Source organism: Centroberyx affinis, unplaced genomic scaffold (assembly GCF_046629955.1).
Source record: "Centroberyx affinis isolate AG114_WGS23_722 - 3 ecotype Tasmania unplaced genomic scaffold, CSIRO-AGI_Caff_v1 ptg000755l_1, whole genome shotgun sequence".
Taxonomy (NCBI): domain Eukaryota; kingdom Metazoa; phylum Chordata; class Actinopteri; order Beryciformes; family Berycidae; genus Centroberyx; species Centroberyx affinis.
In genome coordinates this window covers 1-65,000 of record NW_027279367.1, presented here as the reverse complement: position 1 = coordinate 65,000, position 65,000 = coordinate 1, and the positions used below count along the sequence as shown (strand labels likewise).

The window sequence follows — 65,000 nt, the reverse complement described above, 5'->3', positions numbered from 1 at the left end:
GCTTTAATCGCAGTTTGTCCCACATCACTTTATTTGCCTTGTTACTGTTATTTGTTTTATATTCTGTGGCTCCAGCTGTTTGATTTGCAAAGATCCCCGCTCTGCAGAGTAGAGTTTGGATGAGGGTAAGCAAACAATGTAATGAATCATCGCAGATTAATAGCTGTATATTCACAGCTGGTGATGTGCGTAAAGGAAGCTCAGTATTGTTGCGCCGAAACATGTCAATTTATCAGCCGCCTAACTGCATGAGGCACTGTATCCGTGTACCGCGGCAACAGTTGGGTTGAGATGAGGAGAATGTTGCTGTTGTTAGTGTAATGCTAAGAAGGCAACTTCCACTTTTTGGTGTTGGAAAGTCGCTCAGAGCTGTGAGAAGTGCTGAGGGCTGAGCCTGCTGTGGGTCTCAGCTGGACTGGACTGGGCCACGGGGAAGAATGGATGGAGTCACATAGAATCAGCATTGTTTCAGGGCTTGTGTGTGTGTGTGTGTTTGTGTGTGTGTGTGTGTGTGTGTGTGTGCTTGTATGTTTTAAGCCACCTCAGGAAAGCCCACAAGCTGCCCACAAGTCACACGATTTAATTCCTCAGATCATGGAATTGGTTGAGTTACATCCCTTCAAACAGATAGAGACAGAGAGAAAGATACTGTAGAAATATAGCTGAGGGAATAACTTCCAGACTACTAGAGTGGTAGAATATTTACCCCATCGGATAAACAAAAAAGACCACAACCAAACATTTCTTTCATTTCATTTTGTTTCGTGACAGATCCACCTCCATCCGCCTAAATAAAGAATCTACTTCTTCCTTTAGCGGCACCCAAAGCTTTTGCCCACTGGAACACGGAGCTTGACACTGTTTTTTGATTTAGCTCGGGACGCTGTTTAGGAGAGAGTGGCATCCATCAGTCAAGGACCCAGGCTGCCTGTCTAAGCTCTCTGCAGTCACCAGTGAAGCCTTGGTGGCCTTCGCCAGCTTTAACCTGCACCGTCATACACTTTCCTGATAAGGCGCTCTGTCACGTCAGCAAGGTCGCCGGTGTTGGTTATAGGGAGGAATCACAGTCTCCCGAGTCTATTGCGCTCTGGATGTGATCTATTAGAGGGAAGTCAAGGACAAAACTGCGCCCTCAAAGGCGTCTGCAGACTAATGCTGTTCTCTCTTTAGTCTGCATTACACATAATTACCACATACAGCTAATTAGGCTTCAACACACATCTAAGGTACTAATAAGGTGCAGTTATGATAATTAGCTAATGGCAAGTGTGTGTGTGAGTGTGTGCGTGTCTAAGAGGAGGAGGGCCTGGCTTGTCTTATTGCTCTGTGTTATTAGCAGACTTTATTATCTGCCAACTTGCAGTATAATGGATTCTTATCTCTTCTGAGTCTGAAGATATTATCAGCGGCTCCTTATTGGAATCATATCCATTTAGTTGTCACCTAAACATTTAGCCCCAAAATCCACGGAAGACTTGACAGTAAGAATTTCCTGTAAGAGAGGGAGAGAGAGAGACAAAGAGAGAGAAAGAGAGGGGATAAAGATAGAGGGTTATGCTGTCTATGTGATTTATGGATTTCATAAACCCTAACCCCCTCTGCTGCCGTCTGACACGCCATTCTTCTCTGAACACATTGAGCTTTCACAACAATAGCACAGCTTTAGCCCCTGTCAGCGTTGCATTGCGCGCACGCACACACACATTCACACACACACACACGCACACACAACACACACACACACACCACTAACAGCAGGGTCAGAGCTTTGGTTCTGTCAGCACAGCCTCCCACAGCGCTCAGAGCAATACCTTAACCATCACACTGTAAAGTAAAACCTAATGGAGCTTCCACACGCGTGCATGCATGCACACGCTCTCAGACACACACACACACACACACACACACACACATACACCCTTTCCAGCCCAGCAGCTTATTCCCAACCTGTATTGTGATTCATTCCACTGATTCCAAGCTGTGCGTCTGGAGAAAGAATTTGGCCTGTGATTTCTTCAGTTACCCACTGACACACACATATAAGGAATATAGCGCAGTATTATCAATGCCGTTGTGCACTGAAGACTGAGTGCCTTGTTACAGTTTGACAAGTGATGCTTCATAGAGCTGGTATGCTGCACTATCCCCAGCCACATCATCATTTGACAGGGGAGGCAATAGTGTATAACACACAGCCCTGTACAATATGTCAGCAGCATTGGGTTGATTGCTCCGCTGTAAGGACAGAAGTGGCGCTATAGCAGTGACATGCACTTTGTCTGTGTCAAAACGACCAACTGTCAGCACTGTCAGGTCCAACGCTGCACCGCATCAAGAAGTCACTTTTTTCTACTATATAGCTGCTTTTCTCTATGGGTTTTTTTAATGGTTTCAGCATCCTGCCAATTTTACAATCTCTTCTGTTCCGACATCCTCAGGGTAGATGGTAATCCTTTCATAACAACTTGTATACAAACCAATTTGGCAGTTTCAGCAATGTACCTCCCTCACATAAGAGACCCAGAGGCTAATTCTATCAATGTGTGGGTAGCTATAGCACTGCTTGGGGATTCAGTCCTCTGCCTTCATGCCTATATGACTTTATGGGCAGTTTGTTAATGTTGCATTTGGTAATAAACTTTGTCAGATCTGAAATTAGAGTAGTGCAATTGTCCCTATTTGACCTGAGGGAAGATAGAGGCCATTGAGAGACACGCGGAGACATCACTAGGCGTAACAGGCATTTATAGCCTCTTAGCAAATACAAACTGGCTGGTCTTCAGAAATGGAAATTATCAGTGTCTGCTCTGGACCCCTAAGGCTTAACTGACCATAGCTTATTGTTTCTGTCTTCACTGCTGCTTTTAACAGCCTTAGCATGCATCAATGAGACTTCAGTAGAATAAATGTGTTTGTGGTTGTGTAGCTTTCCACTCCGTTTTTCACTCTGTTATCACTTTCTTTCCCATTCTTTGTCTTTTTGTTCTCCTTCCAGCCCCTTTCTCTCCCCCGGGCAGTGAGACAGTAGTAAAGTTTGATTCTCAGGGGGACGGCATGGGCCGATACAACATCTTCAGCTACCAGCGCTCTGGCGATCGCTATGTTTACGTGCCAGTAGGTGAATGGGCAGAGAGTCTGAGTCTGAGCAGCGATCTGATTCACTGGCCCAGGGAAGTGGTGCCCACCTCGCAGTGCAGCGACCCATGCGCACGCAATGAGATGAAGAAAATGCAGGCAGGTAGGAGAATGAATTTCAACAATGTTCTTTCTGAGTGTCGTGTGGCGGTGGCAGACCATACCAAGCAGCCATGTCTTTTGAAAAGCTCAAGCTGTCAAACCCTGTTGTTTGTATTCCCATTCCCCAGGTGAGTACTGTTGTTGGATCTGCACAGCCTGTGAGCCTCATGAATTCCTGGCTGACGAGTTCACCTGCTCGCCCTGCTCCCCCGGCCAGTGGCCCACTGACGACCTCACTTCCTGTTACGACCTCCCCGAGGACTATATCATGTGGGAGGATGCCTGGGCCATCGGGCCAATCACCATCGCCTGCGTAGGGTGAGTGGCAAGAGGGCTGTCAACATGATGTCAGTTTCTGAGTAGTTGAGAGGTGTGTGTGTGTGTGTGTGTGTGTGTGTGTGTGTTGGGGGGATGGTGGGGTGGGGGAAAGGGGACTGAGGTTTTGTAAGGTTCACATCTAGCATTCATTCTGATTTTATTCCTATACCCTCTGTCCTATACCAGCACCGATATGGCAGATAGATAAACACTGCCTAACCGTAACCCTGTCCCCAGGTTCATGTGCACCGGCTTGGTGTTCTGGGTGTTTATCCGACACAACAACACACCCCTGGTGAAAGCTTCAGGCAGGGAGCTGTGTTACATCCTCCTGTTGGGAGTCTTCATGTCGTACGCCATGACCTTCCTCTTCTTGGCCAAACCCTCTCCTGCCATCTGTGCCCTGCGGCGCCTCGGCCTGGGCACGTCGTTTGCGGTCTGCTACTCCGCCCTGCTCACCAAAACCAATAGAATCGCCAGGATTTTCAGTGGGGTGAAGGACGGAGGTGGCGCGACAAGGCCACGCTTCATTAGCCCCTCCTCTCAGGTGAGTGATTGCACAGTCAGCTACCAGTCAAATGGAGATGGATGTATGGATGGACTTTGGATAGAGTTTGAAACAGCTTATGCAGCCCTTCACTTTACGTTCCTCTCCTCTCTTCCTTCGCCTCTCTGTTCTTCCCTCCCTCCCTCCCTTCTTTCCCAGGTGTTCATCTGTCTGAGTCTGATCTCGGTCCAGTTGGTGATGGTGTCAGTGTGGCTGCTGCTGGAAGTTCCCGGGACGCGGCGCTTCACGTTGCCAGAGCGACGGCAGACCGTCATCCTCAAGTGTAACGTGCGCGACTCCAGCATGCTGCTGTCACTGGGATACGATGTGCTCCTGGTCATCCTGTGTACTGTGTAAGTGTAGCAGCTGGTTTGGTGAATTATTACAGCATGATAAGTAACTGACAGGTTGCATTCCAAAATGCTTCATGTTCTCGGCCATGGGCTTTTCGTTTGCTGCATTTTGGTGCACTTTGTTCATGTGCTGCTGGAAAAAAATCACCTTATGTTCACTGTTCAATGTTTCAAAAACACAAATTATTAAATCCTCAACAATTTCTCTAGGCCCTAAAATAGCTTCAATAATATTCCAAACCACCTTTGCTCTCTGGGCTTATTGATTGTGTATCTGAAACATGATTCTCTCCCTCTAGGTATGCCTTCAAGACCAGGAAGTGCCCCGAGAACTTCAACGAGGCCAAGTTCATTGGATTCACTATGTACACCACCTGTATCATTTGGCTGGCCTTCCTCCCAATCTTCTATGTTACATCTAGTGACTACAGGGTATCTTCTCACACACACACACACACACACACACACACTCAGGTCACAGAAAACACAGGTATAGTGGCACCTTGAACAAATTCTAGTCCTGCTTGCAATGGTCCCAGCTCTGCAGTGCTGGGATGACAAACAGACAGGCTCTGTCAAACTGCTGACACATGTCCAGATTTGACAGCAAAGGGAGTGAGTGTTCACCTGATCCATACAAATCTTACGCATACACACACTTAAGCACACACACGCACACGCACACATGCACTGTATCAAAGGGCCTGAGAGAAGACTGCTGATGCCAGGACTGTTCATCTGATCCCCATAAAAAACAGCTTTCTCTCACTCTACCCCACCCCCTCTCTCTCTCTCACTCCCTCTCTCTCTCTCTCTCTCTCTCTCTCTCTCTCTCTCCCTCTCTCTCTGTCTCTCGCTCGCTCTCTCACGCTCTCTCTCGGGAAATAAGCATTTCTTTGGCCTTGTAATCTGACTTTAAGATTAGTCAGGTAGAAGCATAACATCACTCACCAACATACACACCCACACACACACACATAAGCACATACAGTACATACACAGAGGAGATGTTGGAGGGCTGATTACTAATGTGCTTCTCTGTACTCACAGTGCAGAGAGCTCCTGTAATTTAACCCTGTAACCTCACTCTTTTCAGCCACACAAAGTTACACGGCTGTAGCAATAAAAGAAAAAGGCAACCTGAAAGGCACACACACCTGTCCAGACCTGTGATCAAGAAAGAATGAAACAGTTAATTTTGCTTGTGTAGAACTTTTGTGTTTAGCCAGCTAACATTCTTATAGAATAATAAATCACAGAAACTGAAGTTAATGCTACCATTGAGATACCGTAAAGTTTGGCCCATGTGGTCTCTGCTGATTAAGTCTTTTATTGATCCACTCTGTAATTGTTATCCTCTGGACTGTTGCAAAGCAACAAAGTCCTATAAAGGTCCTATAAAGTCCTATAAAGGCCAATAAACAGCAATACTCTCACTTTAAAGGCCCCATTGGCTCTGTGCAGGTATCGAGACTAGGTGAATCACTTAAGGCATTTATATGTTCTATATTTATTGATTGTTCTCCTTATTTGCTTGTATTTATTATTGTTTAATTGTCTGTAAAGCACTTTATAATATTGATTCAAAAACTGCCATAGGAAATTAAGTTCATTATTATAAAGTTTATTATCATCAAACTTGGCATCATCTAATCAAGCCATTTAGCTTTTAATGGCATTGTAATATGTATGCTGAGTTTTATTAATCAAAGTCTAGCTAGTAAGAGAGAGCGTGCAGCATTGCTCTATGTGTCTCAGTGTCCTTCTGCCTTTGTCCTCTCCAGGTTCAGACCACTACTATGTGCATCTCAGTCAGTCTGAGTGGCTTTGTGGTCCTCGGCTGTATGTTTGCTCCCAAGGTCCATATCATCATGTTCCAGCCCCAGAAGAATGTGACCAGCCACAGGCTCAACCTCAATCGCTTCAGTGTCAGCGGTCCCGCCACCACATACGCATCTCACGGTAGGTTACATGTGGTTAACTCACTGTTAAAGGGCTCCCGCAGTGAGGGCGTTAAGAGCAGCACCCTCCTGCTGTTTTTTCAAATGATGGGTGGGTTCAGCATTCACTATCTACCATAAAGCACAGCCTTCTGGTCCACTTTGCAATTGCTTGGACTGCGGGTCTATCCCCCTTACATCCCCTTTGTCACGCCAGCTAACCCCCTCCCTCCTTGCACTGATGACATCATTATCACATTACAAAACTAATGCTGATATTTATAGTATTAGAAAAATATATATTTGATGCACTTTTGGATCAAAATCATTCAACACGTACAGTATATTTGACTCTATCTGAGCTTGTTTTTGACTAAAGTAGCCCCTTTAAAACAATTCTCTGTACAGACCTATTGTACTAGAAATTAGTAGAAACTAGGATTTCTGTCTTTTTATCTAATTATCCTCTCCCTTCCTCTTTTTTGCTCCATCTCTCTCCAGCTTCTGTCAGCGCCCACTACGTTCCAACCGTGTGCAATGGGAGAGAAATTGTCGACTCCACCACTTCCTCCCTGTGACCACACCCAATCCGCTCTCTAAATCTGCCCCTGCGACTGTTAGCCAATCTACGAACATTATCTCCTTCAACCATCATCCCCCAACCCACACACACACACACACATACACATACAGACACACACACACACAAACACATGTACATGCATACAAGCACACATGCATACAAACAAACACCTTCCTTGTGGACTAGAACTGTATTGTTTCACATATGTAGAAACTGTGTAACTATAATTAAATTATTTTCTAGGGATGTACATACATGGAATCAACATTGTTGTAAGTAGAGAAACAAAAGAACAAAAAAAAGTTTCTAGGAGGAATTTTTGGAGCCTTTGTTTTTGATAGCTTTGTTATGACGCTGTGTAAATAGACATGCGCTTGGTCATGGTAGGAGGGTGTGTGTCCATCGGTCTGGACACACAGTTGTGGCTCTGCTTGCCTCACCTGCAATATCCCACAGACTTTTTATTCTCATGCTTTTTTGTAGGTCTCATTGTAATAACCGATTCTGTATGCATTTCTATTGTGTATCTGTACATTTGTATATTATACTACTGATGGTTCCAAGAGCACAACGTTGACAGTATTGTAACCCTAGAATGAGTGTGAACGAAACTATGAACTGAAGAGCATTGAACGGCTAGAATGGACATGTACAAAATTCATCAAACTCATTGACTTACAGTAATACTGTGGCAGAACACAATTCACTTTAAGAATCCATTTATTCACATCTTGATAGATGTGCTTTGCATCCTAGATCAGTATAAAGAAACCCCTTGTGGCTGTTTTGCAGGTAAATATGTCTTGCTTTTGATACAAATATTCATTTTTCTATTTCTAATCATGGAATCCCTTTATCTAAATGGCCATAGTTCCAGACGTGTTCACCAAAGCTACAGTATGTTCACTCCCACTTCAAACTGCTTTTCTTTTAGAGGACTGCAGTACAGTAATGGATTGGTAATAATAACTAATGATAGGTCTGAAAAGATAGAGTACATCAAATGCATTTGTTTTGCCTCAAAACTGTTATTACAGCCAGTGCCATGATAGTTCTGTCAACAAAGAAAATTGGTGTCTTACCTAGCAAATTATGAATTTGTACTCAAATGACTCAAGCACTAATGGAAGTAAACAGTTCGAAACAGTCTGTTTTGCTAAACACATGTTTAATTTTTCAACCAACACGGGAGTGGTTTGGCTATGTTTGTTGTGTCCCGTAGATAATGTGATGATGTTTTGAATATGGCTATGTGCCTTAATGTATGTCTGATAGTGCTCCAGGTAGAGGTTGCCCTTAGATAGGAGCCAGAAATCAGTTTAGCATTACCAATCCTGAATCCTTGTTTGGTAAATGTAAAAGTGACCTCAGAGTATACAGTAAGTGTTTCGGGGCAACATCATGCTAGTTAGTTCTATTCCCCATCAAGCCTTCTGTCGTTGATTGTTTACCTGAAGAAGTGTTGATGGTCATACAGTGAAGCTAAGGGATCTATAGTTTAAAGTGACTTTCTCTACCCCGCTTCTTTCTTAAATCTGCGATAAAAACATCATCAAAATTATATTTCCTATAGACACCAATCACATTGATTACGTTATTCTTATGTTTTACAGATTAGCTCAAGTGAAAGAGGGGATGGGAAGAGAAGCTCACGTACCATTAAGATGAAGTCATTGACTCATCGACTTATTGAAGTGTGCAGTTTACATCTCTGTGTTAAATGTGTTGATATTGAGAGGCACAGTGCAGCAGCTGGCATCGGCAGTCCCAGAGAGGCTCACGAGAGGAAGCAGAGTACACAATGTCAGCTGCTGTTAGAGCCCAGCCAATGGAAGGATATTAGAGCAGAGATCAAAACACTTATCAAAACATCCAAACACATCAAACTATCTCTAGTTGTGACTGGAAATATGACAAACTCTGTTGGGAGACAATGACGAGGTGGAGGAAAATGCACAAAATTACAAAAACACTATCAGTAGTTGTAAAATTGCCGTGGATGACCATGTTAAAAGAAAATCTAATATAGCAGCAGAACAAGCAGTGGAGATTCACGTATACAGTACATTATAATTCATATTAAATCTTGGCTTCTGCAGGATTTGTCACATTTAGGATGGTACAAGGTGTACAAGATGTTGCTGGTAAAAGCTTAATAAATTGAGCTTAAATTAGTTTATATAATATGCTATCTAAAATAGAGATTTGACTGCCGTATTTGATGTATTTCTAACAAAAAGTTAAATAATCAGAATGAGATATTTGCCCCGACAGCCCTTTTAACCGTCGAGTCCCCAGATGAGCATCCCAGAGCTGTTCTATCTTTGTTGAAGTTATATAGTAGGTAAAGCAGAACTGTTGAACATTCGTCTTTTAACCAGCCTACACCTCCTTGGCACAGTCCCTGTCCCCAACAGCACCCTGGGAGATTATCACGCTGAATGATAGATTGAAAGAATTTGAGCGAGCGGTGGATGCGCCAAGACGTGCCGCCCTACATTGGGGCGTGTGCAAGGTGCAGGGAGCAGGGGGAGAGAGCGATGTGGCAGAGCAGAGGGGAGCTGCTGCTGGATTATGTAAAGCACTCCCACGGCCCAGAAGTCACAGCACTTCTATGGAAGCTCAAAGCATCCCCGAGATTCACAGGCTTTGTTAGCAGAAGGCTTAGCCATTCACTCAGTGGTCCTGCTCCCACCAGATACACCCCGCATGGCAGGTTGCTATGGACAACCGCTGCCACATCCGCTGCCGGAATGTCTATTTGTCTGCATGGAGAAGAGGGTGGGAGGAGGGGTGAGGAGAGTGCGAAAAGAGGAGGAATGCAAAGAGGGAAACGGGTTGCTGGTTCTGATTCAAATTGGCAGTGATTGATGGGACTTGGCCCAGCAAGGCCCAGTCCTCCACTCCCAGCTTTTAATGGCCACACAAATAGAGCACTTAACCCTCATTCTCCTCTCATTTAGTCTGGTGACCACTCTTGGACAACACTCTCACACTCTTCCTCTAACCCCCTTTCTCTCACTCCGTCTCACCCCTCCAACCTTTCCCCTGCCACCTTTGTTCACCTCATCTCCACTCTATGTGTGAAACTTGCTGTTGAGTCAGTCTCAGCCAAGACCGCCTATAAGCCAGACCAGCAGATTGCTAGCCCACACCTACACAGAGGCACTCAGATCGGGGTGCCCACCGCAGCACATGCCAAGGCAGCAGCCTTGAGGAGATTGGAAATGGGATAAGGGGAAGGTAGACAAAGGAGTTGGAGAGTGTATGGGAAAATGAAACTGGGATGTAGATGTAAAGGAAACACGTCCCTTTGAAATACATCACCTTACTCACTACACTCACTTTGGCATCTCATGTACCCAATACCTCTCTGGAAGGTTCCTTAATTGGCTATGCTCATGAATATCCCTTTCAACGGCAAGCCATCCACTACGGACATTGTCCCTCTATTCAGCCTGTGCCAACTGCCATGTGCTCTACAAGGGTCTCTGTGCTGCAGCCACGCTATATAACAGAATGTGTCCTTGGTCTCTAGGATTTGAAACAAGACAAGATCTTGGTGGTAAAATCGAGCCGAGGTCGGGCTGAACTCTGGAACTGGCCAATCACAAAGCAATAGTTCCGTGTTTATGATGCGTGCAATAACGAGGCTATGATGACATCATAATAAATAATAACAAGCAAACAGCCGGTGTTGTCTGCTCGTCCTTCTGTGTCCCTCCTGCTTTGACTAATCAAGTTCCTGAAGAAAAACTGCTCCGTGCGTCTCTGTGTCTGCGGAATCTATAAATCTCACCCAAAATGCAAATGTTGTATGCAAGTGTAGGTAAATGTGTCTCTTCAGCAACATTAACAGCCCCTCACCACAAGCATCTTTCTGTTTCTCTCTCTCTCTCTCTCTCTCTCGCTCTCTCTCTCTCTCTCTCTCACACACACACACACACACACACACAGGCTATTCATAGCGTGTGTTGGCAAATCTTGAAAGATGTCTCTAACACTCTGCTTAATCTGTTCCCTAAGTGATGGCACTCCAATTAAACCGTCTACTGGAGTCTGCTCCCTGCCTTAGGACAATGCACTCCAGTGTGTCAGTGTCTCTTCGTGAAAGACAGACAGACAACGCAGACAGAAAGAAAGAAAGAAAGAAAGAAAGAAAGAAAGAAAGAAAGAAAAGTTTGACAAGGTTCAAGATCACACAGAGTCGGGGGGGTTAGGGGGGCTGTCAGCGGTTATCTGTCCTCCACTGCCCTCCACAGGACAGTCTGGCACCGTGTGTTAGAATAGAGTCGAGGGTCAATGGGTTTCTGTAGAAAGGTAAAGCAGGTTGCTAATGGGGGTCTCCAAATTTCAGGCTGCTAATGCAAATTCGGGATGAATGTCAGATCAGGAGAACGCTGCAGACAGTAAACTGCTGTGCCAAGTTCTAAATGCCTGCAGGTCATGTATGTTCCCTGTTCCACCCCGGAGTCCCTGTCTCTTCAATGTCATGATACTGCCTATACTCTCCTACTTCTTGCAGAACTGGAGGGGGGGGGGGGGGTGTTTACTCTTCTAGTTGGCCTGGCTTTGATCGCCCTCTGGTGGTAGGCTAGGGTCATTATACCAAAGATCTTCAAACCTGATTTAGCTTACACAACCAGGGATTTCCACGTATTTTAGCTGACATTTTTGTCAACTACTTGAAGGGAGATAGAACCACCCAGAACGTAAAGCACAACATTTTTTAATCTGTTCCTTAGAGTGAGCTCCAATAGTCTTACCTTGGTTTCTGAAGGTTGCTGTGTGCTCTAAGTGTTCAGCCCTCCCCTTTTCTGTGTGCATCTCACTCGAAAATCCAGGTAAAACCCTGCAAACATTACATTGTCTTTGCAATTGTGTGACTTGATATAAGCTACCTTGTTCATCCTTATCCTGTCATAGCTTCTTTTTGCTCTTTCTACTTTGAAAAGATCATGCAGCAAATCATTTGCAATATTATGAGGCTTGCGTTTTTAATGGGCCAGGAGGGAAAGATAGGGGCCTCCCGGTTGGAAGTGATTTGATCCCCCTAACCCTCCCAATGGTGCAACATACATCTAGCGTTTCATTACTTCCTCTTAAATTTCTAGACCTTTTTCCCTTCCTTGGGAACTTTCCTTAACCACCCCTTAAAGGTGTGTGAGGACAGGAAAGTATTCAATTCAAAGTACAATGCTCCACTTTTCCACAATGGCAATAGCACTGTTGGAATTTGGAGGCTTTGGTCTGTTGATTGAGTAATGACATCAACAGCCATAACCCGGTGCATTGTTTGGTCCGTCCCCTGATCCCTACAGTCAGAGAGACCCAAGAGAAAGGATTTGATATTTCTTTGCTGATGGCAGCCAGCCATTAACTTTTGTCCATTATCAGTCCATACATTACTCCTGATAATAATGCTCTCTTCTTTTTATCCCGTTATTACTTAATTTAATTTATGCTAAAACTGCAGGATTTCAACATATGATACCAACTTTAGAGAAGCTAATGTTGGGTGCAAGTGTAGCCTACAGTAGGTGAATCTGGCACTTTGACAAGGATCGTGCTGGGTGCAGCGCAACAAGGCAAGTACAAGCAGAGAAGTCCAAGGAGAGCTTAATATCACAGAAAGAGGCTCTATATTAACATTTCTCTGTCCTCTACTGCCCTCTACAGGAGAGCATGCGGTAAAGTAGAGCTGAGGGTCAATGGAGCCAGAGGGGTGCGCGTAGACAGGCATTTCTGATAGGCCTAGTCATTTAACAATATTATAAAGTATTAAAAAAAAATATGCCAATTCTGTCTTTTGGTACCAACATCTCCTGATTCCCTTCAAGCTGAAGTGGAAAAAATACACCAGTTTTATTGAGTTTCAGTAACACAATAGTTGATGACTCTATGAACTCTATGAATATGCTTCTGCATGATCTTGATCACAATGTCCAAAAGAGAACCAAAAGGGGCATAAGTGAACTTACTCCCCTCATCCTCTGGACTCATAAGTGGACTTACACTCTTTTGGCTCAGTTCAGTTAAGGCTTTATGGTTTTCTTCAAAATTCAAAATGATTCCATATTTCAGTTTTAATAAATAGATCTCTTCAACATCTTCTATTTAATATATATAGATCAATTTTTTGCCCAGAATGCCAGTTAAGCCTCTCCAGCTCCCAGCCCTCCAATGGGTTTCTGAAGATAAAAGTCTAGCGCCTTTAGCAAAAGGGAATGAGTCATCCTGGTTCCACTTGTAGACAAATACATTATAATTTATTTGACTTACATGGACAGTCAGCATCACAATCTCATCAACATAATGTGACATCTTCATTCTCAATTGGGCAGCAGAACACTCTCACTACAATAACCGGTACCAAAACAGAAGGACAAATAAATGAGAACATATAGGCTTAATATGGCCAGATCATATGAGTGTGTCTGTGTCTGTGTCTATGGGAGATGGACAGCCGCTTACTTTAACAGTGGTGATCCTGATGGCAAAATACATCATGGCTAAATGTATATTAGACAATACACAGATTGAAATAAATACCAACGAAAACATCTGAAATAGGTCCTCTGCTTTACCTGAGTGCCTCCAATACCCTTTCTGACATCAGTTTAAATCAGTATATTGCCAGGTAGTCTCTACAATACCACCCACACACACCTTACAGCATCACAGTACTATGCTTTCAGTTGGACGGCTTTCTCGTACCAAGCTTTAAGGCCACCATGTACATGTGACTTCTGTGAACCTGGTTCCTACGTGCATGGGAACACACAGTTTGTTTTCCAGGTTCCAAAGCTCATAAAGGGGGCTGATTTGTTAAAGGGGTCTTTTGGTGGCAAGTCTCTTGAGGGCTTGGTCTCTCCCCTCGCTCCTCCTTCGCTCTAGCTCCATACCAGTGCTTTTGGATGAGACGAGTTTAGCTGCACATTTTCATAGTTCTCTCCGTTCCCCTAAGACCAGAAACAAACACATTTATTGCAACAACAAAAAAAAAGACTAAAACATTTTATAGAAAACTTTTACTCAATTTTTACTCAAAAGCGCAGTTTGATCAACGATGCTATGACTCACCTTGGATGCTATGGCTTTGAGTTTGCCCAGAAGAGAAGGCTTCGTGTACACCACCTCATCCTCCATTTCTCCCTCGTTCTCCTCTCCCTCCATCACAGCACAGCTGTCAGCTCCTGGCATCTCACACTCCTTATTGGCAGACATCACCAGCCGGGAGTACTTATACTCCAGCCTGGCAGAAAGACAGGGGACAGAATCGATACTGTAGGAAAACACAGTGTGTGAGAGAGCAAAGGCAGAACGATGCGGATGATGAATATTGGCAAAAACAAGGACATGATGAGGAAGGATGGAAGTAGGGAGGGAATGAAGGAAGAAAGAAAGGAAGAAAGGAAGAAAGGAAAGAAGGAAGGAGGGAGGGAATGAAGGAAGAAAGAACAAGAGTAGGGAGGGAAGGAATAAAGGAAGGGAGGAGGCAAGGAATAAAGAAAGGGAGCAAGGAAGGAAGGGGGGAGGAAGGCAGGAAGAAAGGAAGGAATGAGGAAATGAAGGAAGAAAGAAAGGGAGTAGGGAGGTAAGGAAGAAAGGGAGTATAGAAGGAAGAAAGAAAGGGGCTAGGGAAGGAATACAAAATGGCAGGAAAAGGAAGGAAGGAAGGCTCTTGTCCCTCTTGTACCTCTTGTTCTTCTTCCAGAAGTAGCAGGTGAGGGAGATGAGCAGCGCGGCGGTGAAGGCTGTGAGTCCCGCGCCGAGCCGGATCCAGAACTCCACACTCTCACATGGGAAGGTCTTCCTCTCAGGCAGGGACACGCCCCCCATACACAGCTTTGGCTCAGTCCACACATACAGTAAGTCCTGAAGATGCACACGCATGTATAAGAGAGTCAGACAGAGCCAGTAGGTACACTAGACACACATTTTGCATGCGCACACATATGACTTTGACTTTATTAATTCATGTTTGTAGTAAAGTATACTGAAACACTGAATCCATAAAAAAGCACATTTGGACATGCAGACAAGATAAGTACAAAGACACATAAAAGATTAAAAGGGAATAAAAAGATCAGCAGAATAGAAATTTAAAAATATATACTGTATTTACATACAAAGTTCCTAAAAATAGGTGTAGCAAAGACTATGTTATAACATGACAATGTAGCCTATAGGGAACTGTACAATTGGTGAAAAAGATTTCCCCAAGATGCTTCTTATACATTTGGACAAAGGAAACAAATGTACACAAAGTTAATTGGTTCAGCCTGACTGCAGTATGCAGAGTTGCATTTTTCAGTCAATTTGTTTTGGCACTGAACTCTGAACGCTAATTTGTTGTAGCTTGTCAGTGTTTCTCAATATGTCCACACACACACACACACACACACACACACACACACACACACACACACCTGTTGTCCTCTCTTGCAGGCTCCCTCTATCTGATGGTAGTCTCTCTCTGTGCATGTGGGACACGCCCCTGAGCTCTCCCATATGAAGTGAAAGGTGCAGCCGTCGCATGTTCCCGCAGGGCATTGACTACAACAGCCAAACAAAGACAGTCACTAACACACCACATCAGGCACAGATAAAGCTTTCGTGTGACGTTACAAAACTGAGCAGGAAAGATGAAAGACGGACACTCAAGAGAAACAGCGATATAAGATGGAGTACCTGGGAACGGTGAGCTCTCCCTTGCCGCTCCTCTCTGGGTTACAGCGAAGTGTGACTACCGCACTCCGGCCTGACTCGCATGATGAGGTCGCCTCCAAGGAACTTCATAAAAACACAGCATGAGCAGCATGAGAAAATAACATAGAGTATTGAATTTCTGTGTGAAATAATGTGTGAAACGTTAGAGGTACCGGTAGAAGAAGTTGACATCAGGGACTTTCTTGGAGGTCTGGGGGAACAGCTCTGGTCTCGCCCTGATTCCATCAAGGGTACTCGCAACTGTTGCTCCTATTAACAACATACAATAGTAGCCCAAAGAAAGGTTATTTTTTTCTTTGTACATGTTTTTGTGTGTATGTACAATCAATAGTTTATTGTGTCGGTGAGCTTAAGTCTTTGCTGTTATCTCATCTACACTGTATTTAACATTAAAAGATGGACCAAACATTTTATTATGGCCATGTTAAACTATTTTAAGGCAATGACAACAGTAAAAAAACGAATCAACTTCAGCTCTCAGCAGTAATATCTACTCAATTGCCTGTGTGTTATGTTCATACACTGACCAAGAAATGTGTCCGCTAGGTTAATGGACTGCGAGGAGAGTGCTGTGTGGAAACCCCGTCCACTAGCTGGGATTATGGTTGACTGACAGATGAAGGTCTTCACAGCATTGGCAGCTTCCCCTTTCTCTCTCTGGGAGTCAGTGATGGATAGATCTGTCACATTATCTGTGCAGACGGCCATATGGCCCTGAGTAGAAACAGAACAGAGAGCAAAGTGTGAGGGCATTGTAGTGATGGACATAGTAAAGTATTTTAAGTATTTTCTGTGTGTTCATCCCCACATACCTCTCCTCCACACAGGCTGATGTTGAACTGGTGGTAGTACTTGGTTCCCTTGGAGGTAAAGCTGGGGCCGTTCATCAGCGACCCAACAGAGCCAAGCAGGCTGAAGTCAAAAGTCAGAGTGACGTTGCCCTCAGTGTGGGTGAAGTGGCAGTCGCTGTAGCATAAACTGTGCTCCTGAAAAAAACCCATTAATATATGGTTCAGGGTTGGGGTCAATTCATGAATTAACTCATCAATTCCAATTCAACTGAGGAATTGGAAATTGAAAAAACTGCAGGAAATGGAATTGGAATTGAAATTCAATGAAGTTAAAGGTGGTATTTGATGCATAACATGTAACTGTAACACATGCATTATGATTGAATGCTTCTGATTTGTTGAACTGTCTTTTATTTGATTCACAATGGAATTTATTTCAATTCTGTTTCCTGTCATTCCAATTCAAATCCAATTCTGTTTCCTTAGAGCTGGGTGCAATTCCAATTCCAATTCCAACTCCAGGAATTGAATTGGAATTTACCATGCATTCTCAATTCAAGTCATGAATGGGCCCCAACCCTGATATGGTTGCAGGTCATATGAATAACATATCAAAGTGACACATTAATAGTAACTGAACATTTGCACTACTATAGCCGTCCTCCGTGAAAAGAAAAAACCCAAACTAGGTCAATTCCTATTCCACAGACATCAACCCACTTTGTTGCTCTTGCTGGCCGGTCCACAGGGCCTGCAGGCGTCTGGGCCCGGAGTGGTGTGAGAGAGGAGGTGTGTGTTGGCCGGACACTCTGTGCACTGGCTGGTGTGTGTGTCTATGTAGTGTCCGGGTGGGCAGGGCACACACAGGGAGCTGGAGGGCTGGGAGCTGAGGGCACAGGCCCGGCACTCAGAGGAAGCCCCGTCCACAGCATTGCTCAATGAGATGGAGTAGATACGCACCACGTCATTCACATACCGACGCACCTGAGGGAGACGGAGAAATAGGTACAGAATGACATATACAGTTAGAACACTGTTGACTGTGCGTGTGTGTTCATACATTCATACATTCATACTCACATCCGAGGGTTGGTTGGTCCTCTGGAAGGCCCATGTGTATGAGACTGAGGCATTCTTCGTCATGACGTGTGTGTAGGACTGTCTTGACTTACTGCCCTCCCATGATTCCACCACTGTGGTACTCTTCCTGTTTACATCCTAAACACAGCAACATCAAACCCTTTAGATAACTTTCCTGTGATAGCATGCAAATCAGCATGTGTTTAAAATGAGAAAATATATTCCACATGAGATGCACAGGGAGTCAGAGTCAAATCTGTCCTCCTACTCTCTATGTCATACTGTATGAAGCAACAGACATATATTTTGGGAGGTCTTCTCACCATCATGAAGTAGAGTTCACAGTCAGCCATGCACACCGTCTCAAATTCAAAGGTGATGCGACCAAATTCTGTCCCCGAATGGGTCGACACTGACATAGGAAGCCTGGTGGAGGATGCAAAAATAGAGTAAAGGGAAATAAACAGTGGGAGAGAGAAACAGATGGTTCATAAAAAAAAAAAAAACAGCACTTACTTGAAGCCAGGAACATGGATGTTGAGGATGAGGTAATCATTATCCGAGCCTCCTGCTCCACTCTGGATATGATCTCCAGCCACCTCCCAGCCTCAAGGAGAGAACAAAAAAAAATCACATTACTAACTACTATTATCAAAAAGTATGTACATGTGCTGCATTAGCTCTGGTACAATCCACAGAGAGAGAAACATACATAGAGAGAGACAGAGAGAGAGAGACAGAGAGAGAGAGACAGACATGGTGCACCACTAAGCCTATCACACAGTGTCCCTTTGCCAAGAGTGGGCGAACAGCACCCACCATTCATGCTGTCGCATTTGGAGTTGCCCACGTTGAAACAGGAGGTCTTCATGTTGGCAGGGAGAACATTCCACCACTTATACTCATAACCCAGGGTGGGCTCTGTACCTGCCGGACACCGCTCACATGCTGGGGGGGGAGGGCAGAATGAAGAACGCAATTAGGAAAACATAAGAAAGAAAGAAAGAAAGAAAGAAAGAAAGAATTTTCTCAACTCATAGAGGAGCATGTAATCCTTCAAGTGAAGTTAAAATGTGACAATCCCCAAAATTGGAGTTGAAATATTTCTATGTCAACATACTTGTCTTCACATAACAACTGGGCGGTATTAATATGAACTCTGTATCTTAAAGCATTAAGGAGTTATAGTAGCTTTAAGAAAATCAGTTTTTCATCATTAATCTACCAATTCATTCAGCAAGGTGCTCCAAAATCTAATCAGATCATCTACTCTATAGGGGGAACCTGTGGTGTAAGTGTGAAGTTTATATCATGTATTTTTCTTGAGTTCTTGAGTCTTAAGTCCATGATAACACAGTGTCCTGCATACCATGTATTGTAATGGTGGGATGTAAAAAAAAATGACAGGGAGAAATACAGGATAAGTGTACAGAATATTGTCAGTACCTTTCATCCCATCAGAATAGGTCCCAGGCGGGCAGGGGGAGCAGGTGGCCGTGTCATTGTTATAGAAACCAGGGTTGCAGGGGGGGCAGGGCTCTCGCTCTCCGCTCGGGGGCAACGCCTCGGCTCCAGCCACACTCTCCAGACAGATCCTCGGCTCAATCCACTTATAAATGACCTGCGTCTGTAATCACACAGGACCAACATGGAGGGTGACGGAGCAGAACAGGAACCGTGATCACAGGTTAGGACAGAGGGTGCGGGAGCCGACCCAGTTACAGGAAGAAGACAATGATGCTTGTGTCTCATTTAAAAGTTTTCAGTTTCTCCTCCTCTCTCACCTTGCCGTCCCTGTCACATGCTGTGTGGATCTGGAAATAGTCCTTCCTGGAACATGGAGGTCTGTCCTTACACACACCTGATCCCTCAGCTTGGGGGCACAAGTTGGGCAGGAGACAAAAATAGAGACAAAAGAGGAGGCAAAAAAAGGAAAATAACTGTCATTTAAAAGATAAACTGCAAAACAAATCCTTTCAGTTACCCAGAATTCCATAAAGTATAATAATACATAGTAAACTTTCTCAAAAACAATGTTGAAAAGCACTTGCACAATGCATGAAAACAATCAACATGCAAAATCATTAAAACAGGTACAGTAAAGCCAAAGGAGAAGAAAAGGATTCAAATGAAATGGAATAAAGCAAAAGGTATTGAATTTGTGAAGAAGACATGAAGTAAGACATGATGGCAAAGGACCAATCTGCTTTAGTTTTGTGTCTAAATGTAACAGCAACCTAACAAGTCCATTTTATTCTAACAGAACTCACACTGAAAAGACCACACTGAGGCCCAAGGGTCATACAATATGCATAATGAGGTGTAGTGAATTAAATATGTAATATGTTCTGCATGTTGTAGCCTCCCCGCGCTCTCACAGGGCACAACCTGCTCTGAAGAGGATGTGCACTTACAGGACCATATTACAGGAAAGATATTTGATTAAGGCTGTTTGAAGAATAGACGATCAAAACGTGAATGAGTTTACAGCGGCTAACGCATTTACAGTAATTGCATTTTCAAAAAAATCCATTCATTTTTACAGGTGGGTTTTAGATTGATTTCCAGTCAACACATCACAGCTAGACATGGTCTTGCCTGCCTCCCTTAAGAACTGTTTAAGTCAACCAGGTTTCCAGTATTTCAACTGACAAGGTCTCCGAAATATCTCTTCTTATCTTGATTTGGGAGGGCTGGTACTGTCTGTCAATCAAGATCCAATATTTTGACTCTACATGTTGGAATGTATTCAATAAATACCCTGTTAACTAAAATATAGCCTATTGAAAAAGATCACAAACTCTTATCCCAAGACATAGCATATGAGAAAGCAAATTTGTGAAAAGTGAGAAAAAGAAGTGAAAAAGAGCACACACTCACACACACACCACATCATCTGCCAAAATCTGCTACTCCCTCATAAGCAGAGGAACACAAGCCTTCTGCACTGAACTAAAAAAGTAAGCTTCTTCTAGGGCATAGGAAGTACTGATCACAAACACTACAGTTTGACTAATGTGGCAGAAAGTAGGACAAACTCCCTCCTTTGGGTGTGTATCTGTATCTGTCTCCATCAGCAGCACTGATAACAATTACACAGAACACTGCAATGCAGCTCCATTATGTTCCCAAGATCAGAGTAGATTCAACCTGGAGTTGAAATGGCAAATATTTGCACACGTCTGCTTCTGTGTGTGGGTGTGTGTGTGTACATACGTGCGTATTGAGTGGTGGTGTTACAGGGGGTGCAGGAGCTGGCACCGTGGCCAGAGTAGGTGTCCCGAGGACAGGGGTCACATGAGGAGGAGCCTGGGACCCGACTGAAGGTCCCCGGCTTACATGGGAAACACTCTGATGTGTAGGCAACTCCTGGCAGAAAGAGACAGGGTAAAGGGAAAAAAAGAGAGTGGAAAAAGGAAAATAAATAGTTATTCCTCTGACATTGCACGTTTTGAAGAATTGTGAAGATGAAGAGAAGAGAAGAGAAGAGAAGAGAAGAGAAGAGAAGAGAAGAGAAGAGAAGAGAAGAGAAGAGAAGAGAAGAGAAGAAGCCCCCCCCCAACCTTCTATCTGGACATTCTTCAGCAGAACAGGCTTCACCACTTTGGTCCCCATCAGGACTCCTCCTGTCCTCCAGTAGAGGATGTTGGTGCCAGATTTCAGGTTCACCTAGAATACACAGAGTTTCAAAGATGATCAGTCAAATCTGACGTGAACAGTAGTCGGGTGTGATTCCTGCTGGGTTTGCTTCATGCTATCCAGCTTCAATTAATGAGATATTCCATCTTAGAATTTCTTTCTTCCGCAGATCAGCCTCTGCATCAAGCGACGCAGCTAATCCAAATCTGTCCAGTTATGCTGAGCTGCTAACAGGTGAATCTCATCATATGCTCATAGGACGGACTAAAGCCAATAAATCCACCCACACACACGACTAAACGCTGATCTCAAGAGCTGTGCCGGCGCCACCTTTTCATTGCAATCAAAATCAACAGATAACAATTTAAAATGGAACTAAAGCATTTTATGAAATTAAAGGCTAAAAATAGTGTGAGAAAAATTTTATTTAACTGAATTAATTAGATTATTTCAGCTGACTTCATCAATCCCAGATGCATCAAGGGTGTAATCAAACTTTTAAAAGAGAGCACTGTGATTAAGTCTCAGTTGATTGGTCTATAGAGCATGCAAATTAGACTAGCTCTAAACTAAGCTGCCATGAAACAGGTTAACCATGCAGAATACATTGCTGAGCTTCCTCAGATTTGAGCATGTATTATGGAAACAATTTTTTAAATCCCTCAAGTTCAACCTAGCTGGTTGTAACGGCTATGGCTAAAATACCCATAAGACTATCAAACAAATCTAGCCTGACTAATACCAGGTTTTAGCCCACATTAATACTAATCTCCATAAACTTAACATGAGAAAGTATTATATGCTCTCAGGAGACAAGCCTCTGTGTGTCCTCATAAATCATTTGTAATTTGAGTCTCTAAAAAGATAGTAAAGAAGTCACTGTCAAATAGTTCAAAAAACCAAATAAGTAACAACGTGTTAACACTCCTCCCAACATCACAAGCTATTTTGTCTTCTTTAATGCAGGACTGAAGTGGAAAATCATGCTCTGCTATGCTACAATGAATCTGTAAAAATACTGGGGACAAATAATCAAAGCTGTCAGCCCCGCTTTATATTTACCAACAGGCTTCCTGCTTGTACCCGCTCCTATCTGGCAGCTCAGGCTCTACTCAACACATTTACTTTGCCAGAGTGAGGCCAGCAGCCAAAAATCTTCCCTCCATGACTACTGTTCATCTTACTGCTCGAGTGGATCACTTTCAGCACGTACCGTGTGAGTAGCCCACTCTCCATGATTGGTGAGCTTGAGCCACTTGTTATCAGCAGTCTGATCCATCTCCTGGCACTGGTCATTCTGGATCTTTGAAAATAAACACACATACACACACACACACACACACACACACACACACCATCAGTATGCATCAGCTGAAATATTAACCTCTTTTAAAGAAGCATTCTTATGACTGTGTATAGATACAAACACAACATATCAGGGTAAGAAATTCACTTTTTTTCAGAAGGCATTTTTGTCCCCTTGATCTGATTATGAGGCATTTTGCCCCTTTTTGAGGGACAATTTTATTAAATGATAAAAATTATTGCATTGCATGTTGGCAAATAAACACACCACATGCACCACTAAAATGTGTTTTATTTTAAATGCTAATATATCACACATCCCACACTTTTTCACACTGCTAGAAACTCACAGTAGGCCTTGCAGAAGAGGATGGTGCCACTTTCCAAACTCTCTGTCTCCAATCAGTCCATCTTCCACCCCTCAATTGTTGAGTTTTTTACAATATTGGCTGTTTTATTTTTTGCTGAAGCAGTGGTTTGCGTGCATTTGGCATTTTCACCTGCTGCTGGCTGTGTGCCGCCAACATTTTCTATTGCTTCAGGCTGCGTGCATTGCTGCGTTATTTTCTCAAAAATTCAATTTTCCCCTCACCTAGAATGCTGGAGAATACTGGAAAGAATATTTGACAACTCAACAAAAAAAATGTGAACGGGGTGAAATGCAATCAGGGGCATTTTTTTGTTTATTTCACAGGTATTTTATGAACTTTCAAGGGCATTTTAAGGGACGTTAATTTCTGACCCTGATAAATACACATATATACTGTATATACACATGCTCAGCATCAACTTTATTTGGTACACTGTTTATGCAAACAGCTCAGTCCTCTAGACAGCAAGTCAGGTAGAAATAAAGCAAATATAAAGCTTATAGACAGGGTGGAGAGGTTCAGTTGAGTTAGTCTGTTTGACTAAATGATAGAATGGGCAAGACGTGTGTTTGAATTCATGCCTTGAAGGATTCAGGCTGAAGTGGCAGAAGGGGGTTCTATGCAAATGTGGAAAAATGGTAAATGTGCACATTTGCCAGTTGATGTATTAATTTACCAACTCTGTGGTAAATGTAAAAATTCCCCAAGGTAAATCTTGTAAATGTGTGTATCTTCTGGTTAATGTGAGTGGAAAATGCTAGTCACAGAAGCGCGAGGCTCTCTCAGTCATGTCACTACGTTTTATTATGCGTACGGTGATACCACAGGGCCAAATTACTACTTCAGATTGGCTTCTGTAGTGAACTGAGATCTGTGAGAATCTGTGAGGTGTGGGAGATTCGTTGCTGCAACATTACAACATCAGAAAACTGGCAAAGGAGGATCCTGTTTGGCAAGTTTTCATGCATGACCGCCCAGCTGAGTGAGGACTGATGCCTGACTGATTTTATATTTTAGTCCAATAGTGGATGCACTAGCCTACACAACTCATTTCCACCCATGTGTAAAAAAAGACAAAGATGCACAAAACATGCTTGCCTTTCAAATTCTTTAAATGTGATTTTAAAGAATCCAGCATAACATGACTCCATGAGGCCAATGACCTGTTAAAAGGCTCTACTACAACTAATACTGTTTGTCAATATCCTAATCTGATTAAATTCATCATTAGACCAATATTCAAAAATCAGGTGTAGAACTGTAGTGTTGACAGTGAGCGTAATACCAAATCATCATGTTACAGATATGCGGCTGCGGTGGGAGAGCCTTGTGCTGCTGTCATGTTTTTCACTCACATTAACTGGGAGATTTCCACATTTAGCAGATTTACTTTAGGAATATGTGTCTCTACAAACTCTGTGGTAAATGTATACATTTACTATTTTGAAATGAAATGAATGTTGCATCAAAAGCTAATGAATAAGTGAAACTCACAAAGAATTCAAAGAGCAGGTTGTTGTCTGGATACTGGTACTCAAAGCTGGCGGAGCCTTGTTTCTTCAGATGGACAGCGTAGATGAGGGAGACGGTGCATTCGTCCCTGTTGGACTCCAGATAGTTGCCCTGAGGCACCCAGGAGGAACTGCAGGGCACAGATTGAGATATAAAGTGAATTTTTACAGGTTACATTCGTCTCTCACACTCACTTGTACTCACAGTTTTTCAGTTTTTCTTGTATCCTACACACTCACCTGTTGCAGGTGAGCCTGTCATCTCCGTGGGGACTGTTGTCCAGGGAGGTTGCCAGGCTACTGAATCCTGCAGGCATGGAATCCCACTGGTCGAAGCGGATGCCGCTGCCTAGGGAGTAGCTCCCTGCTGCACACTGGGTGCACTCCTGAGCCGACATCTCCAGAAACTCCCCGGCCTCGCATGAGAACGCTGGGGGACACAGAGGGAGGAGGTACAGAGGGATGGGAAAAAGAGAACGTGACTATTTAATACCATTTAATATAAGATAAGACAGAAGACGAATAACACCCAAATACACAACATTCAGTATTGTGTCAGTAAGGATCTTAATCCTCACATCCTGTTAGATAATGTGTGTGTGTGTGTGTGTGTGTGTGTGTGTGTGTGTGTGTGTCTGTGTGTGTGTTTGCATGTGTGTGTGTGTGTGTGTGTGCATGTGTCTGTCTGTCTAACTGTGTGCGTTTTCCACTCAGCCAAAATAACATCATGTCCTCTGTGTCTGCCAATTTTTTGACTGTGTCAGTCTTCCTCATACCTGACCTGGTCAATTGATGCTCTCCAGGCTTCAATGGAAACAACACGAACAATGTGTATGGGCGTAATGATGTACATAGTTTACACGCCGTGTGTGGATGGGTGCCACTGTACACAACATCCGTGTTCCGAGTGTTAAGACCAACGCTTGAGGGTTTTGCCTGCAGTAGTTACAAGGAAGCAACAGATTGTGAAACTTTCTCTCAGTTGCTTTCATAGGAGCTGGACCAGGAAGAAGGAAACAGAAAAAGACAAAAATGACAAAGAGATGTTAAGTGTACTCACTCCCTGCTAAGCTGCAAACATTTTACCTGTACAGAGGTATGCAACCTGAAGGTATGTCTACAAGCAATTTGCACAGAACTCCCATTTTGTTGGAAAAGTGAGACACTGAAAGTGAATTAACATTTCACGCTGCAATCTGTGCTTCACTTTGGAATAATCCAATGTTATAATTGTAATATTTTCATTGTATATATTATTATTATTGTATGAATCTTCTAAATCATGCCACTTTATAGTCAAAACAGCTACATCCACTGCAGCAGCTCACAGTAGAATACCTCGCTAGTCTATTTTGAGTGTACAGAAATGTTTTCAGCTAATGTGTAAAATGTCTATGTTAGCAAACACTGGCCTGTTCATGAATATTCAGGCACAAAGTGTCTATGCACCTCTGATACTGAGTGACCTCTCCTGCAGCTCAACAGATTACACACAGAGTTCCTCGTTTAAAAAATCTCTATGAAATCGTTAGTGAATCTGTGCTGCACCGGGGCTGGAATAACCTGTTTTAGGGAGACTCATTTGACCACCCACCCTGTAGAAAATACGTTTCCACACAATTAAAGTCTCCCTCAGCGGCTCCATCACGATGAGTCACTTTCTAAATACCAGTCAGAGGTTAGTAACTCAGTCGCAGAAGGACCCCAACTGAAAAACCAAAATAAATCAGAAAGATTACCACCTAGACCCTTTCATTAGCCTTTTACTCAACAGACCCCAGTCGCCATGGCAAGACATAAGCACTGACAAAGCATGCAATACTTGCCACCAATGAATAACTCTGTCAATTCCCAAGCACAAAGAATGATCTTCCTATTCTGCATACTCACTCTCTATGTATTCCAATGCTTTATATCTGAGAAAGTGATTGTCTATTTGGTCAGATTTCCTAACAGGTGCATGGTTACCTGTGCATCTGTTGAGGAAGGGTTATATAGGGTCATATGATGCAAATATAATTATGCGAGGCAAAACATGTCCCATTAAGAATGTGATTTGTGAAGTAAGCCAGCAGAGAGGGGTTATGTGACAGTGTTTTGCTCTGAGGTTATTGGCCTGTGGCTTCACGCTGTGGTTGGCTGGACGATATCCAGACAGGGTCAATCAGGTTGTGGTGGTAGGAAATTCCAGGCTACTGATAAGAAGGTGAGAGACACACACAGACTCTCCCTCACTCACACACACACACGTATTGCTAACTTACTGCACTCTGTGCCGCGTACTGGCTCCGGTAGTCCAATGCAGGCTCCTGGGATTTGGGGGATGGCCACTCTCCAACGTGATCCCGTACTGTCACACTCGGTGTACTCATAGTAGTAGTCGGTCTGCCCGAACACACACAGACACACACAACATCTGCATAAGAAATCAGTGTCAAACCCAAACAAAGAGCGAATGTAGGCCAGAGGCAGGTCAGTAAATATTGCACCACAAGAGGCCTCCACCCAGATCTGAGACCTGAGTCATCTCACTCTGGGTGAGAATGTTTTGCAAATCAGAGCAGACTCAGTGGGCGAAGCTGCTGTGTTCAACTTCAACATCCAGCTGCCCAGGCTTGCAAAACAGGAGCACCCCATTATGCAGTGTGTTATCTCTCTAGCCACAACCACTCGTCGACCCTGGACACACAACATTCCATCTCCACGGTGATGGGAACAGGGGCGACGGCAGGAGTGGGCTGGAAATACAGGGCTCTGATGTTCTTGTGTTTTCATGACGAACAATTAAAAAGTTGGATTATTGCATGTAATTGGATTATTGCATGTTGTGGTGTGAAGTGAGACCATTAGCTTGATATTGTACAGATGTCCTGACCTCCACAGAGTTTCTCACCTCCTTTCTGTGTATAAAGGAATGGCTGTGGCCTCATTTAGGACAGTTCTGACACCATGATGCATGTAGAGCCAAACCAGATCTTGATTCTACAGTGCATGCAGACTGTTGCATGTGTGGAATGTTTCTCTCTGGTGTCTGTGAGTCTGGTGATAGGCTTCAGTCACACTGATGATAAAGGACCAGAGATATGAGGCTATATGAGGCTGAATCAAGCAGGTTTTTTTCCATTAGAAACCCCACTCAATAATATTATTTTCAACGCTGGTACCATGTATACAAGCATTTGCTCAGATTCAAGTAAATGAAACCCACAAAGAGTAAGTATTGTAGTATTGTATTCTGATCTCTGTAGCACTACGCCCACCCTATCTCTCATGAGTGAGAGTGATGTAGCACTCCCACAAGAGCTGAGGTCAACCACTGACATGGCAAATTTACATTATTCATCTCACACTATAACTCTCTCCTCTCTCTCCTGAATGCCTTTTGTGTGATTTAAAACCTGATATCAGCTTTGATGTCACATGCTGTCATCCCAGAGAAGCTGCCTCATCCTGCATATCACACACTTATGACCATATAGGCCTGAGCGAGAGAGAACCACAGTAAACTCAGTACCCGGAAAACAGTGACTGAGCCAATAGGTTGTGAGAATGGAGCTGCACTATCTGTGTGTGACCGTGTTTGCCAGCCTGGACTCAGGAGGTGTTGAGCTGAGGCGGACAGGGGGAAGGAAAGGCCAGTCCATGCAGGAAACTGATAACATATTAAAGTCTTGGCACTGAGTGGTGAAGTTCAGCACACAACAGACCACATCAGAGACTAATACCCCCCCTCAAAAGCTCCACCATGTTGCTACTTGCTCTCATCTGAAAAATGAGAACACAGTTAAGGTGCATTGTCGTCCTCCCACCTGCTGTAAATGAAGATGCTGAGGGGGGATTTCTGTTTTTAAACATTACAATAAACCAAGGATCTATCGTGTCATCAATTCTTAATCGTATTTGATATGGTCACTGGATTAACAACTCACTGTCACAGCGTGCAGCCTACTGGCCAATCCGTGCGTTTCGCGTTTCTTAATTTCCATCCTTGTTACAACGCTACAACGAAAAGCGAAGACAAGAGGGAAATAGCATGAAAGCATAGAGATTCAGATTGGAGCATCCCTCACCTCACTACACGGCCGCTGTCCTTTGGCCCCGTCAAGCTGGCGGAGAGTGTAGAGGATGAGAGCGCAATTAGCAACGAGCCAAGCCGAGGACCGCATTGTAGATCATCGATGGGGGGAAAAACAAACTCGATCCGGGAGAAATTATAATATAATAAACCTGACTCGGACTATTGCTCGGTGAGATGTGAATGAACACCCGTCTCTGTTGCGTCTTGTCGGCAGATGAGATTGTAGCCCTCCTCCTCCTCACCTGCGATTACACACAGCCTGCGCCCTCCAGCGCCGCTTCATCAGAGTCAAGACAGCCAGAATTAAAAATAGAACTTCCTGTTAAGACTTTCAAAATAAAACCTTCACTGATGAACGTGAGGGATCTGTTTTTGTTCTCAAGTCACCATATAATAATTTTAGCCTTAATTTTACTCGTCCATAAGCAGTACTTCAATGTCATACTCCTACATGCTCACAATATAGGCTATATACAATATAGCTACTCCATGGTTTTTGTAATGATTTCACTGAACATTTTGATATGATTTTTGTTGTTCTGTAGGCTACATCCCGATACTTTGGTTTTTTACGATTTTATTTTGACGGCAAAATCGTCTTACTGTGGTATTATCCCGGCTACATATCCTATATCTGGCTGACTTGACGCAGCTGTTCGCCTCTTCGGCGCTGATGCTGCGATGACGTCACCCAGGGGAGAAAACTAATATTTTTTATGTGCCTGTCCTACTACACAATAAACTGAAAATGAATCAAATAAGCATGATGCCTGATTTTGCTGGCTATTTAAAATATGAAATATTATGAAAAATAGTATATTATTATGAAATATTATAAAATTAAACGCAAGAATTTTACATTGGGCCAATGGGCCTAATTCACAGTCGCACATGTCATTACATTAACATTGTAAATCTAGTTAGCCTACTGCATTTTGAAAGCCATTTCAAATGCTGAATCAGAAACAGCTTTAGTTTTCTAGATGCAGAACAGGCTAGCTTGTCCTGGACGAAATCCTGAGGACTGTATCCTGACCCCCAGAGGGAAGCCAAGCTCTGCCTTATAGAGAGCTTCATTCATTCAGTTTCATTTATTAATTTCCACTTCAGGTCATGAGTATAGCTAGAGGTTATACATCTGCCTATGTGGCATTCAGGTTGGGTTTTGTATTGTAACCAAAAGAGGTCAGTCAGTCTTCTGCTCCATGGTGTGAATAGTTGATGCTAAAGGGTTCAATAAAAGCTCTTTGGGTTCATGCCTGGGGCCAAAGCCGTACAGCTATCATGCAATACATCAGAGGTAGAGATGAGTCAAGAGTGACACAAGAAGAGTCATGCTTAAATGCAGTTGTGAATCTCCTGAACTAATTTAAGGCTTTAAATCTGTATTGTAAGTAACCCTAACGACACTTAATGCTCAGCATTATTTTTGTTCTTCATTATCAATGGCATCATTTAGCTTGTATGTGTTACCTTTAGTAGACCCTCTAAAACACATAATTGTGTATTTTGTGGAAAAAAGCAAAAAATTTGTCACACATATTAGAGGAGTAAAATTTAGAAGTCAGGACGGTTGCAGATTTTACTTATAGGCTCCTGTCCTTCCCGAATTTACCCTTGGGGCTCAATAAAGTGCAATCTTACTGTAATCTTGCACTACTGAAATTATTTCAAACCATCATTCATTGAGTTTACTGCACAAGTGTGTTGTTGTGAATACAATCTGCTCCTATGGCCAGATTGGAGGCCTATTTACAGTAATGACCACCAGGGGGCTGCAGGCTAAATCAGCAAGGACCTACCGCCATTACAGTTTTTTGTGAATGCTCACAGTTTTTTCTGATTGCTTAGGCACTGTCTTTGAAACTATAGGCTATTTTTGCAAAACTCTACACACTAACCACAAAACCTTACACCAAACCAGCAAAACATCATACATCTCTTGCAAAGCAAACAATTCTTGCAAAACTCTTCAAACTCTTTTAAAAAAGTGTGTTTTGCGTCAGTACACACAAACCATCATTTGAATAAGCACACGAAGCACCAACTACGCACTGATAGTATAAATGAAAAACACTTGTGGCTTTTGCTTTTTCTGTGTGCAGGGCATAGCAGTTTGCAATATAGTTTTGTCATACATGTAGGAAACACACATACACACAGGTATCCAAATGTGTAAAGTATGGATGTGTATTCTGAACATAACACACTATCAATACAAATAAGGGGAAAAAGTTATTTACATTATTTTTTTTCTCAAAATGTTCTACAGTAACACTCCTCAAACAACAAAAGCGCAGTAGAAGAAAACAAAAACATTTGGGTGGGTCTGGCCACAAGTTTACAGTGTTGCTAGAAGTGTGTTACATATTACAGTAAATTGCAAAATGAGTGTAAAGCAGTGGTTGTGTTTACAGTTTTGCAAAAAGTGTGTTATAAAATTACAAACTGAGTGTAAAGCAGAGAACGTGCATTCAGTTTGGCACACTTGGTAAATGCATTGGCTACAAGTGTTAATGGTTTCAGAGATAGTAGAAGAAGAAGAATCACTGTTACTGTTTAAGCATTCAGAAAAAACTGTAAATACTGACAGTGATTCTAGCCTGTTTTTTTCTGTTCTTTTTTTTCTAGCACAAATGTTTTTGTTTTCTTCTACTGTGCTTTTGTTGTATGAGGAGTGTTACTGTAGAACATTTTGAGAGAAAAAAAAAAAACTTTTCCCCCTTATTTGTATTGATAGTGTGTTATGTTCAGAATACACATCCATACTTTACACTTTTGGATACCTGTGTGTATGTGTGTTTACTGCATGTATGACAAAACTTTATTGCAAACTGCTATGCCCTGCACACAGAAAAAGCAAAAGCCACAAGTGTTTTTCATTTATACTATCAGTGCGTAGTTGGTGCTTCGTGTGCTTATTCAAATGATGGTTTGTGTGTACTGTATTGACGCAAAAACAAAATTTTTTAAAAGAGTTTGAAGAGTTTTGCAAGAATTGTTTGCTTTTGCAAGAGATGTATAATGTTTTGCTGGTTTGGTGTAAGGTTTTGTGGTTAGTGTGTAGAGTTTTGCAAAAATAGCCTATAGTTTCAACGATAGTGCCTAAGCAAACAGAAAAGACTGTAATGTTCATTATATCCCTCTTCAGGTGACTGTAAAATGTACAACTGTCTAGCAACTGTCAGTCCACAGTTCCTACAAAATAGGACCATTAGATGCTCTACGACTTGGAAGCTGTAATTACTTTCAGAGTGCTTTCACACAAATGTCGTTATGAAGCTTACAAGGTTCTGCTCTCCTACTGTAAGCTTAAAAGCCTCTTCATCTACCAACACTATCACATTGCTTATGAATCTGTTATTATAAAGATTAATGAAAAGTAGTTAATGACAATTAGATTGATATATTATCAATGGATGTAGTATATATCTATATATATAACAAAAACTAACATTGCATGTGACTGCAGCACCCCTCTAAGCCTCTAGATAGAGAGTGCAAACTATAGCTCTGTTTACATCCCCAAACAAAAGAGCTCATGCATGTTTCATCATTACACCATTGTTCAATTTGTCAGTGTGCTACACCCACAACACAAAGCTATTTACACAAGAGAGTGTGTGGGAGAGACAGACAGACAGACAGACAGAGAGAGAGAGCACAATAAATATGTACAGCTCTGTGTATTTTTAGTCATTGCAGATCTTGTGTGAGTGTCTCATATTACAAATACCAATAAGATTTTCCTTGTTTCTGTCCTTCTCAGAGTAGGCATTATAACGCCTTATGAAAAATATACATCCACTGTTAGAATAGGCAGGATGAACGACTGATAAAAGTCTGCTTTATGCAGTTCTATGAATATTTAAGTAGCAGTCACCCAAGAGCAGTTGACCCGGGTTTCTCCTGTCTCACCCATTCTGCGGGGAGGAATGCCTTGCAGCTCTCTCTCTCTCTCTCTCTCTTTCTCCCTTTCTCTTTCTCACCTGAGGCCTATCACTTACAGTGCTTACCTGTAACTTGAACTCTCATATTCAACCATGTGTGACACCCCGCTAACCTTTATATTCTGGCAACCGGTCTGTGATCAGATGATTTCATTAATTAATAGTGGTGCAGTGTTGGGCAAATGTAGCAGTAACTGATCCTGAATCAGATGGTAACCAGAGTCTTGTTGGACTAGTGTGACCCAACCCCAATCTCCAAAGTCACAACAGACCAGGGACTACCTGTTCAAGTAATGAGACACCCAGCACTGACACACACGCACACACACGCGCACACACACACACACACACACACACACACACACACACACACACACACACATACAACCCCCCTGAGACACTCATACACATGCAGGTTGCCAGGCAGGCAGACAGGACTATGAAGGGCTGAGGGGAGACTGACCCTCACCTGTTTGCCACCACAGAGAGAGTGGTTGGGGAGCTGTGAGCTACGAGAGAGAGAGAGAGAGAGAGAGAGAGAGAGAGAGAGAGAGAGAGAGAGAGAGAGAGAGACAGACAGACAGACAGACAGACAGACGGCGGGACAGAGAGAATGATGTGATGACAGGATGACCTACTGACCGGCCGACACAGTCTGGATTTTAAAGTTTGAGTCCACTGGGATTCCACTTTTCTGGCATCAAGGACCCAATGATACAGCTGCTGCTATACGCTTGGTCAAGTAATGGTTCTAAGATATAAGAAGAAGGCCCACACCGAAATGAACGGTATGGTAGGCAGCTATTGAGAAAATTTGTTGGCATGGAGCAAGATGAATTACCTCACTGGATAAAGAGATATTTTTATTTCATACGATGCTTCACAAGACTGGACAGGATTGACTTGTTCTCATTTAGTGCATACGCTTTCAGAGTATTTGCTATTATCCCACTCTAAGGATATAATTATACTGTGGCTATTCCCCAGACTCTAAATGTTTGATGATGAATAAGGAAGCCCTCCGGACCAACTGTTGGATGTCACCCCACGCTCTGGGAAACTCCTGATCTGCCGGATGTCAGTAGAAGTAGGATTTGCTTTACTTTCTCTCTTGATAACTGCTCATTCTGCCAGTATGCACGGACTACCCTGCTCATCTCTGCGCCACTGTTTTGGTAATCCATCTGATGTTACCGCTGACTCATCATCCTCGCAGGAGCCAAACAACTGCAGCAGAAGTGACCAAGGACTTCCAGCAACTGACCCAGTTATTTCCCAGCCGAGAGCCCAGTCAGGCAGTCCAGTGCAGCACCAGAGAGCTGTCAGCTGCATCTCCACCCGCTCCAGCAGAAACAGAAAACTGAATGGCACCAACTCCAACTCTAAGTGTCACCTGCAGGACACAGAGGAGGACCCGTGCTTTGATTCGCCTCCGGCCCGCCGCAGTCTCTCCCAAAGCTCAGAGGATGATGACCTGGACTTGGAGTTTAGTCCAGAGCTGGGGTCCAAGTACCCTCAAATCCCCAGGCCCTCCATCATTATCAGACAGCCCAAGGTAAGCAGGCTGGATAAATATGATGTGTCCCTCACAATCACCATTCCAAAACACTATACATTCATTTTGAGGAAATAATGTTATAAAATGCTCAATATTTCAAAACCACAACTGACCATGTAATAAAATTTTACAATTTTATAAGCTATGGTCTGTAATCAATTGATGACTTTTATAATAATCAATGTACTAATTCATTATTTTGACAACAATAATTTTGCCAGAGCAGAATTCACATTACTAAATGGAAACTATATCATTTTGGAGCAAAACTCTTCATTTTTAATCATTTCATTTGATTGTTTGATGTTTTACAAACATATCTACTTTTCCCAAGAGCTGCTCCATTTGAGTGGGAATCTGATGTAATACATTATGTGACCACAAGAGGGGTGTAGAACCAAAACAAAATGATTTATACACTGAGTATAGGCTTAAATTATAGGCTTATCTTTCTCTATCAGGATTTAATTCAGCCATTTCCCAACAGACTGTGGCTAGATCCTCTCATAAATCAGGTGTAAAGCTCTTAAACTCAAAAGACAAGTGTGAATGCTCAAACCCCCTTTTTGTGGTCAGCGAGTTCAGCAACTGTGGATAAGATGTCAGTGATAATGAGTCCGGAGCTCCTGTTCAACATGATCTGTGTTCCTTGATCTCTCTACAGAGTCTAGGAATGTGTGTGTGTGTGTGTGTGTGTGTGTGTGTGTGTGTGTGTGCGTGCGTGCGTGCGCATGTGTGTACTTGTGTATGTGTGTCTTTTGAGTACAGTGGTTTGTTTGTGGCTTGTCTTGAGCAACACCTGGCACACACAGTGTTTTGAACAAGAGAGAAATGTCTTCTGTCTTTCTACCTCATTCCAAGAAGAGGATGACATAACGTGAGCTGTGCCCTCAGGCTAATCAATAATGCTGATCAGCAGTGGGAACTGCAGGAGAATATGAAGGGAGGGCGAGGCCACGTTGTAACAGGAATGCTGAAATTCACAATGTTGAAGCCAAAGGGAGACATCTCATGTACAGATGTTCAGACAGCTGTACAGTTGACTGTTTCAGGCCATGTATATGGTGTAAATAAAGAGATGTGTCATTGCTATTGTCTGTTTTAGTGAAGGTATTGTGTTATAATATCATGGTTGATGCAGTCTAATGGGAAGAGATGCACATTTGTTAAGAGAAGTTTGAATCCCCTAAAACACTGAGCCAATTGCAACCCTCCCTCAACAATTACTGTCAAAGCGTCCATGAGCAAGGTACTGAACCCTCCCCCAGTACAACAGTACAATACTATGGTTGTAGTGGACGACTCCCAGATGTAAGGTTGTGTGCAGCCTTCCCTTCCCCCGTCACCGCTCCCTCAGGCCGTTAATGTTTATCAGAATGTGTTCTTAGGTAACTTGCCTGATTAAACAGGGTTTTGAAAGCACACATTTCAAGCTTTCTGTAGAAACAGGAAAGAGGTTTCGCAATGTTTACTTTGGCAACACTACTAAGAATTATGCGCAATACCTCCAAAATGCTTCTTCATTGAACTGTGATCTTCGCAGCAGGTTCAGAGAAGATTGATTGACCTAGTGGAGCAGAGAGGAGTGATCTGAGCATGTGCACTGACCCTATAGCTTTCCACTTTGTTATCAGCTGACCTTTCACAAATCACCCCCAAGTCTCATGATCCCTGCCCTCAAAGCGCAAATTAATGCCTTTCTGTCGCAGAGCTCAAGGGATTCAATGTGGACATACCGACAATTGATGGCGTATTGGTTGATACCATTGTAAAAGTGACATCATTTAAGGGAGTGTATGTCAAGTTAAAAAAAGACATGAGTAGGAGTGTGTGAGCATGACTAACAGATGACCAAGACCAATTGTTATTCAGTTATTTTGTGTCAGTCCAGCGTATCATTGCCCAGTGTCTAATTCTTCTGATCTAATCGTTAGTATCTTTGTTAAGCTATCCAGCACAACAGATGTAGCTTTGATCTCCTGTGCCACAAGCCTTTATCTTTATGTGTGTGTGTGTGTGTGCGTGTGTGTGTGTGTGTGCGTACGTGTCCATATCCGTGTGTGACAGCGCCTTTGTCACATTTATCTCTGACCCCTCCCATGGAGGCGGATGTGTTTATAGGCCACTCGCTTTATCTAAAGCAGAAACTACTGTAATATCTGAGCATTCAGCACAATGCACACGCAGGAACAAAGATGATACGGTACATGAAAGCATCTCCTACTATAAACAATCATACTAACATTCTTCAATCTCTCTCTCTCTCTCTCTCTCTCTCTCTCTCTCTCTCTCACAGACACACACACACACACACACACACACACACACACACAGAGGCACACACAGTAGTAAAGATTCCTGAACACTGTTATTAAGCAGATAGAGGGGTTGTTCTGAACAGGACAGGAAAGGACATGAACATTCTCTTACAGAACAATCAGCAGTTACCGTATCTATCTACTATCTGCTCTAACATCGCCTTCAAACTGTTCTTGCTGCACAACACCAGTTCAACCGTCTAAGCAGTACTTGTATCAGGCATGTATTCAAAACCTCTCTATCCAAACATAAGACAAGAATTTCTTGTTATGTGGCATACAGTGAGTTAGTAGTAAATAAAAAAGTGATAAATTCTGAACTCCATTCCATGAGGCCACCAACTGCAGTATTAAGACCCTATTTTCATGTAACTTGCACCTGCCTGATATTATTCACTATAATGTATGGTGTCATTTTACATTGTGAAGATCTATATTTGCTTGAAAAGCTGAGTCAACATTATTTCATAATTAAAAAGGTAGCTATCTGATATAGGCCTATGTGTAACACCATCTGCTATGGACTTGTAGTTTTTGAATGTATCAACATTACAGTGATATTAACAAGCCTATTGTCTCACATTGTGATTTTTTTGGGTCATTTTTTTTATCTCAAAAATAATCCTCTGTATTGAGAGTATGGGCTTTTCATTGTAATACTGTAATTAAGTCTTGCTTCATTCAGTGTCATGCAGCATGTGCTTATTGACCTGCGACTGTACGTGTCCATTAGATTAATGTGTTTGTTATTCAGTCATGACCTTCCAGTGACTGACAGTATCCCTTTGTGTTCCCTTCCTGACGTTCCCATCAGGAATCAGAATTCCAGGAAACTGCGTCTGACAGGTCGGACTACAGGGAGACAGAGGATGGAAGGTTATCAGGTACGGAAAACAACCCAAGTTTCCTCCGCTTTTCTCTCCTCTCCATTCTCCACCTCGGCTCTTCCACGCTGGAGTTGTTGGGCACAGATTTAAAATGGAAAAGTTCTGGCTCAAGCTGTCCTCTGCTGATGGAAAAACAACTTACATTTTATATGGAGCGAAACATATTTGTGGAGAACAAACAGAATTACCCTCGCTCTGTGTGAGAACATGATCGGGTTCACACAGTTCTGCCCTCAGAATCCTGAACTGTCACTGTGAAAGAATTTTTGTTTTCCATTGCTGGTCCGGTTGTGAGTGATTAGGGACATTTCTCTTTGTGAGTCTGTAGTAAATAATGATGCAGAGGAAAGGACAGCCATTGTGTGTGTGTGTGTGTGTGCGTGCGTGGGGTGTGTGTGTGTGTGCGTGCGCGGGTGCGTGTCTGTGTGTATTCACTCACCTTGCCAGGATGTCTGGGAGAAGCTGAGTGCTGGCGGTTACCTTGGCGATGAGTCTTGGGGCAAAGCTTTGGGAGGGGTGGAGGGTTACAAATGGGTAAAAGGGTGGAGTTGAGTGGCTGATTAATAATGTGATTGAGTGTGCACATTGTGTGTATACGTGCGCGTGCACATGTTTCTGTGTGTGTGTGTGTGTATAGGAGTGTTTGCCAGCAGGCCCAGGGGAGTGTGTGTAACAAAGCCTTGGCATGGATAAACCAAGGCTGCCTCATTTGCAGTCCATCTTAGTCTTTTGTTTTATGTCCCCTTCTGATAACGTTACAAAGGATTGATTTGCATTGGGTTGTATTGATTGGCAAGACATGGGCACATTCAAAATCACACTGCATGTGTATTTCTTTTTGTGTACATATCAGATACTGTGCGTGTCTTGAGGTATATATCACATGTGTTGGAGGTAATGAGAGAAGGGGCGTTATTCTCTGGCATGGAAAGTGGAACAGACCGGTGGAGTAGGTTAACCGTATTACAGTATTGTAGTTAATGTGTTACTAATCTTGTCCATTGTTCTAGATGCTTTTAAAGGATTAACATGGTAAACTATGTCCCACACACACACACACACACACACACACACACACACACACACACACACAGACATGAACACACACTTAGAGAGAGAGAACAAGAGAACATCTGCTCCATGTGGTTCGCTAAGAGTCGTTATATCTCACATCAACACAGTCAGCGCTGTAAGTCTGACAATTGAGGTCTGTTCATCCCACTGATAGAAATGTGGTCACTTAACAATACAAGCACACTTTGTCAATCCCCCCCCCGCTAATGGTAGAATGGGAGAGAGATTATGACGCACAGGGGGACGCAAATACAGATCTCTCTCTGTCCCTCTCTCTTTCTCTCTCTCTCTCACACACACACAATTGTCACACTGACCTTGACTTCCCCTGGTCATGGTGTGTGTGTGTGTGTGTGTGTGTGTTTTTGGAAGGGCCTTCCTGCTCTCTATGTTGGAAATCCTGCTTATTCAGCTTATTCACACAAACACACGGACAGGCGGACGGATGGAGGGACAGAGGGACAGACAGATAGATGGCTCTCCATTATGTTCCCCGTCTCTCCCAGGGATTCGCTCAGGCCTACTCACCTCCTACGTCTGACCTCGTTTCTCTTTTCCGTTTTGCTTCTGCACAGTTTATTGTTAACTAACATTAAGGCCATTCTAGGATGTACACCAGCTGGTAGCTGCTGTCGGTGATGTGAAGGAGTATTGGCATTTGTGTGTGTGTGTGCACATGCATAAGTGTGTACAAGTAAATGCAAATTGCAGAGGGAATAAAATCAAGGGCTTGGAGGCGTAAGTGCGTTGTAGTAGATTTTACAGGAGAGCCAAAACAAATTTTTATCAAACTTGGATCAGCTGCCGTTATCACATACTAAGCACAATATTTTAACTTTTTGTGTTATCAGATTGAGCATTACTATAAAAACAATACTGCTACAGTTTAAGTTGAATTATATTTGTTAACTTTTTTAAAAATGGCAAAAGAGTGAAATACGCCTTTTTGGCACAAACATTGTCCCAATACAGCCATGCAGAATATGGGCGTGTGTAAGTAAACAATTGTAAAGCACATTCATTTTAATACAAATCTAGCAATTATTTCAATCAACACTGAAATATAAAACAAGATCAGAATGAATATCTTTATCTTGAAGTAATGCTCGGCAACTTTCATCAAGGCCTTTAAAATTGTAGGCTACATGGAACATATCAAATTGATTGACACATTTTTTCTGTTAAAACTTTTAATAAACCTTTTTAATACACCTCTATAGACATAAGAAACTACTTTTGATTCTACTACTTTTTTTTTCTTTTGCTAGTATAATACATTTTTGTATGTGTCCCAGGACACATCACTTATTGATGTGTCCTGGGACACATTCAAAGACCTGTAAAACTCCTCATAACACTGAGGGAGAACTTCAGCTACCAGCAGTCTTACTATCAGAGCTCATCTTGACCAGTTCACACTCCTAACATTATAAAATAACATTTTCAATCTGTAGGCCTAAGTATTTCATGGCAATATTAACATATTTACATTCATCTAATATTGACCTAGAATATTAATTAAGATATGAATAGGATACTAAAAATGATGTGATCATGCTGCCATGCTAGCATTACCTATGTCAGCATGCATTCTGAGCTGACCTAAGTGCTGTTAGAATCCTCTACCCACAATGCTTGTTCAGTGTCAAAAGTGGGGTTTTGCTTGGTGTTAAAAGGGCATAAGTGCAGTTACGCCCTTTTGGCAGCAAACAAAACCCTACTTTTACTGTTATGGCTTTCAGTTTTTGTTTAATTAAAACGTATGGGTCATGATTTCAGTTGTGTCCTTTTGGCACTGAAAAGATCTCACTGAGACCTTTCAATTGATATATAATACTCATATACGCCCCTTTGCCTCCAAGCCTTTGAAATATAGAATATCCTTCTCTTCTAAAGGGTCAAACAAAGATTTATATACCAGACACTCATATAAACACAGTCTGTTACTTTAGGCGTTCACATGTGTGTGATAAAATAGACATGGTGAAAAGTGGGCAGTACTAGCTCTAACTTTGGTCTAGCTCTGTGATTATTTTAACCTTACTGTACTGTAATGGAGCCATCTGCTCTTATTCCTATTGGCAGTCATTAGGCTAAGTGGAAAGGCTCTGTGGAGCTCAGTAAATCTGGGTGGCTTGACCAGTAATAACAGCCTCGGCGACAGCCTCTGAGTCTTGCAGTTATATTACCTTGATCTTTGCATGTGCTCACACTCATGACATGCAAACACATGCAAACACGCACATGGACGCACACACACAAGCAGACACCCACACTCACACACTCACACATGCAGGCATGCTTGCAATAAAAGCAAATGGCATGCGGCCTGTAATTTACTGGTTTACTATGCCTTTGAGTCAATCCATTTTCATGTGAGCAGTGTGGATTTGTGGTAATATTCACCGTATATGGCTCATAGGAATGTGTGGTACAGCTGTAACAAACAGATAAGAGGGAAAGATATCTGTAGTGGATGATAAGGAATAATAAAACAAGTGGCAAGTTCAAAAACTTTCTAATGTTATCTCTGAGTAGGTGAACTACAAAGGGACACCCCTGGAAAAAGTAGAATGGTTTAGGTGTAATAGTAGTCTCAGGAATTATTGTTGCCCCAGATTGCATTCATGTCCTTCTCCTATATTTATGGTTAGGGCAATGCGTGGGTTAGTGATAGAGAGAGAAATAGTCAGTGACAGGGAGAGGAACACGAGTGAATTAGTGAATGATAAAAGTTCTCAATGACAGGTTGAATGACAACATAAGAGAGTGGCAGAACATTGGCTAATAGAAAGAACAGAGAGAGAGAGTTTGAGTGGGAAATGAAGCTCGGGAACAGAGATCATTTTCACAAGTGTGCTGAGAGGCTGACGCAGCACCGGCCTCACAAACATCATTCAGCGGGGCATTATGGTGTGTGTGTGTGTGTGTGTGTGTGTGTGTGTTGTGTGTGTGTGTGTGTGTCTGTGCGTCTGTGCAGAATGGGACACTGTAGTGTGAGTCATCCAGCAGTGATTGAATTAGCTGAACTTTGGCTGCACACTCGCAGGGAAGCGAAAGGAGAGAGAGGCAGGAGAAGCAGAAGTGTTACGTTCTACCCAAGAACTGGTGAACACATTTCGGAGACAGACAGGCTGATAGTGGGAATGTCACAAAACTTTTATTTAAAAAAAAAAAACACCCAGTTTTATTACAGCCAGACAAACTGTCTGTACACACCCTCACAGACATGCACACACACATGTATGCACATCAACACACAAGCATGCTCTCACACAGACAGACACACACTCACGGTGACCGCATTGGCAGTTTCTTCCAAAACACATTTGATATAGATGTGGAATATTACTACAGTACAGAAATTTATCTTGTGGTTGCTCCACCAGTTTATTGAGGTTATATGCCTAACTGTTGCTGGGTCAGACATGAGGGAGAAGGGAAATAGTGGAAAGAATGCATTATGTCTGTTTTGGATGAAATAGGGCAAGTGAGAGAGAGAGAACAAAATGGTGTCTTGAAGTAAAAACAGAGGCTATTTAAACGAATATCTCTGTCATAATGCAAGAATTTAACCCGATTGAACAATACTCTGAATTAATGGAGAATCCCTCAAAAGCACATTTAGCATAAGGTGGGCGTGCTGCTGGTGTAAGCCCCCAGTCATTCAGAAGTAGGTCACATGCAAGGGGGGGAGTTTATTTACACTACAATTACATGTAATTATTTACAATCTACTCCATCCCTATACCAGCCTGGATGTATGCATGGATTCAGCGTCTCAGCAAAGCGATGACAAAATTATTTTCTTCTCAAGCTTTTTGTTCTGTATTCTGCATTTTTCAGTCATGCATTACCTATCAAATCTAAGATTTTCTATCTACTAAAGCCATTTCAGTTTGTATTATTTTATTGTAACCGTTGGGTACCAAAGTGAATGTGCACAAAATCAAGCCACCAAGCTCTTAAATTCATTTGAAGTAAGAAAATATTCATATCTCATGTTTACAACTGGCCCAGTACAGCCTCAGAAAATGTTTTAAAAGTGATTCACTATTATCTGTCGTACGACCCGCCTCACTTACAGGAAGCCATCGCCATCACCATGGTTTTCAGATAACTGCCATATCCTGTTTAAAGTAGAGGCCCCTGGAGGCCTGACAAAGAGGAGACAAGGGGGGCCTCACATGCAAACATGTACACAAACACACATGTGCACACATGCACACAAAATCTGTGGGAAACTCTAGGATGATAACAGAAACATCTGCGTCAGATATTAGACTTTCAAACAAGGCCAAAGGATAAATGGAGATGGGGGGGGGGGGGGGGGGGGGGGGTAGTAAAGCTGTCCAGTTCCAGGCAGTAACATCCAGTAAGGAACCCGCATGCACACAGAGGAAGAACGGTGAGGCAACAACATGACCTCCACTGTCCATTATGAGCCACCCAGCCTTTATTTACAGCCAAGGGTGTATGCAGCATTGACAGTGGCACCATGGAGTACGTCCTTATGTTTAGGCATGCATGATTGGAAATGATGACATAATGTTGCCATACAAGCATGTTTACAAGAGCATTGCAAGTATGCGTCATATCATGTCCATTCATACCAAAAGGTGTAGGTAAATTATAAGGTAATCAGGGTAATGAACACAGTGGTTTTGTGTGGAATTTGTCCTTTGTATTTTCTAGAACAGTAAAAGGGGCTTTACACTCTGTGGGTCTGTCTCTCTGTGTCACTATCACTATCTGAATATCTACATCTCAGTTGTGGATAGGAAGAGAAAAACACACAAACTTCCCTGAAACCCCAACCGTTCACCCTAAAGCGGAAACCACTGACAGATGTATCATCTCGTTTGATCACCAGAGAAGTTACTCCATATACACAGAACTACTCCATATACACAGTACTTTCTACTAGCAGCGATAAATGTTTGCACTTTAAAACGGCCTGAGTTTAGATAGCAGTTAAGGTGTTTGTTTTAGACAGGCAAACTGTGTCTAACCCTAACCCAGAGCCGCAGATGAAGTAATATCTGTTTGATTATTTTGAGTTATGCAATAGGAAGAGTGCAATAGGAAGAGAATCGGAATAGGGTGATGGCTGTGTAATGATAAAAATGGCTCTCGTGATGGTTGTTATTGCTCTGAGTTTTGTTAATGTCTCACCCCCCTCTCTCTCCCTCTCTCACCCACAGACACACATCTGTTTCCTGCATGGTGGGAGGCTGAGTGTGTTGGTCTCTGGAGGGAGTGTCCTGTCTGTCAGTGGCGACCCTCTCATGACTCATCCTATTGTTCAACTCAACACACTTAGTCACCCCTTTCCTAAATTATGAGAAGGTGCTCAGGAATGCTTTACTCCTCTGACCGCCCCTCCTCCCACATGTTTGGACTTCAACCTCTGGGCCTCTGGTTTCTTTTTGTCATTTCCAGTAAGCCTGCTCTGTAATCGTACAGTAACTTCATCGGATCCAGCAGATATGATCGAAACCAGCGATACATAAGGATATAGTCAAAAGAGTAGCACCCAACCTCTCCCCAGAAAGAAGCAGGCTAGTGTAAGCCGACAGATCACCATGAAACTGGTGGTTTTGGAGAGCAGATTTAACAGAAGGATGGTGGATAAGCAGATCCACTGACCCTTCATCAGTAAGCAGATTACTCTTTATCACATGAGAATGCTCAGGATATTCAGTCTGCTCATACTGCTACGACAAGGCAGCAGAGGACTGATCTGTTTTAATCAACGTTGTAAATGATAAATGATCTGTCTGAGGGAGTGTTGGAAGCTTCCCCCTAATGAAAAAGGTCTATAGTAATCCTAATACATTTTAGAAGGACATTATACAACAATCACAGCAAAACGTTAAGATATCATTCAGCTATTATAGGTATAAAAATTATACCACAGAAAATCCAACAGTAATATTATCAGAAATTTAAAAATAAAATACCATGAAGTGTGGTCACTGTAAAGTCACTATTGAGTCCCACAGACACACTATATAGGAATATTGTAGCAATAATATAGGAGATTAAAAATATATAGGATATATTACAAAGTAGCCTAAGGTCCCTATAAACTCTATATTGAGTACCAGACACACAAGTCCGTATAGTACTGTTATAGGGATATTATAGAGATTTTTTGGTAGTGCCATCATAGTAGCCTATTATAAATTTGAATGTAGAGAGTGTGTGTTGTGTGTGCGTGTGTGTGCGCGTGCGTGTGTGTGTGTGTGTGTGTGGGTGTGGGTGTTTGCGCTCCATCCACGCCCCGCCCAGAACGTCGAGGGGTCTCCCCCATCTAGTCAGTGAGCGGATGAAGAAAGGAGGAGGAGGCGGCGGAGGAGGAGGAGGAGCCCCCCTGCGTGACATCATATCATCCCTCCCACCCAGCTTTAATTTACATTTTCTATGGGTCCTGGCTGTGTGTGTGCTACAGCTACAGCTATTGAACACTTTCCAAAGCGGCAGAAAAGCAGCAGCAAGCAGAGTCGCAGACACACCTTAACCCCGAGAAGTGATCTGGAGACGCACTGATGTGGCCTGAACCACTTTGTCATTTGAAATATTAAACAAGTTGAGTTGGAGAAGTCGCGGCGGGGTCGAGTTTGAGGTAGGTGTGTGTCTGGGCTGGTGTGTTTTTCGTATGACTGTTTCATGAGCGCACTAACAAAGCAGCACGTTTTTACTGTCTGTCCCGTCGGGCCCCCGGTAACAACAGCGCCAGGTTTTGGCTTTATGAGCTTTATAAGGAAAGAAAATGAAAGAAAAGAAAGACACGCCGAACAGAAAGAGAATGAGATTGCAAAAGACAAACTCTTGTTTCATTGTCTCCTTTTGTTGCAGCGCATGACTAGCCGACGGGACAGTGAGAGCAAGCGCTGAGATTGTTGTACTGCATGTACAGACTAACAGTTTCGTGTACTTTGAAGTAGATTCGTGTTATTCGTGGCAGTTAATACATTGCATTGTGGGAATGGAATAGTAGTAGGAAAAATCAGTGTAATTTTCAAAGTGTTTCCGTGGTGCTGAGTATAGATCTCATAGTGACATATGGTACTCCTATGGTATTGCTATAATGTTTCTATGGTATTGCTATAATATTTCGAGAGGCCATTATATTTTTGATGTAATATCTGTATACTATCCTTCTAAAATTCATTATAGTTGTGCTCTAGAGTTCTCTTCTCTATTACAAAGATTGATACAGCTTTAAGACTTAGTCTCAATGACGCCCATTTGTGAGACAAACAGCTATAGAAGAGACCATATTTAATTGATGAGCTCTAGTTGAATTCATCATGTGTGAGTAAGACTGTGTGTAATAGCACAGCCATGACCACAACACTGTCTGTTCTGATAAAGCACATGGCTTCAGTCATCGCTGACACACTGGCCTGTGCTGTCATCATTGAGAGGGAGCAACTGTCATGTGGAGTAAAGTGTGTGTGTGTTTTATTTTTGATGTGACAACAGGTTTGTCAATTGCGACCTTTTGGTACTTCTGTTTAGCAGTGGCTTGCTTTGTCAGAAAGATTGCCTCAGGCAGTTGCTGTCAAACTTTAACAAGAGTGTATGCAAACAGGATCCCAACCCCAGGCAGAGCGTTGAGTGTGTGTTTGCTAGGTGGAGGCAGCCACAGCAGCCTGGCAAACAGAAGTGAGCGCCCTTATCATGTGAAGCAGTAACTATAATTTTAAGGCAGAGAGAGAGAAAGTGGCAGAGAGAAAGTGACAAAGGCAGATGATATGAATGAGTGTCGGTCCGTCTCGGTGCAGAGCTAAAGAGAGAGTGTGTGTGTGTGTGTGTGTGTGTGTGTGTGGGGAGGGGAAAGGCCTCGCACATGTGTTAGTCATTTGGAGGGGAGTTTGCTAAACGATTTACATCTGTTTTCTGATCTTTGAACCCCCTCTTCCCTCCTCTCCTCTGTTTCTCTTACTCCTTCTCTCTTGCTGTCTCTTTTTCCCGTAAGGGCTGATGGTGTCATTGTGTGTGTGTGTGTGTGTGTGTGTGTGCGTGTGTGTGTGTGTGTGTGTGTGTGTGTGTGTGTGTGTGTGCTGGGTGTTACAAATGGAATGCTCACTGCTTCATTCTTATGGCACTCAAAGGAGTCTAAATATGTGAATGAAATTGCTTGATTTTCCATTCCATAATGGCATGTGAGCATTAGCGGTTCTGGTCCGTTTCTCAGATGGTTTTCATCGTAGAATGTGAGTCCATTGTCAAGGACTTGCCCCTGAACTGAAGGAATCAAGGTATTTTGGGCACTAGTTTGTGTGTGTCCTGAAGGGGGGTAACTGGCAACCACATGTGTGTTGACAGTATTATCTCCATCAGTCCTGCTGGTCTGTCTGTGGGCACAAATTTTTCATTACTCAGCAGAATGCACTGAGCCCCAGACTAAAGATCTAGGCTGCACAAGCCGCACCATTCCTGTGTGTGTGTGTGTGTGTGTGTGTGTGTGTGTGTGTGTGTGTGTGTGTGTGTGTGTCTTCATCAAGCTCTCTTGCGCTCTCCTGGTACATGGACAGTGAAAGACATTTTGTTCTTGGGCAGTGAAAGACTACCTTGTAGCATATGTATCTAAGTTTTATCTCTTGTAATGACCGTGTAAACTAAGTTTTCTGAGTATAGATCTCTATCTGTACTGCTTACTGAGAGTGGGTTCCTCATGATTTTATTAAAACCATCTCAACTTTTTAGTTCATTCTATCTTAGAACTTCTGTGTTCACATTCCCTGCTCTATAACCAAGAGCTGGGCCTTTTTGTTTTGACCTGGCTGTTTAGTGGACATTGATTTTTTTCCTCTTGATCCAGCTAACACATTTGGGTTTAAAGCTTTTATCCCACATAACCAATTTGCCAGGCTTACATAGTTGGGTGACTTAATTCCTAAATGGGCAGCAAATGTGTTGTTTTTATTTGATTGTTTTTCTGAGAGTGTTTTGGTCAGTTGTTTTTTTTTTTTTAATGATCTTTCTCCACTGGTTCACAGACAATAGGAATGCATACGGATCCTCTCCATGTGGACTGAACCAGCCACAATATGATATTATGATGCAATGAAAACAGCAGTGATGAAATCACAGAATCCTACAACAGCACAAAGGATCTGTTTACACTGTGCTGTGGTTTGGTTGCCATGGTTTTAGATTATGATGTCACAATTCAGGTATTGAGTTTCTTGATAGAGCTGGTGGAGGGGGCTGTTGTGCTCATAGAGATAGTTGTACATATGAAAGACGCCTTTGTTTGAGCATGTTCAGAATTTTATGTTGATGTATTTATTCCATAGATTATAAAAAGAGAGATCGGATACACACACATGCATAGCAAGGAACAAAAAAATGTCTCATACACACATACACACACACACACACACACACACTCAGACTCAGCTTCTCCAAAGAATCCCATTGATTTTTCTGCTGTTATGCAGGAGCCTCAATCACAATAAAGTACCATTACTGTGCTGGCCACTTTGTGTAGTCATAGTGAATGGATGACACACACAAACACACACAGGCACACTCTAAATGCCTTCCTCCTTATAGCTTGTTAGGTTGAAGTATAGAGAGATTGGGAGTCTGAGCTGCATGAATTGGATTAAGCTCTTGGTAAGTCTGTATCAAGACATATGATCCTGTCTTATTACAAAGATACACAAGAACATGCGCCCACGGAAGAACAGAGCCACATCCCTCTCTCACTGCCTGAGGTCAGCTGGGTTTCCAGACTGTGTACCCATAATGGGTTTGGAAAGTTTCATCAGGCAATGAAACCGCATGATTGCCTACTGTCCCAGCTAAAAATGTGTGTGTATGTGTGTGTACATATATACATTTTCTGTCATTCCAAGCATAAGGGATAGAATCAGAGAGAACAAAGACTTTGTGTGGGCCTGTTTTTGGACACCTGGTTACCTCGTTATCGGTGTGTGGGGGTGCATGTGTACGTGCACGCTCAGTCAGCACTCCCATGTGTCCGTCTGTCTGTAACTGAAGATTGTCTGGTTGCCCAAGGTAACAGTTGTTATTGGGTTTTCTGCACCAGCATGTAAACAAAGGAGAACCTCCCTAATCCTCCCCAATGTGCCTCCCAGCCAATGAGATTTGAGCTCCCAGCTGGGCTCAGCCAGTAGAAGATGAGGAGGGGCGTGACTCTCCTCTCTGAGGGGCTTTGAGGGGAAAAACAGCAGTAAAGCACAAAGCTTTGAATCTGGAACTGGAACAGACACAAGAGCTATAACAAAGACACTTCCTTTTATGACTGGACGGTACCTCACACTACTGAACCAGACCAAACGGCTTTGCTTTTTTATTACAGGCTGTTTATACCGCCAAAGGGACAGATATTGGAACTGTGTTTAATAGAGTGATGTTTAAGAGGGTGATGTGAAAGGCATTCATGTAGGTCAGTGCAGTGTATGGGTACAGGTTTGCATCATGGTGGGAAAGAGCCACATGAAATACATATGGATAACTGTTGTCTTTTTAGGGCGTGTCCTCCTCATCTGTCTCTTTCCAACTGTTCTCATCAGATGTATACATATCCATACATGACCATGTGTCAGTGCCAGCTGTGTGGGGGTATAGAACTGCCTTTGTGTCTGACTGACAGGTGTGACCCCAAACTGCCCCCCTCACACACACCTCACCAATTACTCACTATGCAGGACATATGCTCAGTACTTGGTCAGAGTAAGCTATTTTGATTTTCACTTTTTCAAAACAGGTGTAGAGAGTAGTAGCCTATGCATCCATATGTTTATGTCACTCATGTCTGTTTGTGTGTGAAGGTACATTTATGTCTCTGTGTGCTCGCCTATCATCTATACGCTGTTGTGCGGCTGTGTGTTCTCCAACGTGATAATCGCTTTGCCAGTTCATCACATTCCCATGCCATGACTCAAAGTGGTGTCTGTGCCTTTTCAACTAGCCCCATTCATTCTGTAATCTGCCTCAGCCTGGGGCTGTCCCAACGTGTGGCAACAGGAGCGCATATCAGCCACCGCATGGAAAAACTTCAGTCAATACTGAACACAAACTGACCCAAACATGTTTCAAAGGGAAACATCACAGAGAATCAGGATAAAATTGTGCTCATCTGTGTCTTAACACTGAAAGGCCTCCATTACACTTGTCATTGCAAAGCGATTTTTATCGTCCCATCATGCATTAAGTGACTGGTCTGGACACATAAAAATCAAATATTTGCTCACATTGCAGTCAGATCTTCAAAACCAAATATGGAAGTTTTCAGGCTCGCGTTATCACCAGACTTCAATGTAGTCTGGACCCAATGCAGCCACAAAGCTTATAAAAGCAATGTGAAGCGATAAAGAGGGACGGAAAGTATCACAGACACAGATTTAAATAACTACAGCCACAAGAGATGCATAACAGACATTTTCAGGCCAAGATCGCAGCAGCGTGATCTCAGTCAGACCTCAAAAATCACATTGACATGTCAAGTATAACCGTTGCCAAAGATCCGACGAATGGGTATTTTTTAAAAATTATTATTGTAATGGAGAAAAAGGAACAGAGAAATGAGAAGTAGAGTCAGTCTTTATAACCTCTAAAGGTTCCGCTCTTGTCCTTCCCTGTTATGTGGTTTACAGTGGGCAGAAAAGGCCTTGGTGTGATAGTGAGATAGTTAAACTCCTCTCTCTCACTTCTCAACTTTCTTCTATTGCTATTTAATTTATCGATTCCACTTGAGTGTTTAACGTCGGCAAATGAATACGGCTGTCTTGAGATGCTGAGTTAGAGAAGCTCATCATGATGGAGAAAAGCTCTCTGATATTGCTGGACTGCCTCATGAAAAAAAATAAGTTCTGCATACAGTAAGCATGCAGTGGACAGAGAGATGAGAACTACGTGCAAGACAATGAGATATTGACAGTAATTCAAATGCTTGTGTATGAAGTAAGACCTATATTATTTCTCCTGGTTGGCAGGCGTTGTAATGAGTTTGGGTGTTAACTGTTCATCATGCTCACTAAATGACATCAGGGTTTTAAAGGCGTTCACTTCCATACACACACACACACACACACACACACACACACATATACTGCATAGCTAAAGCCTGACAGCACACGCCTCCCTCACATGACGCACTACGTTTTACATTATGTTTTCCTTGCGTGGGTGTTGGTGCATGGGAGCGCATCTGTGCATCTGTGTTTTATGAACCCGTACACCCCGAATCTAAATTCCCACAGCCCAGCGTCTCCCCAGTGACATCATCTTATTGAGGGAAAGGGGAGGTGCAGGGTTGCTGTCGGGGGGTCAGTACATGATGAGGCCTCAGAATCCCCCTGCTCCTCTTTTCTGCTCCAGGCCCCCACTCCAAGGCAGGAAATACAAAACAGGCCTCAACCCCCAAACTCCCAGTATAGGAACCATTTTCTCTGTCTCTCTCTCTTTCTTTCTCTGTCTCCCTCAGTTCGTCCCTCAATTCAAGCTCTATCAGCATGAATGTCAGATGAACAATATTGCCATAGTCTAAATACACTTGAATACAAATAGATAACTAGGCTCTCTCACACACACATACCTACCATCTACTGTAGGCTTGTAATAAGTTTAATTTAGATCTGTTTTGCCCAGTCTAAACATGATTGATTGATGGCAGTGACAGGAATGGAATTTGGCATAGGAGTTGTGTGCAGATGGAGATGTTTGTAAAGAGCATGTTCATGTTCCAGAGTGGCTGGTGGAGTTCAGGAGGATTTGTCTCATCTTGCGGCTGCGTTACTCCCTGGCATATGCTGTCAGGTCAGCTGGCCTGAGGTGAGCCTGACTGTCATTTGCACATTCTTTTGCTCACAGATGTACATATGAGATGGGATACAAATGCTATGAGTATGTTTCCAGTCAGTGCTGGTTGTGTGTGTGTGTGTGTGTGTGAGAGAGAGAGAGAGAGAGAGAGAGAGAGAGAGAGAGAAAGAGTACAACCCGACATGATTTATGTGTTGTCATGGGGTAAGGTTTGCAAATGAGCAGGTATAAGGGGCCTGTATGGGACATGAGCTCATTGTCACTACTAGCCTCTCTCTCTCTCTCTCTCTCTCTCTCTCTCTCTCTCTCTCTCTCTCTCTCTCTCTCTCTCTCTCTCTCTCTCTCTCTCTCTCTTCTCTCTCTCTCTCTCTCTCCTCTCTCACACACACACACCCCCCCCCCCCCCCCCCCCCCATGCCCAGCAGCTGTCAGTTAAAAGCCCATCTATCTGTGTGTTTTAATTAGGGCCTCTCCTATTTATGGCTGAATGACCGCTTCATTAACAGAAAGGCTAAGAGACGCACCCAGATCTGCTCAGATTTTAACACACGGGAGGGAGACAGGGTGTGTGAGAGTGAGGTAGAGGGACAGGGAGAGGGAGTGACAGAGAATGGGGTGTGGGGGTTGCTTTAGGGTATTGATGACGCAATTTCCCCTGAGGGGTGGACCTCCCATCTGTGAGTGGAAGAGACAGAATCTGGCCAAAGAAAGAAAGGGAGAGTGAACGAGAGGAAGGGTATTGGATGTGAAAGGGATACAGGACAGACAGTGATGTGGTAAAATTAAGTTTTAAGAAATGTGAAATAATTTTCTCTCGCTGGTCGTGGAATTACATTGAGAATCTGATTCACAACTAGCCCATCTTTTTTTTTTTTTTTCTGTATGTATGTGTCTATGATCAGCATATCAAATCAGCCCCTTTTGTAAATCTAACCCCATGCACCTTTGTGTCACGAATCGTGGCTCGCTAATGACCGACCGCCCGGGCGTGGTCTGGTGACTGGCGTGTCTTCAGAACCAATGACATCTGACCGCCCAACCCCTCTGCAGTCAGTGCAGTGGATAGCGTGCTGTGTTTGTGTTTGTGTCTGTGCGTGTTGTAAGGGGACAGGGGTCAGATGGTGAAGCAGGCCACCAGCTGCTCTCATCTTCTCTTTTTCCATTCCTCTCTCTCTCTCTCTGCAGTAAGGGCTGCAGCACGACTAGAGCCAGTCATGACTCATGAATGGGAGAATCTTAATATCATTATTCAGTATTCTGTTCTCTGTCTTTCTATCTTTTCCGTCGTGCTTTGCGCTGATCCTGACATGTAGCTATCCATCTCTTTCTCTCTTTGTTCTCTTTACATGTCAGTAACACGTCTCTTTTCCAATAGTTTGTCTTCCCTGTCGTCCCTCCTAGTATTGTCTGTCTGCTCCCTGGCAGTGAAACAATAGAGAGGGACTGATAATGGCCAATCTAGTTTCTCCTCCCCATCCCTCATCATTAGCCTTTCTGCCCATCTGTGCTCCTCTAGGGCTGTATCATAGAGGGTGCTTTTTATATATAGATTTCAGTGGGTTCATTTGTCTATAAGCTTATGAACTATAAGTATATAAGTTAGCTGTGAGGTTGTTTACTTTTGGGGAGTTTATTTTAGTACATACAACATACAGTGTGAAACCCTGTTAGAAGCCTTGCGGTGTCAGTAAGTTGGTATCAGTTATTTCCTGTGTCACTAAATGAAGTGTGGGTCATGATGGGTCTCCATGGTGACTATGGGCAAATGACAGTTGAGGGGGAAATTGAAAGGCGTGTGTAAGTGTTTGAATGCAAGACTCTGTGTGTGTGTGTGTGTTATTCTGTTAGCTCATATAGCTATGGGACTATGGGAAAATGACAGTTGAGCGGGAAATTGAAAGGCGTGTGTATGTGTTTGAATGCAAGACTCTCTGTGTGTGTGTGTGTGTGTGTGTGTGTGTGTGTGTGTGTGTGTGTGTGTGTTATTCTGTTAGCTCATATAGCAACAGGAAAGACCAGGCCAGGCAGCGCTGATGCAACAATTTGGCACAGTGCGGGTATTCAACCCTTCCAAGACAGTCATTCTATCAGCTCTAATGCACCCTGCCACCAGGGTACACTCACACACACACACTCACTAGTACAAACACGTTTTTGATCGTTACCCAAAACTTGCATCCAATCACACGCTCTCTGTCACACGCACACACACGCACACACACACTCAATCACTCTCTCTTTTCTTTTTGTCTTTACAAAGTTAAACGCAAACACCTCAATAATGGAAATGTACTTAACTTATTACTTACGTATTAATGGAAATGTACAAAGTATGTGTTGGCTTTGACATGTTGACCTCATTCACACAGCCTCTGATTGTAACGAATGATATATTTCGTTCTGTGCCACTTTTGACCTTTCTGTCTCTCTGTTTGTTTTTTCTAGGATGTTTGATTGGATATTTAACCTCTAAACTAGCTGTTTAAAAGAGTGACTATTAACAGGATGTGAGATCACAGTCATATACAGGTCATGAGGATGACATGGAGAAAAAGTGGAGTAAACAGAGGAAAGCTGTTCCTCTGCCTACCCATTTCTCCTTTCTGACCCACTTTTTCTCCTGTCTTTTTCCTCTGTTTGACTGACTGTCTTGTCTTATTATGAGTGAATGCCTGGACATTTTGAATCTCCTAAATGCTGGGTCTGTTCCCCTGGACGCGGACATCGCAGAGTCCCGGGTCTTATGGAGGCTCATTAAGGGTGTGTGTGTGTGTGTGCTTGAGAGGGTGTGCTTCCAAAACCAATAAACAAGCTGTTTTAATGGAGATTCCTGGAACAGCAGGGAGTGTTGTCCCGAAAACAGTGTACCTTAATAAACACACACATGCTCAGAGAGAAACTTACATGGTCACAGTACACATAGTGTGGCACACAGACATACTGAATATGAGTGTGTACACGTTAAGACATGGAAAGTATATTTTGAAGTGACTGTTGGTATATAGTTCTGACCCAAAACACAAAAGAGCAATGAGTGGGAGAGATCTTCTGTCACAGCTATGCATTAGGTGGAACATAAATTAAAATGTGTGGCGCTAACCAATGACAAGGTAGACTGGGCTCCAATTTGAGGTTGCAGGACCCTTTGAACTCCCTATGTCACTTCCCCTCTCCCTTGGGGCATGCAGGAAGCAGGAGCAGATGTGTTAGACTAACGGACACTTTCACAACACCGCCAGCCTGTATGTTCCTCCACCCCCCACCACTGGCATTAACAGAAAACCGCCTTTGATGTACCCGCTGCACACAGCACGTGTGTGCTCTGCTCACACACAGCCCCTGATGCTCAGTCACAAGCTGCTCTGCCCACCTCCGCCTGCTCGCATGCACAAATACAAAGTATATAATGTTCCATATCATATAATATACAGTGATTGGCTGAGGGAATAGGTTATAGTGGGTTCCTAACAGCATTATAACAAGTGATGCAGCATTATACAAGTGATGCAACTGTTTATTTATTGCCATTATGTTCATCAAATCCAGTTTATTTTGATTTCTAGGCATAGCTCTTTGTCCTGCAGTGTGTGCAGCCAGAAAGCATATTTTTCTAGGGGTCTTTGTTATGTAACCTACATGGTTTGGCTTCTGGGATGCAGGAATGTCGACCTCTAGCGGAGCCCTGACGTCATAACATCTATGTATTCTTTGTGCGTTTGTTTTGATTTTGAGGGCGCATCACTCCTCCACATTTGTCTCCAGCACGTGCGATATACCACACTTAGTTCCGACCGAGCAATATGATTGGCCGACTGAGTACCAAAATATAAAACCTCAGTGCAGAACATATCAGTCCGCCTTGTTTATGTTCTGTCATACATTATATCAGTTACAGAGACATCAGAAACTCGTAACCTAGCAACCGTAGCACCTCGTAACGCCAACCTCCGAACGAAATGGAGGTATTTGAGGACATGACTTTTGATTTCCAAATGTCTTCCGTGTTGTACATCAACCTCAATCATTCTACAATCTGGGGGAGAGGAACTGCGTAGCCTTTTTTGGGAGAAGTGCGTTTTGATGCAATTATTACTTAAGTAAACAGGCTCGGTACTATAACTATGAATCGGAAGAAAACCCTGTTCACCCATTTAACCAGACCCGAAAAAAAGAATAGACTGCGCACAGCAAAACTATAAGTCCGCATAGGAATATTAGCCTAGTGATACCATGGGTCATATAAAAGAACGATGAGAGCACTACTGAGTAACTTCATTGGGGGAATACGCTCCCTATTTCTCCATAAATGGAAAAACTGATGTTAAAAACTGGTCTCAGACCAGAGATATGCGATGTGAGTGAGTGGGAGGGAGTAGGTGAGGGAGGGAGAGAGACATTGACAGAGAGAGAGAGAGAGAGAGAGAGAGAGAGAGAGAGAGAGAGGTCTGGGGGCGTATAATAAGGAGCGAGCTGCTCGGCAATGATAAACCTTGTTCTTGTTGAAGCCGGACTTTGAGCGCCAGCCTCAGCAGGAGACAGCTGTGCGGGACAGAGCCTCTCTGCATTCAGGCTCTGCTACGCACTAATTAACAAGGCAGCATTTTCTAATAAGTCGACTTGGAAATTTTAATCAGAAACAAAGTAACAGCAGAGATGGCGACTATGTTCAGATACCCCGTCTTTCCTCATCTGCAGGGTGAGTTAAGCCAAAGTTGTTGAACGCAGTTAACATTATGTTCAGTGTAAGATTAACCATCCGGAGGTTTTTGTGCATTTTAAAAAAAAGTATTTAAAGGTTAAGTGGGCCTACTTAGACGTTTTAATCTTATTAATGACAAATATTATTTGAAAAGATAAATAAACATCCAACTAGTAAAATTTTCGATTGTTTTTGTGCCGTTATCGTAATGTGCTAATCTGCAAACTTATCTGTTAATGTGTTCATTAAAATCAGAATCACTGGATTGTGGAGTGCACTAATACTGTGAGCCATCAGTTCAGATGCACATGTGAATATTTTTATTGAGTTATATTTTTAAAGTAGACTGACGAACAGTAGCTCTGTGTTGACTGTGATATCAGTTTGTCTTTGAAGTTGTAGCCTAATAAAAATGATTTATTAAGGTGTTATTGCATGCACCGTGCCATTACCATGAGATATTGGTCAGACGTCTATCACAATTATATCTAGCTTTATAATGGCTAGATAAGTGACCCAGGGGTCACAAAATGATTTATTTATTTATATAAACATGGTCCTAATCTTGCAACCTACTTTCCTGCCCCTGTCTGGGGGGGGTCATGAGTAGGAATTGCTTCATTTTTAGGGATCGCTTTTCATTTGGTCCAAAAAAAAGTTTTGAACCACTGGGTTAGGGTTATTTACATAACAATTTGTTCAATGAAAATATATTAAATTATGGTTCAGTGCTGTCCTGATTTCATCTCACCATTTTGCATATGGCTTTCACATCATCTGACAAGGGCATGAAATGTTCCGCCTCTCCCTGTGTGGAACAATTATGTAATTCCAGCACTGACTCAATCACTACAGAGACCAGCCAAAAACTCTGAGCATATGCCATTGTCGGGTTTTGAAAGAAGTGTGCTTCCAGGGGAAAATAAGTTCCTGGAAAATGTGTGGCTTTGTAACACACTGACATTTCTGTGTCACTAGGGAATTAAATAAATTAGTTTGTTTTGGTGCATCCCCACCTAAGTTACAATAGTGGTATTGTTAAGTGAAGCTCCTTTCTGCTTGCCTCTCTCCATTCAGATCCGTGTGACCCTGGTCTATCTCTGTCACCGGGGAGGAGTGTCATGGCGGAGCCGGACTATCTGGAGGGAGACTGTGATGAGCTCATCAAACCCAAGAAGCTGATCAACCCGGTCAAGACCTCCCGAAACCACCAGGACCTGCACCGAGAGCTGCTCATGAACCAGAAGAGGTCAGGAGACAGGAAAACACACTCTGCACCTCTCTCTCTCTGTTTCTCCTCAACTCTTTCCTAATCAACACACTCTGGCACTCCCCATTTGCTCCTGAGGAAGGACAGACATTCTTTATTATACAGTTAGCAACCACACCCAAGTTTTATCATGGTTTATGGCACATAAACAAAAACCAGCTTGCCGTTTAATAAAGGTGGTTGAGTTCCAAGCCTTAGATCAGGACTATATGAGTTATGACTGGACAGATAGTGGTTTATTTACCTATTTAGTGTTTAACATCTCTTCCTCTACTACAGTTTCTACTCCATCTCCTTAGTTGTTGCAGGTTTGCCCTTATCCTAAACAAGTTAGGATAAAGGCCAGGAAAAACAATATAAACAGCCTCCAGATCCAAGCATATACTTGTACCTCTATCTGGAGGGAGGTTGACTTATAATATTATGCTACTTTCTTGTAATTGGTCTGATTAGTATCCATGCAGCGTTTCTGCAGTGCGTCACTGTAGTTGACTTCACGGGTCCCTCCGACCCCGGGGTGAGAAGCCCCAGTATTATGTAAAGCTCAGCACATAAAACTTTCATAGGAACCATTATATAAAACCCCAAGTGCATTACTCTGTCAGAAATATCTTATGTAAAGGAAACATAGATATACTGTATGGGTTAAACTAGGTCTGGGCACACTCACCCTCAATATCAATATTAATGCTGGATTAATGCTTAGAGATTTCCATGCAGCCTTTGCTGTGTGTGTGTGTGTGTGTGTGTGTGTGTGTGTGTGTGTGTGTGTGTGTGTGTGTGTGTGTGTGTGTGTGTGTGTGTGTGTGTGTGTGTGTGTGTGTGTGTGTGTGTGTGTGTGTGTGAGTGTGAGAATATGCACGTCAGTCACGATGATCATCCTCATGACACTAAATGTCTATATTTTCTCTCTGTAAACACAGTTGCCTGCAGCTCCATGTCCGAGCTATAAATAAATACACACGCGCTGTTGACAGCTGTTACATCACAGCAGTGATGCTCTGTCTCAAACGGGCCATTATATTGATGGATGGATGCAGGGCATTATTGAGTGACAGGAGAAAGGGCAGGGTAGACAGAAAGAGAGAGGCAGGGAGAAAATAAACAAAACTATTAGTGCATTTTATAAAATTTTAGAGAAAGAAAATCTGAAAAAATATCATTGTTGCCTTTGTTTTGTTACCAAAGTTGCAGTAAATTTTGTTTATGGGTCTGAGTGCCAGTAGTTTAATGGGATAGACTTGTTTTGACTGGGCTCTATACCCTGTACTGCAGAGTACAGAATGTTTCGCCTGCGCAATGGATTAGTCATGGTGATGAGAGAGGGAGGGTAGGATGGATGGCTGAATGGATGGATGAATGGATGGATGGATGGATGGATGGAGAGAATAAAGGAGGAGTGTTATGTAAGCAAGATTACAAAACAGTTTCCAGCTGAGGGTCTCTCTCTCTCCCTTAGCTACCTTTTGTTGTGGTGACCCATCCTACACACACATCAGACACAGATGGACTCACAGTCACATACCAAGAGTGCGCACACACACAGCGTACACACACATACACACATACACACACACACACAGGAATGTTGTAAAATCAAGTCACCAAGTCAGGTTAAGCATTTGGGCAGATGGGGATAGTGGTGTGTGGGAACTGTTGGGAATGTGTGGGAAATGTTCACACGCTTGCTTATGTACATGTATTGGCTATTAGATAACTTCCTAGTTTGCTAGAGGGCGTGTGCTCGTGGGAGGAGTCGGGGGTCTGTGATTATGTAACTCTCCACAGCCCGTCTTGTTATTGCTCTGAGTGACCTTGACCTCCTCCCCCTCAGAGTGGAGTGCTTTAGTCAACCTGACCCGATCACATCAATTAACCTTCGCTATGCCTCGGCTCGCTAAAGTGGTTTCATAAGACCCTCTGTGTCAGGAAAACCGGGACATTTTCACTGCAGTAACGACTTCCGATAAAGTAACGGCTCGATGGAAATTAACTCCCACTGCTTCTTGGAACAATGGGGGCTTGGTTATGTAATCTTCAGATTTATTAATACGTTTAATTGAGGCGCTGTTGTTGTGCTAAACTGCAGTCAGGTAGGCTGCGGCGTGTTTTCCCTGAAGTACATACACAGCCCAGACAGAGACAGGCTGTCATGGCGAAAGCTAAATCAATGAGCTTAGTTTTCTGCGAAGGAGAGTAAAGTAATCAGGATCATGGCAGTTTTCTGTAGACTTAAAGGACAAGGAGATTGGATATTTGACCGAGGATAACCTCTCTTGACTTTTGTGCCGCTTTATTGTGCCTCCCTAATCCTTTGCAGACTTTGCTGTTTTATGGCTTTTGCCTTTTCAAGCTCACCCTCAGCACCCCCTGTTCCCCTCAGACACACACACACACACACACACACACACACACACAAACAAACAAACACACATATCGAGGGCTTGGAGCCAAAGGGGCGTAAGTGCGTTGTAGTAGATTTTACAGGAGAGCCAAAACAAATTTTGATGAAACTTGAATCAACTGCCGTTATTTTAACTTTTTGTGTTATCAGATTGAGCATTACTATAAAAACAATACTGCTACAGTTTAAGTTGAATTATATTTGTTAACTTTTTTAAAAATGGCAAAAGAGTGAAATATGTCTTTTTGGCATAAACATTGTCCCAATACAGTCATGCAGAATATGGGCGTATGTAAGTAAACAATTGTAAAGCACATTCATTTTAATACAAATCTAGCAATTACACTTCAATCAACACTGAAATATAAAACAAGATCAGAATGAATATCTTTATCTTGAAGTAATGCTCAGCAACTTTCACCAAGGCCTTTAAAATTGTAGGCTACATGGAACATATCAAATGGATTGATAATTTTGTTCTGTTAAAAACTTTTAATAAACCTTTTTAATAAACCTCTATAGACATAAGAAACTACTTTTGATTCTAAACTACTACTTTTTTTTCTTTTGCTAGTATAATACATTTTTGTATGTGTCCCAGGACACATCATTTATTAATGTGTCCTGGGACACATTCAAAGACCTGTAAAACTCCTCATAACACTGAGGGAGAACTTCAGCTACCAGCAGTCTTACTATCAGAGCTCATCTTGACCAGTTCACACTCCTAACATTATAAAATAACATTTTGAATCTATAGGCCTAAGTATTTCATGGGAATATTAACATATTTACATTCATCTAATATTGACCTAGAATATTAATTAGGATATGAATAGGATACTAAAAATGATGTGATCATGCTGCCATGTTAGCATTACTTACGTCAGCATGCATTTTGAGCTGACCTAAGTGCTGTTAGAATCCTCTACCCACAATGCTTGTTCAGCTTGTTCAGTGTCATAAGTGCAGTTACACCCCTTTGACAGCAAACAAAACCCTACTTTTACTGTTACTGCTTTCAGTTGTGTCCTTTTGGCACTGAAAAGATCTCATCGAGACCTTTCAATATTAAGTACTCTCAAGCCTCATCCTCAGCCCCCACCCCTCTCTGTTGTAATTTGGAGGAGTTTGGAGAGTTACATAATAGTAATATTTGGCTCCTCTTGGCAAGAAATGCTCACAGTGTAGTAAGACGGCCCTGTCCCCCTTTTTTTAATTTTACTACACAAAACCAGACAGTTGTATAACAATCCTTCCGGTTTCTAAATGCATTGTTACCCCAAGTCTGCTGTCTGTGGTCGTATGAATGGATTTTCATATTGTGTAAGATAGAGGGTGATATTTTTGGAAGTTGGTTTTGCCAGAACGGACCTGTGGTGGAAAAAAAGAGGTCAAGGCCCATCACACATTTCCAAAGTCAGTTCCGGTGCTGGCACCCACCTTGCACACAGATTAGCAAATGTGGACTAATCTGTGATGGGCTAAAAGTCCACGTTGCATAAACTTGCCTGAAATACGATTGACATGTTAATTCAGATCTCCATGTCAAACTGGAATCAGGTCATCGCTCTCACGTATAAATGTGAATGCCATTCCTCTGTAGTGTCGTCAGGATGTCTTGTCATGGGTTGTTGATTAAGTTTCATCATGGTAACCTGTTCTTTCTGTGACTCATTCTCCACAGGGGTCTGGCTCCCCAGAACAAGCCTGAGCTCCAGAAGGTTCTGGAGAAGAGAAAGAGGGAGCAAGTTCTCAAGGCCCAGAAGGAGGAGCAGGAGGCTCACAAGAAGAGGAGCGACCTGGAGATAGAGCTCATGAAAAGACAACAGAAACTAGAGCAGGTGAATATTTGGAAGAACGCACACACTCACAGTCTGTTACTTTGAAACTTGGAAAATGGACTTGGTAAATAGAAGCATGTTGTTACTGTATCAGGGCACAAGAGACAACAAAGATGAAAATTATTGCCAGCTGAAAGATACAGCCGTTATCACATATAGGTTGTCACTTCTGCACAGAGAAGGAATGTTTGTATGTAGTTGAGTCATTTTAACATACCATAAAATCAAGCAGATATAGAATTTGTCTAACGTGAATTTGTTAATATGTGTATTCCTCTAGCTGGAGCTGGAGCAGCAGAAAAACGAGGAGGAGCAGGAGAACACCCCCGAGTTTGTCAAGATGAAGAGCAACCTGCGGAGGACCAAGCAGGAGGCCGATGGGGAGGAACGAACCACCTAGAGACCAGCAGGGGTGTCTGGGTCTGGCTGATTGTGCGCGTGTTTGTGGGCGTGGAGACGTCAGGAGTGTCTGTGTACAAGAGAGCATGTGTTTGTCTGTGGCGCACAGCGGCAACCCGACCGTGGTCCGAGATTAACTTCCTGGTTTTCCCGACCCAGCTGTTCTTCCTGCAGTGAGGAGAGAGACTTTACAGACTAAAGACCCCTCTGGCTGCCTGCCACGGACCTCAGCCCCTCTCACCCATCCAGCACCACACACCACCCCCCGCAGGAGGGACCTAAAACACAGACACGTTACATGTTACACGCCTCTCAACGAGGGCGAGCAAGCTTCCAAATGAGCTGTGATGGAGAAACAACCAAACACACACAGGAGTTCTCATCCCCTCTGCTTTCACTCCTCTCTCCACAGAAAGCTGTCATTTCCGTTTATTGTTATCGATGTTGTTATCGTTGTTGGTTTTTTTTGTTTTTCATCTTCAGAATCAAATAAGGAAAAGTGGACACTGGATGGACTCTTGAAGCTGTGTAATGTAAAAGCCAAACTAATGTGCTTTTGTTATTTATGTTTGTAGCTTTTAGCCCAGGTATAGGGAGCAGACTTTTTAGTCGTTCTGTATTTTAGTTTGTTTTACAGCATAGTTTGTGAAGCCAGAACAGGACAAAGGGAGTGTACGGTTGTGTGAAACACTCAAGTTTGCTTTTTTTTTTTTTTTTATTCAAAACATGCCATTTCCTCAGCTAATGCAATTTTGAGCAATAGTAGAACTCCCAGGCGTGAGAGTGATCTTTTCTTTATATATTCTGTTGTTTTTGTATGAATAAAAGTGTTACTAAATAAATAATTTAAGTTTTGTTAGGTTGATCAATGAGAATAAGGCTTGAGGCCTGCCTGATCAGTCTTTGTGTGCTTTAATGAACAAAGGATTTGATAGAATCCATAAAGTATATAATTGGAAGTGTATACACGTGAGCCGCCTGTCATAAAGATTCATTGATTGCGTAGGAATATCTATTTGGCTCCCAAAACAGTGCTGGTAAGCTTCCTGGATCTTTATGACTCCAGTTTTGTATCTTTGTTTATAATGGAGCCATAAACATGCAGACAGAAATTTTCCAACAGCAAAAGTGAGAGACCATAAGAGACTGCAAAACAATACAGCCTATTCAGCTATCTCCATATGGCACAACCTTCAAAACGGCTGCAGGATGTGAGAAACTGGAATGTGACTGCTCGGGATGTCCCCAGTGCCCATATAGGGGTTAGTTGAATATCACACAAAAGAATGTGATAGGCCTGACATCCTGGTTTGTGTGTCTCTAAACACTGATCATTATTCTCATGGGAACAAGCAGATTTGTAACATCAGAGTCCTCTGTTCCTCTCCAGATACAACCTCTTCTTTGAAATAAACATCATTTTAACATGTCCCATTCATTTTTCTTTCTTATTTGTGCTGCTGGAGTCTGTGGGTTTGTAAGGCACCCAACTAGTGTCAGTCTTTATCCTCTAATGGAGCATGATCTTAATATAACAGCAAAGCACCTATCAGCGCTTCATCACTTTCATCAAGTCAGTTTATTTAGTCAAGGTTTTGAATGATTTTTAATGGACACTGTCATGCTGGGACACTTACTTGCGAGGCAAATCCTCTATGGGCAAAACTAACAGGAAACCACATGGGGGCGACAGAAGTCAAATTAACATAAATCCCCAATAAACAATTATTATGCCGTGAATGCGACTCCCAGTAAGGTAAGGTGCACATTCTGAGAAAATAGATCGGGGGGGGGGGGGGGGGGGGGGGGGGGGGGGGGCGAAAAACTCTGCTGTCAGCATCCTCCGTTAAAAACATTAAAAATAGTTGGACCAAATTACACACAACGAAAGTACTGTTAACACCATGAGCTAACGTACAACTTAAGTTTTCCTGATGACTTCAGGTTTGTACCGCATAGGTCGCTATGGTAACCGAAAGACGGGCCACCTTTTAAACTACTGAGTATTTTCTCATTAGATGCTCTTTGTTGTAGTTGTCTCATCTTGGCAGTAATGACAGACAGTAGCAGTAAGAGCAGTAAGCATTGGATGCCAACCGCCATAAAGCGCCAAAGAAGAAGAAGAAGAACTCACCCGCCATTAAATACAAAGAAGAAGAAGAAGTTGCTCTCATCAGAACGCGACAAAGATGGCTGCTTGTGGGATACTCCGTTGCCTATCTTCCAACTTTTCTACAGCATTGCCTTTACTTACCCGTTCGGCAACCCTTTCTCCATTGCGACTGGCATCTAAACATTATGTTCAACGGACCCTCGCCACTTCTAGCCGGTTAGCAGCAGGTATTTGCTTGTGAAGTTCATAAAGGTGTTAAAGTGTAGCATGCAGCTAGCATTCGCGTTAGCAAGGGTAGCCGGAGAAAAGGACACCCGATTGCTGTCGCCACTGTTGTGCATCTGCATGTCTGAATTCCTCCTGAATGTCACAGTGCCCGGGGAGCACAACATACGTTCAACTCTTATTGCAGTGTTGATGTTGTTGTTGTTGTTGTGTGCTGAGTCTGCTGTTCTGTTATCTTGCAGCGCTCAAATTCACAGACAGGCACGAATGGATCCGAGTAGAAGAGGGCGGAGTAGGGACTGTCGGCATCAGTAACTTTGCACAGGTAGGTCCCTGGGTGCACGCATTCAGACACACACACTTAAACACACACGCACAGAAGAAAGTTTCTTTGCTGGAGAGACTAACTTCGCCCTTGCTGTTTGACATTTGCAGGAGGCTCTGGGAGATGTAGTTTACTGTGGACTGCCGGAGGTGGGCACACAGCTGGCTCAACAAGGTATAAAGGGCAGGCAAGTGGTTAAGACATAAAAACAGGAGAAAAACCTTCTAATTTTGATAGCGTAATCAATTATTCGTTTAGTAATTTATGCAAACATTTGCTGGTTACACATTTCACAAATGCAAACATTTGCTTGCTTTTTCCATTTCATATCGGGTAAACGTCCCTATTAAGCCCACGTACCATATAAGCCCACTTGCAACTTCTGAGTCAAATAAAAAAAAACGACATCATCATTTTTTGCTGTGTAATGTTTCTTCCAATGAAGATGCTTGTTATATAAATTACACTTTTTATTGTAAGCCGATCAGATTTGTCGATATTGAGTTATCGACGCACATGTGTGACATGCGCCTGCTGATCCCAGAAGAAGTTGCAAAAAAACTTTGGTGATTTTGGTACCTTCAGAACATTACATTTTTTGCATATTTCTACTCCTGTTTTTGGTAAAGACACTTTTTGGTAGA

At 42.8% G+C, this 65,000-nt stretch overlaps 3 protein-coding genes and 1 long non-coding RNA gene across 9 annotated transcripts in view; 3 read left to right on the top strand and 1 right to left on the bottom strand.

Annotated features, from left to right (window-relative positions):
• Nucleotides 1-6,973, top strand: part of grm3 (glutamate receptor, metabotropic 3) — a 17,961-nt gene extending 10,988 nt beyond the window's left edge. For all 5 annotated transcript variants that reach the window (XM_071519995.1, XM_071519998.1, XM_071519997.1 and 2 more), the window contains exons 6-12: nt 2,996-3,238; nt 3,366-3,555; nt 3,793-4,102; nt 4,262-4,455; nt 4,755-4,887; nt 6,240-6,421; nt 6,907-6,973. In XM_071519995.1, coding sequence (XP_071376096.1) covers nt 2,996-3,238; nt 3,366-3,555; nt 3,793-4,102; nt 4,262-4,455; nt 4,755-4,887; nt 6,240-6,421; nt 6,907-6,973 — 1,319 coding nt within the window. The remainder of the gene's footprint in view (nt 1-2,995; nt 3,239-3,365; nt 3,556-3,792; nt 4,103-4,261; nt 4,456-4,754; nt 4,888-6,239; nt 6,422-6,906) is intronic.
• A 6,252-nt stretch (nt 6,974-13,225) lies between these two features.
• Nucleotides 13,226-28,719, bottom strand: elapor2a (endosome-lysosome associated apoptosis and autophagy regulator family member 2a). The gene is made up of 22 exons (XM_071519977.1): nt 28,479-28,719; nt 26,673-26,793; nt 24,649-24,838; nt 24,392-24,539; nt 22,435-22,524; nt 21,146-21,251; nt 20,799-20,951; nt 19,367-19,455; nt 19,029-19,209; nt 18,402-18,530; nt 18,099-18,189; nt 17,906-18,008; nt 17,583-17,720; nt 17,223-17,486; nt 16,524-16,697; nt 16,239-16,425; nt 15,864-15,960; nt 15,673-15,774; nt 15,411-15,537; nt 14,678-14,856; nt 14,062-14,233; nt 13,226-13,940 (listed from the first exon to the last, which is right to left on the bottom strand). The coding sequence occupies exons 1-22, from the start codon at nt 28,572-28,574 to the stop codon at nt 13,872-13,874; spliced, it is 3,006 nt and encodes a 1,001-aa protein (XP_071376078.1). The 5' UTR covers nt 28,575-28,719; the 3' UTR covers nt 13,226-13,871.
• Nucleotides 28,720-44,714: 15,995 nt separating this feature from the next.
• On the top strand, nt 44,715-63,116 carry fam107b (family with sequence similarity 107 member B). 2 transcript variants are annotated; one of them, XM_071519984.1, is made up of 4 exons: nt 44,715-44,901; nt 56,854-57,025; nt 61,138-61,294; nt 61,575-63,116. In XM_071519984.1, the coding sequence occupies exons 2-4, from the start codon at nt 56,898-56,900 to the stop codon at nt 61,692-61,694; spliced, it is 405 nt and encodes a 134-aa protein (XP_071376085.1). In that variant the 5' UTR covers nt 44,715-44,901; nt 56,854-56,897; the 3' UTR covers nt 61,695-63,116. The 2 variants fall into 2 exon arrangements, with proteins under 2 accessions (XP_071376085.1, XP_071376084.1); XM_071519983.1 differs by lacking the exon at nt 44,715-44,901 and adding an exon at nt 55,639-55,773.
• Nucleotides 63,117-63,879: 763 nt separating this feature from the next.
• LOC139644578 (uncharacterized) lies at nt 63,880-64,596 on the top strand. Its single transcript, XR_011695202.1, has 3 exons — nt 63,880-64,033; nt 64,274-64,356; nt 64,467-64,596. It is a non-coding gene; the product is annotated as an uncharacterized lncRNA (long non-coding RNA).
• Nucleotides 64,597-65,000: the final 404 nt, after the last annotated feature.

What these genes read in the sequence shown, in the direction of transcription:
- elapor2a (XM_071519977.1), bottom strand. Translation starts at nt 28,574, where the DNA reads ATGCGGTCCTCGGCTTGGCTCGTTGCTAATTGCGCTCTCATCCTCTAC. An exon ending in CCTAGCGGACACATTTCTTG is followed by an intron (nt 15,961 to 16,238) that starts GTCAGTGTATGA and finishes TGTTGTTAATAG; the next exon opens with GAGCAACAGTTGCGAGTACC. An exon ending in TTCTGGAAGAAGAACAAGAG is followed by an intron (nt 14,234 to 14,677) that starts GTACAAGAGGGA and finishes TCTTTCTGCCAG; the next exon opens with GCTGGAGTATAAGTACTCCC.
- fam107b (XM_071519983.1), top strand. Translation starts at nt 55,731, where the DNA reads ATGGCGACTATGTTCAGATACCCCGTCTTTCCTCATCTGCAGG. An exon ending in CTGCTCATGAACCAGAAGAG is followed by an intron (nt 57,026 to 61,137) that starts GTCAGGAGACAG and finishes CATTCTCCACAG; the next exon opens with GGGTCTGGCTCCCCAGAACA. An exon ending in GACAACAGAAACTAGAGCAG is followed by an intron (nt 61,295 to 61,574) that starts GTGAATATTTGG and finishes GTATTCCTCTAG; the next exon opens with CTGGAGCTGGAGCAGCAGAA.